The sequence below is a fragment of the Lycium barbarum genome, chromosome 3 (genome assembly GCF_019175385.1).
Source record: "Lycium barbarum isolate Lr01 chromosome 3, ASM1917538v2, whole genome shotgun sequence".
Classification (NCBI taxonomy): Eukaryota; Viridiplantae; Streptophyta; class Magnoliopsida; order Solanales; family Solanaceae; genus Lycium; species Lycium barbarum.
Window position 1 is genome coordinate 79,559,260 of NC_083339.1, and position 72,089 is coordinate 79,631,348.

At 38.8% G+C, this 72,089-nt stretch overlaps 1 protein-coding gene, 1 long non-coding RNA gene and 1 other non-coding gene across 5 annotated transcripts; 1 reads left to right on the forward strand and 2 right to left on the reverse strand.

Moving 5' to 3' along the window:
• Positions 1-7,144: 7,144 nt before the first annotated feature.
• On the forward strand, positions 7,145-7,250 carry LOC132634477 (small nucleolar RNA R71). The gene has a single exon (XR_009580196.1). It is a non-coding gene; the product is annotated as a small nucleolar RNA R71 (small nucleolar RNA).
• A 17,136-nt stretch (positions 7,251-24,386) lies between these two features.
• LOC132633929 (uncharacterized) lies at positions 24,387-26,742 on the reverse strand. The gene is made up of 3 exons (XR_009579941.1): positions 26,487-26,742; positions 25,724-25,774; positions 24,387-24,523 (listed from the first exon to the last, which is right to left on the reverse strand). It is a non-coding gene; the product is annotated as an uncharacterized LOC132633929 (long non-coding RNA).
• An 8,505-nt stretch (positions 26,743-35,247) lies between these two features.
• LOC132631591 (protein ESMERALDA 1-like) lies at positions 35,248-58,640 on the reverse strand. 3 transcript variants are annotated; one of them, XM_060347208.1, is made up of 10 exons: positions 58,144-58,640; positions 55,922-55,991; positions 50,031-50,098; positions 49,847-49,935; positions 41,727-41,792; positions 40,577-40,781; positions 40,309-40,476; positions 36,721-36,888; positions 36,453-36,643; positions 35,248-36,094 (listed from the first exon to the last, which is right to left on the reverse strand). In XM_060347208.1, exons 1-10 carry the CDS (start codon positions 58,489-58,491, stop codon positions 35,932-35,934), a joined length of 1,536 nt encoding a protein of 511 aa, XP_060203191.1. In that variant the 5' UTR covers positions 58,492-58,640; the 3' UTR covers positions 35,248-35,931. The 3 variants fall into 3 exon arrangements, with proteins under 3 accessions (XP_060203191.1, XP_060203190.1, XP_060203192.1); XM_060347207.1 differs by having other exon boundaries at positions 41,727-41,924; XM_060347209.1 differs by lacking the exon at positions 41,727-41,792.
• Between the last annotated feature and the right edge of the window lie 13,449 nt (positions 58,641-72,089).

Consider the following 72,089-nt stretch of genomic DNA (forward strand, 5'->3'; position numbering starts at 1 on the left):
ATAAAGCATTTGTCAAATAATTTGGTCAAATAAAAATTGCTATTAAGTGTTTGTTTTAGAAACTCAATCAGTACAAATGTTTTTAGCTTCCCAAGTAGACTGGTAATTTGCCTGTCAACCCAATCTTCCGTGAGGGCAAATATTCTGAAGTTGTCTCTTGTGAAAGAAAATAAGGGAGTGCCACAGGGTGGTGGAGATTTAGATGTGGGAGGAGCGGCTGATAAAGTAGAACCCACTGAAGAAGTCGAAGCTGTTGAAGTGGATGACGCACCTGTAGTGGCACCGTCGGTGGCATCATTAGTGACATCAATTGTAGTCTCAACCTGATCCTTTAAATGTAGTGGCAATGCCTCTAGTAGGAAACCACTAGTAGTATGAGTGCTCTTTGTGCGATTGTCGGTGGGTTTAGTCTCATCCTGATTTTGGTGATGTCATAGACTTGTAATGCCTCAATAATGGTCTTCTAGGGGAAATGAAGTAACCCCCACCTTCTTACACAACTGGTGATGAGGCAAGGAAATGGCAGATATGTGGCCCCTTATGGTGCTCTTTCTGAGATCTCTTCAGGAATGCTCTAGCCTATTTCAATAGGGAACTTGGACATGATGGAAGCAACCAAAATTTTCCTATCCAAAGTAAGGGTATTATCAGTTTGTGTTGGATTACGATGATATATCACAATGTTATACCAAAACTTGGCCTCGAGAATAGGGTCTTTTTTTAAGATTAGGGTTGATGGGGTATTGAGCCATGCTGAACCAACTAGAGCTATTACTGATGCTACCCACTATATTTTACACTGTGCATGATCAACTTTGTGGCCATATTCAGTTGTGCTCTCAGGCCTTTTATAGTCCTCTCCGAAATAGAATTTATTCACTGGCTTATTAGAGATGTCCACCGTGACCCCACTAACTATGACAGTATCAGAATTTGCTTATGCTATCCCCTTTTTCTTGTATTTACAAGAATCGCACCGTAAAAGGCAAAGAATTCCCAGACAAGAGTTGGACAATATTTTCTGGGAGGATTAGAGAAAGGCTCCAACTTGTTAAATTGTAATAGAGACCTGATGTTGGGATGATTGTCCAGCCCATTGATGCTTATCAACTTTTCTTCCATGATATTCCTCCTCGCTAGCCCCCCCCCCCCCCCCCCCCTTTTTTTTTTTACTTAGTCAAGGCCATGCAGGTACTTCTCTTTAGAACCCTCAACGGAGAACCACATATTCTCTTCATAATTTTGCTTTTGTCTTACGTCCCATCTCCTCCTAATTTCAGGGGAGGCAGGGCGACTGGATACACTATGCACTTACTCAGTCTCATCACCACTGGTAATGGGTGATGAAGAAGATAATTCCCCATCTTCAGATTGGGGAACACAGAAGATGGTTGTCTCTGTTCCCTATTGGGCCATTTTAATAGAGCAACTTCCACTTCCTTCTTAGATTCGGTAGGTTGATCCCTCTGTCTTATTTGTCGCTTGGGTTTGCCCTTTCCTCTGTCCTTCCGGCATGTTGATTGCTACTCCTCTTCAGAGGATTCTTAGGAGACATTCCTGTTAAGGAACAATGTTAGCAACCAAGAGAGCTTAGTTTTGTATTTTTCATAAGTAGAAACACGAAAAGAGCAAAAGACATGCAACATAAAAGATCAAACTCAGTGAAGGAACATCTGGGACCATTTCACAAATCTGGGCATAAATGGGATTTACGAACACTAAAAGGATTCTACGGTCTGTACCTGAGATTTTGTTTTTTATTTTTTGGGATCTCCACTTATGGTGGAAATACAGGCCGCAAAAGACCGTTAAGCTCCATACTTCAGGCTGTAAGTTGGGAGGCCAAAACTACACTTTCTGCCAAGTCTCGGAACTCTCACTTGTGGTTGAATTACGGTCCCTTAATCGAAGTTAAGTGAGGATCCTAAGATTTGGATTTCTGGACAGAGTACTAAATTTTTAGCTTTCTCTTACGGTTGGATTACAGTCCGTAGGTGAAATCTACGGTCCATAATTTCAGGCGTAAGTGAAAACTCAGAGACATAACATTTTCATCTTAAATTTAATCAGTCATTTACGGGAGAAGCAGGCGTCCTACGGTCCGTAGGAAGCAGCTTCTCGAAACCACACTTCTCCAAAAGTTAGGTTCAGCCCATGTTAATTGCAAAACCAAACCACAAATACAAAAACCTATCCCTAATACCTCAATTCAACAATATCAATCCATTTGAAGCATTCAATCACAGAAAAACTAGGGTTTCTAAGATTACACAAAATTTTAGCACATATGAACAAAGAAACCCTAGAATTTCAACCCATTATTTCTCAAAATATGATGGGGAACAACCACCATCCTTTTACCATTGATGTGCAACAAAATATAGCACAAAGACAGGTTTAAGCCAGAATACCTGTTGGTCGACCAACTTGATGAAGAAAAACTTGAAGAACGGATGGATGGTGGTGAAATTTCCGGTCTGCTAGCCTTGGGTTTGTTTAAAATTAGTTATGGTGTGTGAATGTGAGTGATTTATCAATGGGTATTTAAGGTAGGAGTGATTGTGGACGGTTACCGAAGGAGAAGGAGTGAAAACATTTTGAAAATTTTGAAAGTGTGAAAGTGGGGATCGGGTTAAGTATCTATATTTTTCCTAATTTTTACGGTTAATTTACGCTCCGTAGATGGGATATACATTCCCATCTATGGCCCTTGACTGATGATGTGGAGGCTATTAGTACGGTCCCTGCTTGGTGTCGTAAAAGTGAGTTATGGCTCGTACTTTCAATGTAAGTGGCGCTCTCATTTTCTTCATCTTTCCAGCAACTGGGTTTCCCTTCCATCGACTTATAGTTAATTTACAGACCATGAATGGATCGTACGGACCGTAACAAGGTCCTCAAATGAATTGCTGAAGCTTCCAATTTTGCAACACCTTTTTGTAAGGTAGTCGTATGGTTCACCTATGGTTCGTAAACGAGTTATACGGCCCGTAGGCTGCCCGTAAGTGAATTACTATTCTTTTCTTTCCAGTTCCACCTGAGTCGCTTTTTGCATCCAAGTTTCATGTCCTTTTGATTCCTAGTACACAAACAAACATCAAACAGTGCAATAAAAATGTAAACTTGGGTTGCCTCCCAAGGAGTGGTTAATTTAACGTAGTGGCATTACGGTCTTACCACTTCATGCAGTGGCAGTCATGGAATCAAGTATGGGTCCACCCATTAGATGAACTTCTCGACCTATTAGACGAAACTTCTCGACCAATTGGTCTTCATCAACAACACCAAAATAATGCTTCACCCTTTGGCGATTCACCTTAAAAGTTTGAGTCCCATCTTCGGACCCAAATTCAATAGCGCCATAGGGTGAAACACTTATCACCTTGAAAGGTCCTGACCATTCAGACTTGACCTTTCCCGGAAAGAGTTTCTGCCTTGAGTTAAAGAGTAATACTAAGTCCTCAGGTTGAAAATCTCGCTTCAAGATACTTTTGTCATGAAAATGTTTCATTCTCTCCTTATACTTGGCTTATACTCTCATAGGCTTAGAACTAAACTCATCCATCTCATTGAGTTAAGACATTCTCATGTTTGCGGCTTCGTTCCATTCAAGATTTAGCTTCTTCAATGCCAACACGGCCTTGTGCTCAAGCTCGACCAGCAAGTGACAAGCCTTACCAAAAACCAACCGGTAACGTGAGGTCCCAATAGGAGTTTTGAATGCCGCACTATAGGCCCAAAGAGCATCATCTAGCTTTCGGGACCAATCAGTTCGATTTGCATTCACTGTTTTGGCTAGAATTCCCTTTACCTCTCGGTTAGAGACCTCCACTTTGCCACTAGTTTGAGGATGATATGGGGTGGCCACGTTGTACTTGACACCATGCTTCTCCAGAAGTCCCGCAAAGTCTTTGTTGCAAAAATGTGAACCATCATCACTAATAATAGCTCTTGAGGTGCCAAAGCGAGTAAAGATGTTTTTCTTCAGGAAAGTCGTCACACTTCTAGCCTCATTGTTGGGAAGAGCCACCGCTTCCACCCATTTGGTCACATAATCTACCTCCACATAAGTATAGCCTCATTGTTGGGCAGAGCCTCTTCTTCAAGTATTCAAATACTTTAAGGCACTTCTCATCGAATAAAAGTTTTTCTTCTTTTCCAAAAAGCTTGCACATGGGATTAGCAATCTTTGAGAAGTCCTGAATAAATTATTGAATTCGGCATGCCCTAAGAAGCTCCGAACACCCTTGACGGAAATAAGAGGAGGAAACTTGGAAAGAACCTCCACTTTCGCTTTATGAACTTCAATCCCCTTTTAGAAACTTTATGGCCAAGGACGTTCCCTTCATTCACCATGAAATGTCATTTTTCCCAATTTAGCACAAGGTTGGTTCCCTCACATCTTTTGAGTACTTGACCAAGGTGGTCAAACAATCATTAAAGAAATCACCAACAACCGATAAAACATCCATAAAATCTTTGAAATAGTCTTCAACCATGTCAGAGAAGATTGACATCATACATCTTTAGAATGTGATCAGGGCATTGCATAGCCCAAATGGCATTAAGCTAAAGGCAAATGTCCCATAAGGACATGTGAAGGCAATCTTTTCATGGTCTTCCAAGGCGATGTTGATTTGATTATAACCGGAATACTCATCTAAGAAGCATTAGTAAGGCCTTCCCGCTAGACGATCAAAGAATTCGATCAATAAAAGGCATAGGGAAATGGTCCTTGCAAGTGAACCCATTGATTTTCACTAATCCATACAAACTCTCCACAAGGTAACCGCTCTCATAGGAATGCGCTCATTCTTCTCATTTGGTACAACCAATCATGCCCCTTTCTTTGGGACGCATTGAACCGAACTTACCCATGGGCTATCCCCAATGGGGTAGACAACCCCAGAATCTAACCACTTGATGATTTCCTTTATGACTACCTCTTACATAGTGGAATTCAACCTTCATTGATGCTCAATACTCGATGAAGTATTATCCTCGAGTTGGACCTTGTGCTCATAAATACCGGTGGGAATACCCCGAATATCTGTTATGGTCCACCCAATAGCTCTCCAACACTTTTTCAAAATCTCTAATAATCTTTTAACTTGAAATTTTTTCAATAAAATCGAAACAATCACGAGCAAAGTATTATTTGGACCAAGAAACTCATACCTCAAATGCAGTGGAAGTTGTTTGAGCTCAAGTTGTGTCGGCTCAATAATTGACGGCTTAACGGGAGGAGTAACTCGATTCGCTAGATCAAGAGAGAGTATTTTTGGTTGATAGGTGTAGTTCCCCAACCCTTCAAGGGAATTCACTATCTAGACATATCCATCCATATCATCACCATCAAAATTTACCAAGACAGCCGCTATGACCTCCCGAAAGGATTCTTCTTCTATTTTTAATTCCACGGCCTCTTCAACTACATCCATCACATCAATCACCGATATACTTTCATAAGAACTTCTCAATTTAATACCTTTGCTCGCTTGGAATATCACCTCTTCATTTTTCACTCTGAATTTGATCTCATTCTTTTTCGAATCCATGAGTGTCGTTCCGGTTGTAAGGAAAGGTCTTCCCAATATGATTGGAATTTATTTGTCTACCGTGCAATCAAGGATAACAAAATCTGCCTGAAGAATGAAATTACCCCCCTTTTACAAGCACATCATCAACAATACCAATCGGTCTTTCATCGTTCGATCGGCCATTTGCAACCGCATAGATGAAAAGTGGCATTAGATTGATGCTAGCACTGTTATCAAAAAGTGTTCGTGCAAAGTCCCTTAGCCCAATTGTGCACAGAATAGTGAAAGCCCCCAGATCTTCTTTCTTTTAAACGACAGTGGTTGAAATGATAGAACTAACAAACTGGGTGACGCTCACCATTTCATATTTGGTTGTTCTCTTCATTGTTATCAAACCTTTCAAAACCTTGGCGAACCCTGGCATCTCTTGAAAAGAAACCAAGAAGGGAATATTCATTGACAATTGCTTTAATTGATCATAGAGTTTTTGACATTTGGCATCTTAGGTTCTCTTGATCAACCTTTGAGGGAATGGAGATGGAGGCTTAGGAAGCACATTTTCCTTACCTTTATCATTCCTCACCTCTTGAGCCTTTGAACTCTCAGGAACATTTTCAATTTCAACAACACTTAGCACTTCAACTTGTACCCCATCTTCTACTTCAACCACCTTCTAACTCTCACTTTGAAGTACTTTTCCACTTTGAGTTGTAATAACCATGGAATGAGAAGTTGAACCACCCTCGGTATCCTTTGGGTTCATTATTGTGTCACTTGGGAGTTTCTCTCTTTGCTTTGGATTTTTCTCACGAGAAAGGTCTCTTATTTGCAACTCTAACTTTTGAATTGGAGCGGTATACGAGCCTACTAGTTCAGTCATTTTTTTCATTGAAGTGTCAGATTTATCTTGATTTGCCAAAGCCCGTTCACGCATACTTTCTAATCTAGAATTTCCCTGATCATTCGAAGGACTCTCTCGCCAATGTCGAGAGTTGGATTATTAGAGTTTGGTGGAATGTAAGGGTTTGAAATCTAGTTTCCAAAGTTGTTGTTGTTGTAATTCTCTTCGTTTGAACTACCTTTCATTTCTTCTATATTGGTACCTTGATATTTCGATTAAGGTCTCTAGTGATTTTGATAATCGGACCCTTGATAGTTTTGCCTTTAATAACCCCCCTTGAGAATTGTTGACATAGTTTTCCTCTTCATATTGCATTGGAGGCCCTTCTTGGTATTGACCATGTTGAGGTTGACCAACATGCCATTCGGTAAACGTTACACTTCTTCTACCACATTCACCTTCTTCGTGTCTCCATCCATGAACCTTTTTGTTAACAAGTTGATGTTGATAGCAAGTTGAGCAATCGTTTGATCTCTTTCTTGATTTTCCTTTACCATAATAGTCAAAGAATGAGACCCATACGCCATACCACCCATCCTGCCCGAGTGTCGTGCCTGATTATGTGTAGCACGTTTGTCAAGAAGCTAAGTGATTCGTGCAAATGTCTTTTCCATGCAATATCCATTAGCCACATTATTTGCCATGGACTAGGTCATAGGATCCAACCCTGTGTAAAACTTCTCCCAATAATATATTCTCTGGAAAACCATGATTTGGAGACCTCATCAAGTATTGTTTGAACCTCTCCCATGCTTCAAAAATTTATTCCACCGATGTTTCTTGAAGTAGAAAATCTTGTCTCGAAGTTCATCCTGTTTTCTCGGTGGATACCATTTCTTGAGAAAGACACTCACTAGCTCAACCTAAGTGTGAATGGAGTTTGGGGGTAGATTGTGAAGCTGTCTTCTTGCTTCACCGATCAACGAGCATTTTATCACCCTCAACCTTATAGCATCCTTTGACCCATGGTTCTACTTGTCACCCCAATAAAGTTCTTGAGATGTTGATGTGGGTCATCATTAGTGGAATTCTGGAAAAGACCCTTAGCTTTTACCATCGGATAGATGCCATTGTCTATTTTGAACATGGTTGCATCAACTCTTGGAGGAAAAATCGCATCTGCATAATAAATTTCTTGAACCATATCTGCAAATACATTTTCCTCCTCATGTTCGGCCGGTGGCGCCGGGACTGCATTTGGTGCCCGAGCTGCCTGTGCTCCTCGTCCAGCCATACTCACTTGGTTCACAAAACAAAGCAAACAAGGTATGATGAAATAGAAAAAGACTTAAAGTATAGCACACACTATTTAGTAATTTTAAAACTGTATTTCTCGACAACGGCGCCAAAATTTGATATGCTTAAATTACACTTCTATAAACGGTGTAAAGTGATCGATGTCAAATATAGTAACCCAACAAGGTTGAGGTCGAATCCCATAGGGAATATGGTGTGAAAAGATTACTTTGAGTAGTGTGTTACTTGACTTTAGTCGTGATTCTATTCCGATAAGTTGTAAAAGAGTTTGGTATTTCTATTTCACTATCTGACTTAAGATTACTTTTGGTAAGAAAAACCAAGGTTTTTTCCCCTTTAATGAAATGTAATGCTATTGGTGTTAATATGATATATTACTAATGGGTCATTGTATGGTATGAAATTGATCTCTAAATGACTATCCAATATTTAGAACAGTTGAATAGTATTTCCTCTTTATAACTCTCCCAAATGCAAAAGGGTTAAACTTAAGAATGATCAATAAATGCCAAATCAACTCATCTCATTCCTAAGCGATTCTATTAAACGAGAGTTAATGCCACGAGTTCTTGCTATTCATTTCTACCAAACCCTAACCCACTTTTCCAAGTAAAGAAAGAGTAAATGGCATGGATTAATGTTTGCAACCACCAACCAACAATAATGGAAGAGGAATTAATAGAAACCAACAACCCATAATTCATATATATTCAATGATAAACACCCATTAACATAACGCCCATCATTGAGTCCACAACCTTAGTATTTAAAATTAGATACTCATGGCTAAAAATTCAAAACAAAGCATTAAAAAAAATACCGAAAGCTTACAATGAATGGAAGAGGACAAAAAAATATGGAATATTCTCCTCAAAAGCTTCAAAGTAAAGTGTATTCAATGCTATGGAAAGTTGGGACTAAATTCTGAATGAGATGACCCACTGTTACGGTTCACTTTCATACGAGTGCATAAAAGCTACTTCGAGGTTGTTGGTGCTCTCATTGGATTTAGTATTTTTAGAGTCGCCACCTAATTTATTAAAGGAAAACTAGAAAAACCGGATAAAAGATTTTTCAAGCAAGAGAGAAATCTTTTGGTACCAAAGTTCGAGGTAAGGGTTCTGGTGATCCCCTAAGAAAGATTTTACGCACCCTAGTATTAAAGATCCGTAGAATACGGTTGACCTACGAGCTTCAATGTGTGATTTTGTAATTATTTGCTTAAGAATTGTTTAAGTTTCTACAAAGTGTCATTTTTATTCATATCATAATTTCAAGAAACAATTAGGCAAAAAGACCCCCTAGAAAAGAGGGTTTTGAATCTAAAAAATTCACATAAGTGTTCAATTCACTTTATTGCCGGACTAGGACACACCCGGAATTTCTCCCGAGTAGAGTCACTACTATGCTAGTCCTAATAAAATGGATTTAGTTCTTATGAGTTTTTATTATACATATATAAAAAAAATACGGAGTGTATATATATATATATATTGAAAGTTTTATTAAGCCCATTTTGATTCATTGAAGCTCAATAAGTCAACTTATATTCACACCCAAAGCCATCTTCTCAATTCAGTCCAATTGGATCTCCCTTTGTTTTTGGTCCATAGTGTTTTGGGCTTCTCAGCCCAACAGTTAAAAAAATCATTTAAGTTCAGGTTCAAAAGAATCTGTTTTTGCTTCAAACAATCCTGAGTCTTCAAACTTTCATATTTCCAGAATTTGTACAAAACTGTTTGAAGTGTTTTCATCAAGATAATTTTGTCAAAAAATAGTCTTTAAGTATTTCTTCATTTTTTGCCTCAAATTCCATTTTTTAGGTGGTTCAATAAACAATACGATTTCAGCAGTTGGGCTTAAGGCCCAAAACAGTTTAAGCAGCCACCGTTTTATTGCTAAATTCAACAAAAGGGAACGAGGGCCCAAATCATTTTCCACTTAGTCATTTTGTTTTTTAAACAAATTAACCTCGTTCAATATGGAACCAATTTTGGAAAACTTATTTAAAGAATTGGATTAAGTGTCAATTTCATGCAAATGTGATATTAGCCGAGTTTCGAAAGATTTAGGTGACTTCCTAAAATACTAAGTGTTGTTTCCTAAGTTCTACACATGCATAAGGGTTTCAGTATTTACACATTCAGTACATATACAATATATATACATGCCCGGTATATATGGAGTAGAGAAGAGAAGAAAGTAAATCTTTAACTGATGGGCCCACCCAAGCCCATCTGTGCCATTTTCACCCATGACTGAGCCTTCAAAGTAGCAATATTTGCTTTCCTTTCCAATCAGACTCGATAGAAGAAGGTAGGCTGGGCCTCAGGCCCAATAGGTTTCAAATGTGTAGAAGACGCCCCAAATGGCCCGGTATGCAGTCACATAAGGCATAAAGAAGATATAATTAGGAGATGTTCAAAGTTTGTTTGCTAAGCCATAACAAGAAAACTAACCATAATCATCTATATACATATATGCAATCACATATTCAGTTTATTAAGTCAATACTTCATGGGGATTGGGCCTAGACACAGATGGTCCAACTAATTTAAAACGTGCAGGAGACAAAGAGAAGAAAAAGAAGCAGAAAGCCCAAATACTAGTTCACAAAAAGGGAAAACAACAAAGGTAAACACACTAAGGCCTAATTAAGGCAAGCAAAGATATTCAACAAAAAATCATATTCTTTAAACACATGGCATATTATAATACCAAATACACCTTGTATACATCAAGTATACCAGCCCACATACACCAAAGGGCATACAGGACCTTCGAGTATACTTAATATGTTTGGGATATACCTTCAGTATATACATTTTATACTTGCACAGATCATTATGCCAATTTAGCAAGAAAGACTTATCATACCACCATACATCCAATGAAATTCTAGGACCATTTTCAAGACATCAACAGTGGTACACCCCACATATAGTTCCATATACAGGTCCTTATCTACCAAAAGTATACAAGAGTTGTATACTTTAAATATACTTGGGTATACCTTATGCATTTTGAAAGATCAATTTTCAACTCAAATAAGACATGCTTGGTTTTACTTCATACACTAGACCTTCAATCAGAGTGTATTGAACTCACATTTCAGAGGGAAAAAGCAAAGAAGAAATTAGATATGATAGGAGAGTGTATAGAAGATATGCATAAAAAACAATGAGGTGCTACATGCTTCAGATATGCATCATTCATGGTTTTCTTTACAAATATCCTACTTGTTTCACTACTTAGAGGGTCCCATGAGGTGTGAATCCATATGGGGGAACCCCAGCAGTCTAGAACAAGGAAGACTAGGCTGAGTTTGACTAGAAACTCAAAGCTTCCTCACCCCTCCTCTTGACCCTAGGTAAGTCACACCCAGAGTCACTCAACCTCAAGTGATAGCCTCTTATAGTTCAACTATGCAACATACAAATCCTTAATTTAGCTCACATCAAGTAGGAAGGCTCAGACAGACAATAAACAGAAGTACATATGCAGGATCTCAGGAATCTAATTGCAATAAGGGTCTTTAGACATAACTGAATCAGTCATGAAAAGGGCAGAGGTGCAAATAGGATAAACAGGCAACATCAAGTAGTTCATTTTTTGGGATAATCTTATATGATCACAGATAACTAGGGCAGGTATGCTTTTCATAAGTGTTTTAACTGGATAAGTAGACATGTATCACAACACAGTGCTAATCAGAGCTAAAGGGGCATTGGCATACTTTCAGATTCACAAACAACTTTCATGCAACATTTAACTTAGAAAAATAGTTTAAATGACAGATATACATTTAATCAAATAGGATCATTTAGCTACTCATGTCCCAACTAGCATGCTTCATGGTCAAAACAAGCCAAGACAAGTATAGATGGACCTTTTAAAATTATGTTTAACATACTACATGTCCATAGCAAGCAGAGGACAATATAGGGGTTCAAGCCAGAGTTTTTGGACTTAAGGAGATCATAGGTTCAACCAACTATGACCAAAGCCAAACAATACAGAGTAATAACATGCTTTAGACCCTCCTACTCACAGGAAAGCAACAAAAAAGGACTCAAACAAACTAATCCATAGAAGCATTTTCAATAGACTGCATTGGAGCAACATATTTAGACCTCTAGAGCTTTATGCAACACATTAGTGACAGGATCTGAGTGATATTGAATATAAGCAGACTATCACAGAAGGTTCACATGTATAAACATGGTTATCAGGCATACAACATAGTTCACAAAGTCCTTTAATAACACAAGTAGATCTTAATAGGTACAATACTCAGATAAACATAGCTTAAAGCAGCTGACATTAGGTTCTTAAGACAACAAAGACAGATTCAAGCAAAAGACAGCAGGACACAACTTCAACATAAAAAATAAAAAAAGCCAAATACATAGACAACCCCCTAAACTTGTCATAATTTTCCATTTAGACACCTAAACTGAAGTGGTTTCCTAATAAACACTCAAACTACCATGAAAGTGTGTCTATTGGACACAAAATGCTGACATGGCATGTGTTGTGTTACTCACCCACCATTTAAGCGCGTAAGCTATATGGATCTGTGGACCTAACTTTTCTTTTACTGTTTATGTCGTCCCTAACTTTATCTTTTTAAACAAAAAAATTACTGTTGCCAAATTCATTCCTCTCCATTTCGTGCCCTTTTTTTTTTTTCTCCAGCAAGTTACTACCTTTCCATCAAGCCAATTTGTTTTATCCAAAGATACGAAGCGAATTTTTTTCCCTGTTTGTCTTTTCTTATTTGGTATTTACTTTTGTCTGTTCCTAACTTGATAGACCCAAATCCATGAATTTGAAAATTTCTCTTAAAAATAAAATCAATGAACTTTTTCATTCTTTCAATACGCTCACTAGACAACAAGGACTGAAATTTTTCTTCTCTTTTGAAAGAACTAAATAAACAAATTTTGATTTTCCATTCTGCTATACTTGTCGAACAACATGGACATGATTATACAAAAAATAAGGTTTCGGAAGAAAAGAAGCCATTAGTTAATAATATAAAACAGTATAACAACAAAAACAACAACAACAACAATAACAACAACAACAACAAGCCCAGTATATTCCCACCATGTGGGGTCTAGGGAGGGTAGAGTGTACGCAGACCTAACCCCCACCTTGAAAGGTAGGGCGGCTATTTCCGAAAGACCCTCGGCTCAAAAGAGGAGAACAAGAGAGAAAAATAAGACAAAAGGTTAGCTAGGATCAAGCATATCGAAAACAATATGAAAGCAAGGAATAACAAAACCGATAAAGTCATGGTAAAACAGTCCGGAAAGAAAGGAGCATTAGCTACTATAGATAAATAAGGCCACCAAAGTACAACGGCCCAACAAATATAAGCAGCACTCGAATGCAAAAATCAAATGGCAATAAACAAATGAGCAAAACTACAACTACTAAGGTGAAAGGATTGGCCACCTAGCCTTCTATCCTAATCTGAGTCCTCCACAACCTCCTATCTAAGGCCATGTCCTCGGTGAGCTGAAACTGTGCCATATCCTGTCTAATCACCTCTCCCCAATACTTCTTTGGCCTCCCTTTGCCTCTCCTGAAACGTCCATAGCCAACCTCTCACACCTCCGCACCGGGGCATCTGTGTCTCTCCTCTTCACATGCCCAAACCATCTCAGCCTCGCTTCCCGCATCTTGTCTTCCACCGATGCCACTCCCACCTTGTCTCAGATATCTTCATTCCTAATTTCATCCCTCCTAGTGTGCCCACACATCCACCGCAGCATTCGCATTTCCGCGACTTTCATCTTCTGAACGTGAAATTTCTTGACTGGCCAACACTCCGCCCCGTACAATAGGGTCGGTCTAACCACCACTTTGTAGAACTTGCCTTTAAGTTTTGGTGGCACTTTCTTATCACACAACACTCCAGAGGCGAGCCTCCATTTCATCCACCCTGCACCAATACGATGTGAAACATCGTCGTCGATATCCCCCTCTCTCTGTATAATAGACCCAAGATACTTAAAACTTCCTTTCTTTTGAATGGCCTGGGTACCAAGCCTCACTTCCTCGTCGGCCTCATGCGGTAGGCCACTAAACTTGCACTCCAAGTATTCTGTCTTGGTCCTACTCAATTTAAATCCTTTAGACTCCAACGTCTGTCTCCAGCCCTCCAGCTTATCGTTAACTCCGTTGCGAGTCTCGTCAATCAGGACTATGTCATCCGCGAACAACATACACCAAGGCACCTCACCTTGTATTTGTCGCGTCAATTCATCCATCACCAGGGCGAATAGAAACGGGCTAAGCGCTGATCCCTGATGCAACCCCATCATAACAGAGAAGTGCTCCGAGTCTCCTCCTACCGTCCTTACCCTGGTCTTAGCTCCATCATACATGTCCTTTATCGCTCTAATGTACACCACAGGTACGCCTTTAGCCTCCAAGCATCTCCATAGGACCTCTCTTGGCACTTTATCGTAGGCTTTTTCTAGGTCAATGAATACCATATGCAAGTCCCTCTTCCGCTCCCTATACTGCTCCACCAATCTCCTTACAATATGAATGGCTTCTGTAGTCGAGCGCCCCGGCATGAATCCAAACTGGTTCTCTGAAATAGACACACCTCTCCTCACCCTCATTTCCACCACCCTTTCCCACACTTTCATAGTGTGACTTAGCAGCTTGATACCTCTATAGTTGTTGCAACTTTGAATGTCTCCCTTGTTTTTGTACACGGGAATCATTGTACTCCACCTCCATTCTTCCGGCATCTTCGCTGTCTTGAAAATGACATTAAACAACCCAGTCAGCCACTCCAAGCCTACCCTGCCTACATTCTTCCAAAATTCCCCAGGAATCTCGTCAGGTCCGATCGCTCTTCCCCTGCGCATCCTACGAACAGCTCCCTTAACCTCCTCAACCTTTATACTCCTACAATATCCAAAGTTGCGACGCCTATCCGAGTGCTCCAAGTCTCCCAACACAATGTCTCTGTCCCCTCCTTCGTTGAAGAGTTCATGAAAGTATGACTGCCATCTCTGTCTAATGCGAGATTCCTGTACCAACACTTGGCCATCCTCGTCCTTGATGCACTTCACTTGATCCAAGTCGCGTACCTTCCTCTTTCTCGCCTTGGCGAGCTTAAATAGCTTCTTATCCCCTCCTCTGTCCTCTAGTTCTGCATAAAGGCGTTCAAAGGCAGTCGTTTTAGCCGCCGAAACTGCCAACTTCGCCTCCTTTCTCACCATCTTATACTTTTCCCTATTCGTCCGCTTCTCTTCATCGTCCTTGCTATCTACTAACTTCACATATGTCTGCTTCTTTGCTTCTACCTTCCCTTGGACTTCTCCATTCCACCACCAATCCCCTCGATGCCCACCACGGCGGCCTCGTGAGACCCCCAATACCTCACTAGCTGCTTCCCTAATGCAACTGGTCGTCCTATCCCACATACTGCTCGCATCCCCCCTACTATCCCACGCTCCCATAGCCATCAACTTCTCCCCCATCTCTAGGGCACTAGACGGGGTCAAACTTCCCCACCTGATCCTCAGTCGGTCATCCACGACCCTCTTCTTCTTCTTCCTTCTTATTTCCAAATCCATCACCAATAGCCTATGTTGGGTCGTAAGATTCTCACTCGGTATGACCTTGCAGTCCTTACAGAGGCCTTTATCATCTTTTCTAAGAAGCAGAAAGTCTATTTGCGTCGCAGCCACCGAGCTACGGAAGGTTACCAAGTGTTCCTCCTTCTTCGGAAAGCTCGAGTTGGCTACCACCAATCCAAAAGCTTTTGTGAAATCCAGGAGTGAGACTCCTCCGCCATTCCTGTCCCCGAAGCCAAATCCTCCATGCACCTCGTCATAACCCCTCGAAGCAGACCCAATGTGCCCATTGAAATCTCCTCCTATGAATAACTTCTCAGTAGGCGGTATACTTACCACCACTTCGTCCAAGTCCTCCCAAAAGCGCCTTTTTACCTCCTCGTCCAAACCCACTTGTGGCGCGTAGGCACTAATAATGTTCAAGGTGAACCCTCCAACGACTAACTTAATCGTCATCATCCTGTCATTGATCCTCCTAACCTCTACCACCTGATCTCTAATCTCACTGTCTACTAAGATCCCTACCCCATTCCTATACCTCGACTTTCCCGACAACCAAAGCTTGTACCAGTCCACCTCTTTAGCTTTAGGTCCTACACATTTAGTCTCTTGGACGCAAGCTATATTAATCCTCCTCTTCTTAAGAATCTTAACTAACTCTATGGACTTTCCTGATAAAGTCCCAATATTCCAAGGAATCACTGTTCACCACCAGAATCACTATTCACCTACCTGTGCAGAAACTGCCCGGAAACCTATTGGTGGAGGATTGTCGTAGGGTAGAAGAGAGAGGAAAAAAAACAAAAAAGGAAGAAGGAGAGAGAACAGAGAACAGAGGAGAGAGAGAGAGAGATCTGGCCGCCGGTGGTCGTCGTCACCGGTCGCCGGTGGCCGTTTAGGGTTGGTGGGGTGGGGGTTGGGGGGGAGGGGGAGTAGCAAACTTACCGTTGGAGAGGAGAGAGAAGAGAGAGGAGAGATGAGAGGAAAGGTTCCATATACACAAAATAATTAACCGATATGGCTGCTTCGAAATTGAATTAATATGAGTATATATTATGTTACGAGTAGATGTCGAATCTATTATGTATCTGAAATCCTAGACTTACGGAGCACAAAAAAAAAAGGAGTAAAGCCACCCTATTCTCCTTCCTCAAAGAACTGGTATCTAGAGAAGAGGAAATGGAAAAGTACAATATGAGGGGAGAAGAAAAGTCGAAGAAAGGGGAGGTAGTGGGTCTAGTTGTGGGGATTATTAAATTTAAGGTGGATTTATTTTAATTGATGTGGATTTTTTTTAATTGGTTACTCTGCCATGTAAGCAGTATTTGAGCTTCACGCTGTGATTTGTTTTTCTTGGAACTGAGTTCTTAGTGTCTAATAGACACACTTTGATGCTAGTTTGAGTGTTTGATAGGAAAAAACCTTAGTTTAGGTGTCTAAATGAAAAATAACGACAAGTTTAAGGGGCTGTCTATGTATTTGGCCAAAAAAAAGAACTAAAACAGGCATGATATCAAATAATCTGTCCATTTATATACTGAATCTGCCTAAATTAGTTTTAAACTGGGTACTATACAAGAACTAAACTGAAATACTCTTTAAACATGACCAAGTTTACCCAAATGAACACATAATACCTAAACAAAACCAAATACTTTAATACCATCAGCCCCATTCACATACTACTTAACTTATATGAACAATAAACTACTTAATAGAATCATGAATCAAACAACTACATTACATACTTAAACTACAACAGAAAATGAACTAACAAAAGCATACTACTCACATAATTAACATCAGGCCAAGCACATAATCAACAACAAAGCAATTTATAACAAATAAATGCTACAAAAATAAAAGGGAAAGAAGATTACCTTTCTTGTGTGCAGCCTTGAATCGAGATTGGACTTGGAAGACTCTAGACCTCCTTTCCTCAACCCCAAATTATTCAAAAAGCCACAGAAACCCACACAAGAACAAAAAACAAACTTTAAAATTTTGACTAAAAACTCAAACTCTTAAAGTCTCAAAGAAAAATGCTAAGAAACTTAGGTATTTCGAGTATTGTGTGAATATGTGATGATATTCAGTGTGTCCAGGTCTATCTAAAATGGTAGAAATGGGGTTCTTTATATAGAACCCCAAATCTGAAACCTTTGCCCTAAATTTTGATGTGGGATAATCAAATTGGGGGGAAAATCCCTCTTGGTTTCCCCCTCAAATCAACCACATCCAATGAAATTCATGGATTAAAAAATGAATACAACAAAACCCTTAAGAGTTCAATCCTATTTGACCATTAATTTGCAAAAAACAAAAAAAGCAAAGTAATACCTCGTTTGGTTGAAAACTCAGTGGAGAGAGGGGGTTAGCATTAAATGTTTACCCCAATCGACTATGACAAAGCTGGAAAAGGCGACGTACGCCTGTGTTTTTGCCATTATCGACAAAGTGATGCACGAGAGAGGAGAGAGGGTGGGGCGGCACACTAGGGTTTACTCGAAACCCTAAAGGCTTCAACTAATTGAGACCTTAAAGGTCTGTTTGGTGAAGTTGTGTGTATAAGTGATGGAAGATTTAACAGGTCTGGCCTTATTGGGCTGGGCTCGGTCCAAATTTTAAGAGAAATGGGAAGGAGCCCGATATACACATATATATACATGATATATCTGCATATGTGTATATATATTGTACGTGCTTATATAAGGAGGGGTAAAAAATGCATGTTTATGCAATAGCCATAATTCAAAGTTTATTCATAACTTGAACATTTCAAAATATGGCCACATTTAGTCTAGCTAACCTAAATAAAGATTAATTTTGTAGAATATAACATAATTGACTTAAATCGTGTAATTTGGCTATTTAAAATATAGCCATAATTACCACGTAGCAAGCAATTAAACACGTAGCAAGAAATTAAACACATAGCAAGCAATTGGCTATTTCACGTTATAGCCACAATTAATCACATGGCTAATTGTAGTTAATTTGAACATAAAATACCAATAAAATTATGCAATTTGTGAATTGAGAGGCGAAATGATTATTTTATTTAATTAATCAATTTTTTTGAATTAACGGAGTAAAATACTTGTTAATCAGACCTTCAGTAATTTTAATAATTAAATAAATAATTGCTTTTAAATCATTTTCTGACTAAGCTTGGAAAATGCTTCCTGTGAATTATTTTCTAAATGACTTACAATATGAAGTTATTTTGCCAAATGAAATGGCAAAACATTATCTAATAATTTTTATAAAATCATTTTGATTTGTAGAGAACATATACTTTACTCTGTTTGATATCTGAGGACTCTGGTCAATTAAAGTAAATTATGGGAGGTCAAAAATTAGGTGTCAACACCCACAAAAACCCTACGAAAACCATTTGTAATGGTCCAAAATGGGGAAATAATTGGTGACCAAAATACCCCCGGCAGAATCATCTACGAACCATAAATGAGAAGTGCGGTTTGTATGTCATATGCTGGCCTTCGTAACTGGACTTTCTTTATTTCTAGGGTTTCTTATACGGTTTCATTGACAATGCGTAAATAGGAAGTACGAACTGTGGATTGTAAGCGTCAGTCGATGCCCTGTTTTCACGGATCACTGGATATTCATCTACGCCCTGAGCTACGGTCTGTAAGTCTGGTTTACGGTATGTAAAATCCAGTCGTAAGTCGATTCCCATATTTCTGAGTCTCTGGAATTTTCATCATTGCTTTGCCTTCTTCTGCGCCTGAAGTACGTAGATGAAATGTACAGTCCGTATGTCACCCAAAACTAGGTACTTTGTGAATTTTTTTTTGTTTTTGCCATTTGATCTTCAAACACCTACAACACAACAATTAACATAAGAAACGACACAAAACAAACTTTAAACAATAAAATCTTCAAGCAAAAGACATCAAATGTGTTGTAATTCCACGGCACATCAGTCGGCCCTAGATTCATCTAGCAGGGGCACCAGTGTGTAAAATTTGAATGGGCAGGACAAGATGTAGTGATATATGAAGAGCTGGGCAATCCTATTCGCTTGATGCCTCTTGTTAATAAATTGGATGGATCTACTATCCATACCACTGAAACCCTGGAAGCCAAGAGAATGGGCAAAGAATTAGAGAAAATGATGCCTTAGATACCGAAGATGGTGGTCACTGAAATATTGTGGCACGGGTTCAAACTAGGAATGGGTCTTAGAGCAAATCCTAACGGCATCATCGAGCCAATACAACTGAAACATCATAAAGGCACGACAAGACTTGGCTATACCCCCGCTCAAGGAAGTTACAAAGGTTATCATTAGGAAGGTGTGTTTGTGCCAGAGTAGTTTTCCATAATGGGCCACACATCTGCATGGGCCTATAAATAAGACATGACAGGCGGAATGGGAGACTTGTTCTTAAACATGATTGAAGAAGTCCGTGACAAGAGAAGCAATGATGATCCAGACACCGACCATAAGGGATGCTGAACGGGAAAAGTTCTCCAAAATTTGACTGCCAACTCACCTCCGATTCACCGGGCGTCTTAGTAGTGTGGAAGTTGTAGTTTACTTTTGAAAAACATTCATACTGCATCATAGAAGCGTGATTCATGCCTGCTCCTTTTTGTAAAATGCTTCTTTTGTTCGAAAGCCTTTGCTAAATTAATGAAGCGATGCATTTCCTTTTTAATGCAAGTCTCATTCTATTTTTAACTATACTCGCATTTTGTTTTCAGCGCGCAAATTAATCAAAACATCCACTCTACGATAGTGACTTATAACAAACTCATTGAACGTAATACGAATGGTGAACAAGGCTTTGTAGAACACAACGAGAGCATGATGTCCAAAAGCCTACCCCAAGAGTTAGATCAACTCGAGAGTCACGAGAAGCCTAATTTGGAAGAAACTGAAGTGATTAATCTAGGAGACGAAGAATTCGTAAAAGACATCAGAATTAGAGTCCTCCAAAGCGTCGAGCAAAAGAAGGAACTAATAGACTTGCTCAAACAATACATGGACGTATCCTCTTGGTCTTATGACATGTCGAGTTTTAGCATGGACATTGTTTCACATCGATTATCGAATGATCTGAATCGTCCCTTGGTCAAGCAATAACCGAGAAAGTTCAAACCAGACTTGAGTTTGAGAATCAAAGAAGAGGTTACCAAGCAGATAGAAGTCAATATCATCTGAATCACTAATTATCCTTTGTGGTTGGCTAATATTGTTCTCGTACCAAAGAAGGACGGAAAAATTAGGATATGTGTGGATTATAGGGATCTCAACAAAGCAAGCCCTAATGATGGCTTTCTTCTCCCGAACATCCCAAATACTCATTAACAAATGCACGAAACATGAAATACAATCGTTTGTCGATTGTTTCACTGGATACCATCAAATACTGATGCATAGAGACTAGGGTTGGGCGTTCGGTTCTTTGGTTCGATTTTTTGGTTTCGATTTTTTGAAAGTGGACACCGAACACCACACCGAATTAGTTCAGTTCGGTTTCGGTTTTTCTAATTCAATTTTCTACTTGTAAAATGGACTTTCTTTTTAATTAAAAAAGAACTATTTAAATAGGCTATTTCAATTCATCGGAATTCAATTTTCACATGAACTTATAAGAGATCTAAACAAGCCTTAAACAAAATCAGTAGCTTAAAGCCTTAAACTTAAACAAGCAGTAGCAGTAGCAGCAACAGTAGGCAGTAGCAGTAGCGGCAGCCTTAAACTTAAACAAAATCAGTAGCTTATGGCTGCTGCCATAAACAAGCAGTAGCGAGGCAGTAACACAGTCCATTAACAAAACCAGCAAATAACTAAGTGCAATATAATTTTCTAAAATGCTGATTCCTGAAACGAAATATGAGAGTTTAGAGTTCCCAATGTAAAATCTACTACATCATTAACAGGGAAGTAAGCCATTTGTTATATTAATGATGCAGTCAATACAAAAGATTAGGAAAAGTCAACTTTAACTTTAGAACATGAAAAAGTTCTTAATTGTTTTCATGGTATATATTTTGAGATATGCAGGACAAACAACTTTGTAAAAATAGTGTAGTAAATTTTCAGTTTAACCGAAATACTGAATAACATGTGAACTAGAACCGAACACCGAACTGAACAGCGAATTTGTTACTAAAAAAACCGAAACCGAACCGAAACACCAAAAAATCAAATTAATTCGGTTCGGTCCGATTTTTTGGTTTTCCGTATGTATGCCCAACCTTAATATAGACGATGCGAAAAAGACGGTGTTCACTACGCCGTGAGTTTATTGTTATAGGGTGATGCCTTTCATCCTCAAAATGTCGGTGCCACCTATATGAGAGCCATGACTACTCTATTCCATGACATGATCCACAAAGAGATAGAAGTCTACGTTGGTGATGTCATTATCAAGTTGCAAAGAAGCTCATAACACTTGACCAACTTGCAGAAGTTCTTCGAGCTATTGCGGATATATGACTTGAAATTGCATTGCCAAATGTGTGTTTGTTGTGCCGACAGGAAAGTTGCTAGGATTCATCATCAGTGGAAGAGGGATAGAACTAGACCCCTCAAAGATAAAATTATTTAGGACCTACACTCTGCTAAAGAGTAAAAAGGAAGTAATGAGTTTTCTTGGAAGACTCAATTACATCAATCGGTTCATCGCTCAATCCATGGTGATTTGCGAGCCCATCTTTAAACTGTTAAAGAAAGAAGCATCAATGGAATAGACAGAAGAGTTCTAGAAAGCCTTTGATAAAAAGAAAGAGTACCTCCCCAAACCTCCCGTCCTGGTACCTCCAAAACCGAAAAAGTCGTTTGTACTAAACAATGCGTTTGAATGCATGTTAGGACAACGCAATGAGACCGAAAGGAAAGAACTTACTATTTACTATCTAAGCAAGAAGTCAAACCGCACGAAGCAAGACATACTTTGTTAGAACGCACATGTTGCGCCTTAACTTGGATCATTCAGAAATTGAGATAATATATGTCAGCCTATACCATGCATTTGATGTTCGAGAATAGACCCACTGAAATACATCTTCCAGAAGCCTATGCCTACCGGTAAACTCGCTAAGTGGAAAATTCTATTGAGTGAGTTCGATATCACATATGTTACTCAGAAAGCTGTCAAGGGACAGATTGGCTCACAAGAATCCCTCCAGATTGGCGCTCAATGATATAATTCATAAGCAGTTATAAACCAAAGCTCACAAGAATCCCTCGATTGGCCCCAGGGGCGGATCTATGTAGAATTTTTGGGTGCTCCGGCACCCATTAAATTCAGTTACGGAGTGTATAACTGTATAGAAAATATAAAGGAAACAGATATAAATAGTTAATAGAGCACCCCCGAACTCAAAATTCCTGGATCCAGCACCCCCGAACTCAAAATCCTGGGTCCGCCTCTGATTGGCCCTCAGTGATACAATTCTTAAGTAGTTATAAACCAAAGTTACATTGTTGTACTGTCATATGGAGGATACCATGTAACGACCCTTCCAGTTGTTATGGGAATTGTAGGATCACCTCACCAAATGTAATCTTTCCAAGAGTTGAACGAGCTAGTAGAAACTAAATCATGTGAGCTTATGAACTGAAATTTGACTAGTTTGTGGTTATTGCTTGATTGTCTTGAGTCCGTCGGGGGGTGACGTAGAAAATTAGAACTCCGTTGGGAATTCTGAGATCATCGGTGGATTCGTAGGGCGTCTTTATATATATGTACATGTTTTTTTTGTGTTTTTGAGGAATGTTGGGTGATAGGGGGAAAAACTGGACAAAAAGTAAAGCTCACAGCCCAAAATGGACCGCTGTGGCGGTGGGAGTACTGCTGCGGCTATAACGCTATAGCGGTGGCTGGACCGCTTCCAGCGGCCTGCCATTTGTCATGTGGCCGCTATGGCGGACGATTGACCACTATGGCGGTACCGCTATAGCGGTAAGTCAACCGCCATAGCGGTGAGCGAATTTCCTCTGGGTCCGCTATAGCGGGACCGCTGCAGTGGCGTGATGATTGCTGTAGCGGTCGACGAAAAACAGTAACTCGAATTTTAATATACATTCTTTATAAATACTAAGTGAATTGAGGCCTCGGGTTCTATAAAAATGGTATCTTGACCATAAAAACTTCTTGTAGTGGGAATGATGATAGAATATGGTTATGAATTGATGATTAATGATTCCTACGGCCATTGATAGGCTGTTTATCACCTAGAAAATCATTCACCCCTTGGAATGGGGTAAAGGGAAGGGTATTCTTGCATTGGTATTGTGATTTGAGTAATTGTGACTCATTGAGCCTTCTATTTCTAGACTTTGAGAGTTCTGAGGTTTTAAGGAAAGGCAAGGCTGTTACGCCCTATTTTGAACTGGTCCAAGATAGTTTGCAACTTCCCGGTTCTTCTAACTGGTTTAAACAGGGTTAGAGTCGCCACCTTATTTTTAAGGAAAAACAGGAAACCTGTATGTATTTGTGTGTCTACTCCATTTTTAGTCCACGAACCATATGAAATTCTAGATAAGGATTTTATTTACCCTGAGGGAAAGGTATTAAGCATCCCTCAAAGCCTGCCCGAAGACAGTCCTTAAACTTAGTTTAACTGAACACTAGAGGGTGATTATCTATTTGTTTATCATTATTATTACCTGTTTTCAAAATGTTGTGATTTCATCAAAAGCTACACCGGATGATGATATTCTAAGTATATATAGTGTATAAAGGTATAGAGGTATCAAGCTACTAAGCCATACTATGAAAGTGTGGGAAAGAGTGGTGGAGATGAGGGTGAGGAGAGGCGTGTCTATTTCAGAGAACCATGTCACGACCCAACCCCGTAGGCCGTGACTAGTGTCCGTGCTGGACACCCAAACGTACCCAATAATCCAAACCAGCAGACTAGCAGATTATATAAATATAAAAGTCAGTCGACATTACTAGTGTCATAGAGGAACATATATAACACATGGAAGCCGATAAGGCTATCACAAATCATAGCAACCTAAAACATATACAGAACCCACATGTATGTCTACAGACCTCTACAGAACATAACAGAAACACAAGACAGGACAGGGCCCCGTCGTACCCCTGAATAGCGTACATATATCCAACAGCAGCAGACTGTACCAGAGTATAGGCTCTAGACAAAAGAGCGCTCCAGAATAGCAGAATAGGTGTCCTAGGCAGGTGGGTCAGCAAATCTGTAGTCTGTACCTGCGCGGCATGAAAACGCAGCCCCCGAAGAAAGGGGGTCAGTACGAAATATGTACTGAGTATGTAAAGCATAGAACGTAGTAAACAAAGTCATAATCGGAACAGGAGGTACAGAAAAATGAACGGAATATCCAGATTAGCAAAATGCTGATCATAAAGCATAAATAGTACTTACAGGAAACGTATGTCATACCTGGTCCCATTACGGAACAAAATCATAACCGGAACAAAACGTACAGAAATGTGAGTGAGATGTCCAGAGTATCAAATGCATATTTTCAAAACATGAAGAGTATGTACAGAAACATATGCCATATCATATCCGGCCCCTGCCAAGGGACTCGGCAGACAGAACGTGGTCACCCCCCGACACTGGTGCCACAACACATAAGGATCAGAAAAGGGGAATAACCCCGTAACATAGCATATCATATCAGATGGCCATATCAGATCATATCAGAACAAGCGTACATGGCACAGCATACTCCACAAACCCATGTACGCGTATACCTGCCCCCTCACATCGAGGCACGGCGAACAATACAAAGGATCACGCTTGACAACATATCCTGGCCCGGGCTCAGTGGGGGAAACATTGAGGCATCCACGAACGGAGTAGTGAGAAACTAAATGCACTAAAAATACCATATATATATTTCCAGAGACTCAATGAGGCATATCGAATGTCAAATCAAATCAATGAAATCGGACGGAAACATAGTAAGTAAATTTAGATGTCATAACGGGTTACGGAGGCATAATCTATCCGAGATCGTTTTCAAGATTCAAAACAATTTATAAGACTTAATGAAATATTTAAAATAGTTTTTATTTAGTAGATAAAGGAGTAGTTAGAGTATCTCTAACGAAAACGCTCGAAGACAAGTCATAGACACATAAAGGGTAAAATTGGAAATAGTGGGCCCACCTCGGAACCAATGAAGCGGTGGGCTCAAATTACGTATTTTTAAGCTTATGGGGTCACCTACAAAGGTTCTAGGACATTCCATAACTTCCTAAGCAATTTGGGAAAAAATTTCAATTTTTCATCAAAGCATACTTAAGGAATTCAATTCTATTGAATGAAAAAGCGACGATTTCAAACGCGGATTCCGATGGACAGAATATTCCCCGAGGCGTAAATCCAAGCCTAGTACATCTAGGACATGCCAAGAGAAGAATCGGGATAGCTTTACATACCTTTCTTGCCCTTTACGCTTGCCAAAACTCAAATCCCGTTTCGTCCAAAACCTACAAATGGTCACATTTACCAATTTACTATTCGTAAGACTTAAAATTTCAACCTTAACCAATTCTTGTCTATAAAAATTTGAGCAGCATCTCCCCTATATATCATCCCTGAGGTTAAAACTCGGCTAAAACAACAACAACCATACCAACAACAATATATACAACATCAATAATCGACTAGGAACGCATTCTAGCGTAAATAGTCTTATTTTCCAAATAATGCGACAATTCCAAATCCAACTTTGCACTTACAACCCGATATCAATATTTTCATATTCACATACTAATATAAGACCATTCAAACATAAACCAAAAGTATTTCAAGCTATATATTCAATATTCAACAATTCCATCAACTTCCATATTCAATCCAAAATTCTTATATATGCAACAAAACCATTCCAACACATTTTCTACTTACTAATTCATCTCCAACAACAATCTACCACACGGCCAACATGGCTTCTTTCCAATTTCATCCAATTTTCATTCAACTTCCATTTCCAATACAAATTCCACAATAACCACAACTAGTATACAACTTAAAATTCAACTCATATATGTATACAACATATATACACCCATGGCTACATATATAATATATATACATACCCACTTTGCAAACTTTCATATTTCCATAAATTCTACTCATTTCTACATACTACAACACAAACAAACCTTCATAACATAAGAAAAAGGAATTGATTCTTACCTTGTTTTTATGAAAGTAGCAAATTCTTCAACATCTTATTGTTCCCATGCTCCTCTAACTCCAAACAAAATTATATTCGTGATTATGCGTTGCCCGGACTTCGATTAGTACTTCGTAGCTTGAAATTTCACTCACAATCCTCACTTTTATGTGAGATTTAGGCCCCTTTTTGTTGCTGAATTTTCTGGAAAATTTGAGAAGTTTTTAGATGATAAAAATGGGGGTTTGCCCCTTTTTATAAGGGCTGAAACGGCGTCACTGTAGCTACAGTGCTGTAGCGGTGCTGTAGCGTACTGTAGCAGTGCTGTTTCTGCGCGACAGTTCAGTTTGTAGCGTCTATAATTCTCTACTCCGACGTCCTATCGATGAGTGGTTTGTTGAATCATAAACTAGACTTGACGAACTTCATTTTAGGCTTTTGAAACGCCTTAAAACTCCAAATATGCATAGAGATATACCCCTCCAAAGTTGACTAAAAATCTGTCCAGCATTTCTCAAATTTTCGTCGAACTTATTTTCTTCAACTTGCTCGATCTCGAAATATTCCGAAACCTTCCATACATGATATTTATCACTTATGATAATGACCATATTCTTGTATTTTAAAATACTCTTTCCCGATGACGACTTACAAGATCATAATCATCCATTATTTAAACAATATACTTAATAATGCCTCATTCCTCATACTCCAAAGTTGTTTTACCTAGTCGTAACTCGACATTCTTACATTCAAATTTAACAGTGTTTCTTCGAAGTACGGGGTGTAACAAACCAGTTCGGATTTATGCCGGGACGCTCAACTACAGAAGCCATTCATCTTGTGAGGAGACTGGTGGAGCAGTATAGGGAGAGGAAGAGGGACTTGCATATGGTATTCATCGACCTAGAAAGGGCTTACGATAAAGTTCCAAGAGAAATCCTATGGAGATGTTTGGAGGCTAAAGGTGTACCTGTAGCATACATTAGGGTGATCAAGGACATGTATGAGGAAGCCAAAACTAGAGTAAGGACAGTAGGAGGGGACTCAGAGCACTTTCCAGTTGTGATGGGGTTGCATCAAGGATCAGCTCTTAGTCCGTTTTTATTTGCCTTGGTGATGGATAGATTGACGCGACAAATTCAAGGTGAGGTGCCATGGTGTATGCTTTTCGCGGACGACATAGTCCTGATCGATGAGACTCGTAGCGGAGTTAACGCTAAGCTGGAGGATTGGAGACATACCTTGGAGTCTAAAGGATTTAAGCTGAGTAGGACCAAGACAGAGTACTTAGAGTGTAAGTTCAGTGAGACACCCCAGGAGGTTGGCGTGGAAGTTAGGCTTGGTGCTCAGGCCATCCAAAAGAAAAGTAGTTTCAAGTACCTTGGGTCTATCATGCAAGGCAGCGGGGAGATTGACGATGATGTCACACATCGTATTGGGGTAGGGTGGATGAAATGGAGGCTAGCTTCAGGAGTGCTATGTGACAAGAAGGTGCCACCACAACTGAAGGGCAAGTTCTACAGAGTGGTGGTTAGACCGGCTATGTTGTATGGGGCGGAGTGTTGGCCAGTTAAGATCTCTCACGTTCAAAAGATGAAAGTTGCCGAGATGAGAATGTTGAGATGGATGTGTGGGCACACTAGGAGCGACAGGATTAGAAATGAGGCTATTCGGGATAAGGTGGGAGTGGCCTCGATGGAAGACAAGATGCGGGAAATGCGACTGAGATGGTTTGGGCATGTGAAGAGGAGAGACATAGATGCCCCAGTGCGGAGGTGTGAGAGGTTAGCCATGGATGGTTTCAGAAGAGGTAGGGGTAGGCCAAAGAAATATTGGGGAGAGGTGATTAGACAGGACATGACGCAGTTACAGCTTACCGAGGACATGACCTTAGATAGGAAGGTGTGGAGGACCCACATTAGGGTAGAAGGCTAGTATATAAGTCTCGTTATCTTTCCTTATTAGTAGGCGCATTAGCGCATTATAATTTCTTGTGCTTTGATTTATGTTATTATTTGCTACTTTCTGTACTTTGATTACTCTATTTTATCTGTGCCGCTTTCGTGATTTGCATTTCCATATCGCTTTGAATTCCTTGATTATCCTGTTTTACTGTGTCGCTTGCATTATTTCATTGCAATATCGTTTTAAATCTTTTAACCTTATCTGACCCCCTTTTTATGCTTCTATTGAGCCGAGGGTCTCTCGGAAACAGCCATCCTACCTTGGTAGGAGTAAGGTCTGCGTACATTATACCCTCCCCAGACCCCAAGATGTGGGATTTCACTGGGCTGTTGTTGTTGTTGTTGTATATAGTGTATAAAAATGTATTCATACCAAGTATCAAGTATTTATAAAGAATGTATATTAAAAAAAAGAATATATAAAAGAGTATAAAGAGAATGTACCTCGTAAGTATAAAAGTGTATCTGTTGGTATAAAGAGTGTATATCCGTTAGTGTAAAGAATGTATACAACTATATAAAGAATGTATAAAAAAAATGTAAGAGTATGTAAAATAAATATATCAAGGATATAAAGAATGTGTGTCCATATATATTAAAAGAATGTATGTATATTAAACATATAAAGAACATATTTCAAGTATAAAAGAGTGTATATCAAACATAAAATGTCTAAAGAATTGTATAACTAGGTATATTAGTGCATAAAGAATGTAAAAATAATCTACAAATATTCATTGGTGTAAAGAGTTTATATAACAAAATTATTAAGAAAAGTGAAGTTGATTTGACTTGTTTCTACCGTTTAGTTAAAACGAGTATTCATTTAATGAATATCCTATCAAAGAATAAGGAACGAAAGGATAGCAAAAAATTTTGGAAAAACATAAGTATAAGGAATTATGTATAAAAAAAATGAGTGAAAAAGATATAATGTCTTTAAAAAATGAAAGATTTGTAAACGGATGGCCTAGTATTTACCTACCGTCAAAAATGTGGATTTAACTTAACTAAAATATTTATTAGTGTATACGAAACAATATAAAATGTGTGTTGTATTAAAAGTATATAAAGAATATAAAATAAAGGATGGACTAGTATTTTTGCCTAAATGCCAAAAGTGTGAATTTAATTAACAGAGTATTTATATCGAGTCAATCTAATCAATTTATGAAAGTGTAGACGGCCTAAGTCTTACCTAAAGCGAATGGAGAATTTTAAGTTAAACAGATAAGGCGACAAGTAAATAAAGATATCAGCCCGTCATTCCAAAAATAAAGTTTCCACTATACTACGAGTTATGTTTTGTACAGTTATAAAGAACGCGAATGGAGAATTTTAAGTTAAACAGACAAGGCGGCAAGTAAATAAAGATATCAGCCCGTCATTCCAAAAATAAAGTTTTCACTATACTACGAGTTATGTTTTGTACAGTTATAAAGAACGTGAAAAGTAAATACAAACAATGATTCGAGTTCCTTCTGAGTATTGTCTTCGAGATGTATTTCCCGGTACCTATATAAACACTTAGTAAAAGTGTTAGTAGAGAATAATAACTATTGAATGAATTAAAGAAATAATTAATAAACTTAACATAAAACCCCGTCTTTTGTACAGGAGAGGCCTTGGAAATCAACGGAAATTTCTTCATCGGCCATTTGGGTTTAGTATTCACCCAAATGAATTTAACTAAATGCGACAAAAAAAAAAGTTATCAGTACCATTGACCGCCAAAAGTAGTTTTTCGAGCACAAAGCCAACATTTATTTAGTAAAAGAAATGTAAAATCAGTCCGAATGCAACGTAACAGGGATGAATGTAGTGCAAAACCAATAGCAAAATTAGCTATAGCTAGGTTAAACAGCAGCAATAACTAAATAAAAAAATGAACTCGCAGAATACGCCCGACAAATGCAAAGACAGCGCCAATGATTTTCTGAAACCGTTAAGGCAACACAAAGTTATTAAAAGACAATAATAAACATAGCAATGGTTTAATGTAACATAGCAGTGATAGCAAAAGTTGTCAAAAATGGGGCAGCCATGGTCATCAGAGAACAATCTCCGGCGAAACTCCGAGCAAAGCAGTAACGAAAAAATAGAGGGAGAAGGGAGAGTGGCGGTGTCACGGCTGGTTGCTCCGGTTCACCGGAGCTCGAAGCTCCTCACCGGAGCAGCAAAATGAAGACGGAGGGGCCTGGGTGGTCTCGCTGTCGTCGTTGAAGCTCAGAGAACAAGGGAAAGGGGACGGGTTTGTGCGTTGGTGGTGGCGTCGTAGTGGTGTTGTGGCTGGGCTGGACGGAGGGGTGTGGTGAGGAAGATGAAGGAGGGTGGTGTGGTTGTAATTTTTTTTTTTGTGGAAGCTGGCAGTGGAGAGGGGTGTGACGGAGGGAGTAGAGGGCTGGCGGTTTGCGTAGGAGTTCACCAGAGCTCGGAGCTCCGGCGTGGAGGGGCGGCGGCTAAGAGAGAAGTGGGGGGAGAAATAAAATGTTTAGGGTTTAGAGGAGGGAAAAAATCTGAAAATGTGCAAGTGTTGTGTGTTTACAATATGTGTAGAAGATGAAAATTAAATTAACCCCTCCCTTTTCTTATAATGTCAATAAACACCCTCTTTTGTCCAAAAAATAAAAGAACTCCCCCCTTGTCCCCTTATCCCTTTTAACCCATGTTTAAAAATGCATTAATCAATGGATCAAGAATCCAACCCATCACCTCAAATGTCAACTTTTTAAAAGGTGACGAGACCTTGACTTGATCGAATTTTTGCTCTGCGTTTAAAAATTAATTGCTCCGATTTTCTCAGCACTGACGGACTGTACTAAAATATAGTTAATTAATACATGTATAAATAATAATAATGTAAGTGTAAAATATAAATATAAATGTATAATATATAAAAATGTACTGCTATAAAATAAAGAGACAATTATTAATTGCACAAAATGGTAGTATTACGTTGTACATGTGCAAAAATAATGATTCTTAAAAATGACAATAAATTGATAAAATTCCTAAAATAAGGATAATCATCAATAAATTGTCGAAAAATGTAAAAATGTGTAAAAAGCTATTTTGTGCTCTTTAACGAATCAGGTCCACCCGAAACGTTAGTTTTAAGCACATCGAACCAAAATTAGGTGTCAACAAAGGTTGTAGCGGAGTGACTTGCGTTGTCCCGGCTCTACATTGAGTTAGGCTACAGTCCACTTGAGTTAGACTTTGGTTAGTTGATTGTATGTTTGTGAATTCTTTAGGATAAAGCATGTCTAGTTTTCATGCATGAGATTGTGTGACTAAACTCCTCTGTGATTGTGATTGTGTAGGCTTCGTGCCACTATTCCTGTGTATTGATTCTGCAGTGGATATATTGTGATGAGAAGCTAATATGATCTTCTCGACGGTATTGTGACATGGAATGATGATTTGAGTATTGATATTGAGAAGGTAAGAAACACTGTTCTGTAAAGAGGTATGGAAAGGCACATATGTGACCTAGATTGTGGGCTCGTGGTCCGAGGTTAGTTCCAAAAACGAGAGGTATGTTGATATGTCCCGTATTTGAGGTTCGTTCCGGAGCGGAGGTTTGTGCTCTAGTCCGAGGAGTATCCCGGAACGAGTGGTACATGGACACCATGGGTCCCCTGCAGGTCATGACTACTGAGCAATGACATCAGTTAGCATGTGTGTACAGTTAGTGTGGTCATTGTGGTAAACTTATTCCCGTTATGGCTTACGTGATTGTGATGCTTGACATCTTGGTGATTTGACTGTGATTATCCTTGGTTAACTTGCTGTGGTTTATTGATATTCATGTCTGTTGATTGGCTGTTTGTTCTATTGATTTTATGAAATATGCATGATACTAATCTTAGTCAGCCTATGATATCTACCATTACATAGTATTTGTACTGATACTACCTTGCTTCATTCTTTTAAGTGCAGATTGTGATACGGAGACTGCTACCCACCCTCACATCTAGCGTGGAGGACGTTTGCTGATGGATTTAGGGTGAGCTTCTAACCATGCCAGGCCGCCCCAAGATCTTCTTCTTATGATGTCTTTTCTTATTCTGGACATTATGGATATTTATTAGTCAGATTTCATTCCGTAGACATGTTCAGATTAGAGTCCTGCACGATGACTTTCAAATTTTGGGGATTTTGTAATAGTTAGAACTTCCGCACTTATTTCAGTATTTTATGGCATGACTTATTTTGTTCATTTGATGTTTGAATGAGTAATAACTGATTAGCTTGGTTAATATAAAACTGGATTTGAATGAATAGATGTCTCATGTATTGGTTCGCCCACTAGGATTTAGTTGGGTGCCAGTCATGACGGGTTGGGTCGTGACATACCACTACAAGGAATTGAGTGTAATACATATGGAGCAAGCCAAGGTAATATAGGTATCAGTTCATGTTGTTTTTGTTTGAGCGATGACAGAGAGGATCTCATACATGCATAAGCTCAGCAAATAGGGACTACAACAAATATGACAACAAAGATTATTGCAATTTAGAAGGCAAAGCAGTATTGTTCAAGGTACAACCTACAGATGTGGCATGGGAAGCAAACTCTTTGGTCCTCGAAAACATTCTACAGGATGTGTGGAAAATTCCATGTGAGTTTGTTGATAGAGTGGAACAAATTCAATAGATAATGGAGCAACAACTCATCCAAGTCAGACATCCATCCAGAGAAGGAAACAAGCTGGCAGAGTTCTTAGCAAATAAGGCATTTGAAGAAAGAGGGTAGCTGCAATACCACAGCTTTCAGGAGCTTCCATCCATGGGCAGAAATATTCTGAATATGGATAAAGCTCGAGCTTCCATCCATGGGCAGAAATATTCTGAATATGGATAAAGCTCAAGCTCCATCACTAAGGATCAAAACCAGGAAGATGCAACATACATGATGGTCACAATAAAAAAGATAAGCACAAGAGACACATTGCAGCATACACCGAAGATGTTCACATATCTTCCCTTTCAATACTTCTGGCAAAATGTAAAATTATCTCTGAGGTCTTTTACTCTAAGATGGTTGTGGCCACATCTAGGGGTATACATAAACCGGGTTGGTTCGGATTTTTTAAAGACCAACCCAAGACAATTGCATCGGGTTTTTAAATACATAAACCAAACCAACAAAAGTCGGGTTTTTCAACCTCGGGTTTCTCGGTTTTTTCAGGTTGCTCGAATATTTTGGGTTTTTCCCCGGTAAAGTCTTCATACAAAATATATAACTTATACTTCAAATATTTCTTTAGTCCTAGTAAGATGTAACTGTCTAATTAAGATATTTATTAAGAAAATAACACAAAATGTAAGATGATAAATACATTCTACTAAAATATTCAACAACAAAAAAGTAATAAAATTGCATAAAATAAAATGATCATAATAAAAAGGACTAAGCCATGCTATAATAAATACGGCTAATTTATAAGGCATATAGAAAATGATCTTAATCTAAAAGTACTAAGTCATGATATAATAAATACGGCTAATTTATAAGGCATATAGAAAATGATCTTAATCTAAAAATACTAAGTCATGCTAAAATAAGTATAACTAATAAGTATTAATTACATGACTAGATATTAAAGAAAAAAATAAAATTAAGTTATGAATTTTCACTTTTTAAACCAACATAAAACTAAAGAATAGATATCCAACATTATTGTCATTCCTAGTGTTAGAATTGAATTTCTTTTGTTAGCATTAGTATTGATTTGATTTTTGTTGAGTTTTATTTGAGTTACTAACATCTATGAGCTAAAAAACTTATTGGATCATTCAAAATTCTAAATCTAAGCTTGAAATAATATGTTAAAAGACAAAAAACTATGAAAAAGTTTAAGAAATATTTATAAATTACATTATAATAAATATTTTTATGTATAAAATATTTTTGAAATTTTATACATGTAATGTTGGGTTGGATTGGTTCGGTTTGACTTTTTTTAATTAAACCAAACCAAATCAAAGATGGTCGGGTTTTTCTTTTTAAAACCAAACCAAGTCAAACCAAACCACTAGTCGGGTTTTTTTTCTCGGTTTGATTCGGATTATCGATTTGGTGCGATTTGTCGATTTCCTTTGTACACCCCTGCCCACATCTACTTAGATAGCTTCTTTCTGTCTTTTTCCTTTTTTTTTTTTTTCCTTCTTTATTTCAGTTGAACTTTGAGATTATTCAATATAACACCAAAAGGCAATGCCTTCTGGTATAATTTTAATTAAAAAAAGAGAATCACTAATAATTCATCAAAAGCCAAACTAATTCACTTAATGAAAAAACCAAAAAAAATAAAAAATTCACTTGATGAGAATAACATTGTTCATACTTCCAGAAGAAATGAACATAAAAAGGCGATTATTGTTCAGTTACAACGAGGATTTGCAGGCCAAAGACCGGGAATAGCTTTATCCTCAATAAATTCTTAAATATCATCTGGTAATAAAAGATATATTCCACGAAAAGAATGACCAGTGTAAGTAGTTTGATCGAACCTTATTTGCGTGAACTATATTGAAAGTGACATAGTCAAAGCAAAGCATAGATTTCCGAGAATATTAGAGCTCAAAAATGACAGAGAAGGTATTCGCCTCTGCTTTCAGCGAGGATTCAAAGACATTCAAAATCAAGTTGGGATATTCGGTGTTTGGAGATGACACATGGTCATTACAGCTAATACACAATTCAGAATTAAAAGTTCAGTTGCAGGAAGTCACTCTCACATTTTGCGAAACGATAAATAGGCGAAAAAATAAAATAAAAGGATGACACCCCAAAAATCCTTAACAATCTAAGGAATACTGTGTCATCTTGAATTCTTCCTATAAAATAATCATCTAACAAGAAAATTCAAGACTGATAGTGTTTCACATATACAGATTAATCAAAATTCACTCGACGGTTAAGAACAGTGTTGGGAAATTTTGTGCGACCATGTAAAATGGAGGTGATAAATCTAGTAAAAAAGGGAGATAAATATCAATGGAAAGATTCCAACTAATATTTGCAAAGACGAGGGTATCCAAAATTAAAAAGTGGGAACCCTGTCTTTTGATAAGACATCTGCTATTTCATCCTGTTGTTAAAGTCTAATACAACCTCCTCTCAAGTAATATACAAGATCCTCACTGATAAAACTAATCTTGAATTATATGTATCCCGTGTCAATTGACAGCTTATCAGACACAGCAGCTGGAAGATGAATCTATATAAATCAACACCTAGGTATACCCAGCAATCAAGATGATTTTTTCGCCCTTTACTCGGACCATCATGTACAACAGCATACCCCTCAACTTGTACCCAGAAAATAATCATATTGACCAGTGATCGAACAAAATCTCTCAAGAAGGCTGCTCTAGGATCTGGTATCCATAGTGGAGGGGGGCAAAAAATGGAAGAATGACAAGGGTTAGCAGCTGAAATCCAGACAAACAATGGGAACGGAAACACCACCAAAGATATGCCCAGAGATCACATCGCTGAGGATGATTTCGAAACTTCAGTCTTGTTACTGCGGCACATGCAACCTGGGCATGGGACTGAATATACCGAGTCAGATGGTCTTTTAATCTCAATTCCTTTTGAATCACTATGTGCTCGTATATTTAACATTTGCCGCTTGAAGCTTTTCCACCTGGAAACAGCAGTGCAAGGGTAAATACATCAATAAATTCAGATAAAACCAGCAACAAACGCTGCTGTCTACAAAAGAACAGCCTAATGTGACTCACTGGCATCTGGTATGTAGGACAGATGAGCTTTTCAATGAGTAGACACAGAAAGCAAAGCAGAGCAATTAAACCGAAAGTCCGAAACTATATCTCCCGAAATCAAATACAACAAATAGCACTAGTGTTTCTATTGCAAACAAAGACTACTAATGCGGCTTTCCTGCTCAAATGGGCTTCAGAAACTCATTCAAGTTTCTTTATAGGCAGTCCAGCCGACAAGTGTCATCTAAATAAAAATCATGGAAATATATCAAGACTTACCCAATATTTGGGTTATCATATAACAAAGCTAGCTTCCTCTTGTCTGGCCTAATTGTCCTCGAGTGTCCACCATACAAGAATCTTCTATGGCCCAACAGAAAGTGGGGGAAATTTCCTCCTTGAGTTGTCACAAATACTTCACTATGAAGACAAACAGTATAGTCTATAGCAGCCATCCTGGAAGAGTAATTCTAGAAGCAAAAACTTGAGTCAGATGTGAGGAAAAGTAAAACAAAAGATAGGGAGAAGGCACTCGAAAAATTCGGACCTGAAATGGGGCGAGTTCTTCAGGGGATGCTAGCATCTCTTTCGTTTGTAAAAGAGGAAACATCTCTAATATTGGTTTCATGTGTCGCTCAGAATCATAGATCTTTCCAGAAGCTAAATAAATGGATGTGCTTTTATCAAACCCCATCCCTCTTAACATCAAACCAACCTGGTATAAGTGTGGGAAGAAACTTAGCCACAAAAAGATGAGGCACGAAGGAAAGGAAAGCATTATACATGAAATGAAAGTGCCAATTGGGGAAGGAATTAAAGCTGGAACAATCTAATAGAAGTAGGACAAAAATCACATACCCCTCTAATTATGTAGAATATCTAACTTTCCCCGTACTTGAAGAGGCATTTTCTCCCTCTATTTCAATATGTAATGATTGACTAAAATTAGTAAGTGGTTCTACAAAGGTAAAGTCTATTTGGTTCTTCAAATTATCAACCTACCCCTAGATGGAGCTTCTCTAGTTTCGAGTTTTTTTCTTCCCTTAACGCAAATAAAATGAAATACCTCGCATGATGGATACCCTGTATGTATCAAAAGAATTCTTCATTATTTTAGTACACGATAATAGGTATTTTTTTCTTTTTGTCACAAGGGGTATTTGTAACGGACGTTATACCAAATGAAACCGACTCTAATGGGATATACATGTTTAATACATAAATGTTGGAAAAATGAACCTCCATTTAAAGAAGTCGACACAGAAAAATGTCAATTAAATGAAGCATTAAAAAAAAAAAAAGGGAAGTAGATGCTGCAGTTAACTTAAAAATGTAAGATTATACTTCAAAAAAGATCTAGAATAAATTAAAAAGGGAATTAAAGAAAATGGACATTCCAAAAAAAAAGAGATATTTTGACCAAAAGAATTATAAGCTACACAGTATTATATTTCACATTGTTCTGAGTTCAGTGCTACATTATTCCCTTCTCAATTTACCTTTGGGTACCATTAAGAAGCACAGTACTGTTCTTTCTAAATATTTGTCGAAAGTCATTTCATACCTCAAAGCAAATATTGGAAAAGCGTGATAAAGCGTAAATTTAATGATATTACAAGACTATCAGAGAACTAGCCTGGACTTGTCTCAGGTAAATTTTACTATTTTTATCGGAGAACGGCCTAAAATGCCCTTGAACTATGGGATTTGGTACAATAAAATGCCCTTGAACTAGGGATTTGGTACAAAAATGCCCTCCGTTTACCTTTTCGCTCTAAAATGCCCCTGCCGTCAACCTATTGGGCCTAAATTGCCCTTATTTTTAACAGCCCTTTGACTGCAGGGACATTTTATAGCGCAAAGGTAAACGGAGGGCATTTTTGTACCAAATGCCCTTTTCAGTTAAAAAACAAAAAACAAAAAAAAAAAAACGCGCTCTTTCTATACTCACCAGCCTACCCAACCCCTTGACCCATTCTTTTCTCTCTTCCATTTTAGTCTTCTTCCGATAAATAAGTAGGCCTTTTCTTGGAGTAGAAAAATCGTGGTGTTCGGTCTAGCTTGCGCGCACCTCGACTAATTCCACGGGATACCTGCCACATTCCACCACAGGTACTAGGTAACTCTATCCACCAAGGTCTCAAATGGGAAGAAATCACCGAGTGTTTTGTCTCTGCAGGGATTTGAACCTGAGACCTCATGGTGCTGCACTTACTTCATTGCCCACTAGGCCACAACCTTGGGTGCTTCTTGGAGCAGATTTTATGTATCGAAAAATGCGAATGCATTCTAATGAATGTTTTCCATTGGCGTCCTTATCAGTTGGACACTAGACACTAAGAATGTTTTTCTCCATGGTGATCTTGAGGATGAAGTATATGTGGAGCAACACCTAGTTTTGTTGCTCAGAGGGTGCGTAGTGGTCTTATAAACCGGTTCTATAGGTCCCTATATGTCTTGAAACAGTCTCCTCGAACATGGTTTGGTAAGTTCAGTACAGTCATTCAAGAGTTCGGTATTGACTCATAGTGAGGCTGATCATTTTGTACTCTATCGACATACTGCTCATAATTTGTGCATAAGGACCTAGACAGTTTGAAGTATTTCCTCAGATTGAGGTCGTGCAGCCAAATCAAGAATGGTCATCTCACAACGTAAGTATGACCTAGATATTCTTGCGGAGACAGGTACGACAATTGGTAGACCCATTGACACTCATATGAACCCGAATATTAAACTTCTAATGTGACAGAGGGAGCCCTTTAATGATCATGTAAGGTATAGGCGGTGGTTTGGTAAGTAAAACTATTTCAGAGTGACTCAATCTGACATTGCATTTCGTGTGAATGTTGTAAGTTAGTTTATGAGCTCTCCGTGTAATAGTCACTGGGATGCACTTGTTCATATTCTTCGATACATAAAATCAGCCCCAGACAAAGGATAACTTTTTGAAGATCGAGGTCATGAGCAAATTGTTGGATACACAAACGCTAATTTGGCAGGACCACCTTTTGATAGGCAGTTTACATCTGGATATTGTATTTTGGTAGAAGGTAATTTGGTGTCTCGGAAAAGCAAGAAATAAAATGTGGTTGCTCGATCTAGTATAGAAGCTGAATACAGAGCAAAGATTGTGGCAACTTGCGAACTAATTTGGAATAAACAATTGCTCAGAGAATTGAAGTTTGAGATGAAACTTATGTGTTATAGCCAAGCTGTTCTTCGTATTGCACCAAATCTGATGTTTCATGAGAAAACTAAACACATGAGATCGACTCACTTCATCAGAGAAAAAAATATTCTCAAGAGACATTGTTACAAATTCGTTTTTTTATAAGATACATTGTTACAAAATTCGTTAAGTCAAATGATCAGCTCACAGATATTTTCACCAAGTCCCTCACTAGTTCTCGTATCGGCTGCATTTGTAACAAGCTTGGTGCATATGATTTATATGCACCAACTTGAGGAGGAGTGTCTTTTGTTGAAGCAAATATTACAAACAAAACATTTATTTGTATAACTCATGTCTCACATCACAATTATTATAAAGAAAACGTTCTCACAAACCAATTGCAATGGTGGAAGTGATGGTGGAGAGGAAAAAAGGAAGGAGGACATAAAAAAGAAAAAAAGAAAAAAGAAAAAAAATGTTTTTTTGGGCTCTTCATGCGCCTCAATTGGGTGAAACTCACTCTATGTGCCAACTCAGCAAAAGGTGTCTAATTGGAACAAATTTCGGGTAGTGTAAGTGCTCAATAGAAACATCCCTAAGTTTAGGCGTCTAAGTGAAAAATCGTGTTAACTTCAGGTGTCTCTCGATGGGTTCAGGCTTTTTTGAAATGGTTATGCAACTATCTTATCTTCGCAAGCATCTCTTACACACCACCTTTTCAAACAAAACTTTTCAGATATATTATTTGGTAATGGACTCATAGAATGCTCGAAGCAAGCCCTAAAGATGAAAGGCATATACAAACATCCGAAACAAAAGGTTTTACTTTTACTTAAGTTATTATTTCCGGCGTTATGTCAGATAAGAAAAAAATAAAGGATATGAAAGTCATCTGAGTTAAATATCAAAAATGGAATAAGTCAACTGAATAGCAAATGGACACGACAAAGAAAATATTACCTCTAACGGCGTTAAGGGACACTTTCCGTTGATCCTGATTGCTCCAGGATGAATCACTTTACCACGTTTTGTGAATTTTCCCCTCCATCCTCTCTCTCTTGCAGCATCCATATCTCCTCTCTCTTTACCTCCACCATCATATATACAACAAGAGAAAGCAACCATATCCTGCACGAAAAAGTGATCAAGGCTAAATACCCTCGGAAGTCTATGCTATGAACTACATAAAGTAAGCATGCACATCAGTTTGCACTACATGAAAACTAACCTCCTCAAAGCGAAGATGCACAGATATATATTTCCCACTGTTATTTGCACTGCGGTCTTTCATTCTTGCAACCAATGTTTGTCCTAAACTCAAAATGGGATTTGAAAATCTAAGGGCTTCGTAGTTTGCCAGACACCTAAGCCGCTGAACTGCTGGAGGAGCATCGAATGACAAACGATTTGCAAACGGGGATATCCTAATGATCCTGCGTTTAACAAAAATAAAACATTCAGCCAAAGAGAAGAAAAACAGAAAACAAAGGAGGGGGATCACCAAAACAAGGCTTGAAATAGAGATAATACAACAACCCAGTGATATCCCACAATGTGGGGTCTGGGAGGGGTAGAGTGTACGCAGACCTTACTCCTACCAAGGTAGGACGGCAGTTTCCGAAGAAATAGAGATAATAGAATCTAGTAAAAATACAAATTAAATTATGTAGTAACATGACTAACAACTCGACTATAATCTTAAGAGAACAGAACCCTACAGATTAAATTACGTAGTCGCATGACCAAAACATTATATTAGTGGGATTCATATGACTGGCCAAACCCCCAGGAAAGAGATCTGCTTCAAAAGGTGGGTGGAAATGACATCACGTGCCCGGCACGTGTATCTGACACGTAGCCTGAGCCTATACTGCTAGTGGCGTGTGGAGGCACGTGGTGGCTCCGATATGGACTTGGCTGGTCGGGGTTTGCTCACCAGAGTATCCTGAATCACGAGCTGGCCATGGCCCCAATTTTGAGTCGTGAGACACAAGCATTCTTTTTGTCATTACAAGAGGATGAGACAGACATAAAGAAGTATCAGATTTCAGATGTTCCAGCAATAACATTTCGGCATAATCTATCTACATGAAGTCACTGCAAAAGTGGAAGTCAAGGGGAAAACAGGAAACATCACAAAAAATTGAGGCACACAGTACATTATCATTAGACTAACTAGTTTGGCAAATTAAATATGTGACCACTTCCAAACTTGGAACTATAATGAGTTTGCTATATTTAGCACTGACTGCTATTATCACAGAGAAGTGATCTCTTATAGGTGATAATTATCTGTTAGCATTGTTACTTAATTAAAGCAGTTCAAACCAGGAGGGAATAGAAGAGACAAAGAAACCAAAAGATATATAGAAGCTCACTTTTCTTCAAGCAGCTTCGGAAGAACTGTGTCCCGGTAGTACTGAATGGAGGACCATGCCTTGATCCTGAAGTTGTACACATTGGTCATATTGTAATCAAACCGTTCCATAATAAGATCAGGAACCTTCTCCACCACCCTTACATCATTTTCTAGGGTTTTAACAAAAAAATCTTCATCATAAATATCGCTGAATTTGCTGTACATACAAAATAGAACATTTTAATATTGGTAATGAAAAGAAACAGGTGTGACTTCCCCTCCACCCCCCCCCCCCCCCCCCCCCCCAAAAAAAAGGATTTAACCTATTTATGATTAATGTTCCACTTTAACCTTCTTTTTTTTTTTCTTTTTTTTTTTTTTGGCTAAAGGTAGGTTAAATTTTTTTTTTTTTTTTTGATAAAGTTAACATCTTGTATTCATATCCAAAAGCAGCACCTGGAAGTGCTGAGGGGGTAATTACAAGCTCATAAAAGGAGCCATGCTGAAGCTGTCAAAAGCTAGTCTAAAACTAGTCTACTATATCATTACAATTTGCCTATAAAATCTATCAAATCCCCTATATCCCCCAATAAGTTCTGTTTACACCAAAAATATAGGACACTAAGACAATTCATCCTAAATTTATGGATGGAGTTGCTTTTGTCTTCAAAAAGTCTTAAATTTCTCTCTTTCCAAGCTATCCACCAAATGCAAGCAGGGATTAGCTGCCACCAGTTCTCTTCTCCATTTCTGTTGCCAATTCCTTGCCAACTGTTGAGTAGTTCAAAAGTAGTCTTAGGCATGGCCCAACTAACACCAAGAATACAAAAGAACATGTACCACAGATTTGCAGTTGTCTTGCAATGAATGAAAAGGTGGTCATTTGTTTCCACATCTAATCCACAAAGTAGACATCATGAGCAAATCTGAAAACCTCTTCTTTGTAGCCTTTCATGTGTTAGGCAGGTTTTCCTAACCACTAGCCAAGCAAAGCAAGAGACCTTTAGGGGGATCTTGATTTTCCAAATGAGTTTCCAAGGCCACACCTCTGTGATGGAGGTTCTATGATTATAATTCCAGTAGGCAGTAGGCAGACTTGACAGTGAAAAAGCCCTTACTATTTAGCATCCATTTTGGTTTGTCTGGTCATCTGGAGTGATCTTGAAGGGTTCCAAAGTTTGTAATAGCTCGGCTACTCTATCAATCTCCCAATCATTTAGTGCTCTCCTGAAAAGCAGATTCCATACTTGATGGTCCCATACATGGTTGGTCTTGGTTTGCTGTTGAAGGCTAATCAAGTAGAGATCAGGCAAAAAGCTCTTCAAAGAGTGTTGACCTGTCCATGCATCATCCCAGAAAGCAGTTTTCAGACCATTGCCAATTTCGATGCAAATGTTGCTGTTGAAAGTTGGCCAGTAGTTCCTGATGGTTCTCCAAGTACTGGTCCCATAAGTGGATGTGACCACATTTGTTGTCCATTGGTTTAACAAACCATATTTATGAGCAATGAATCTTCTCCATAATGTAGTGTCATCCAAACCTATGTTGCTCGGACCTCACTTTTGCCGCCGTACCCGTGTCCGACACGACACGACACGAGTTTGGGTACGGAATTCGTGTCGGATCCGGTCAATAGAGATCGGATACTTTGACCGAAATTCATGACCAAATTAAAGAAAAATTTTGAGATTATGATTTCTCAAGATAACAAAAAGTAGAGATTTGAAGACATGAGATGGCATACCTTCAATATTATGTAGAAAATTTAACTAGTTTCTCAAAGCACGCAGTCTAGCACCTAGTAGAATGGAAGATTGAATCACATGTCTGGTACAAACTACATGTAGGTGCTTCCACAAAAAGCTCTCATAATCTAGGCATATTCTTGTAGCTATATTATTTGAATTTTGAATTATTTTTGCCGAATCCCCGCACACGTATCCGTACCCGGATCCGTACCCACGAATCTTCAAATTTAGATCATGCCGAGTCCGACCTCTAGATCCATACCCGTATCCGACACCCGCACCCAAGTCCGAGCAACATAGATCCAAACTGAATCTCCATAGCCATTTTTGTAGTAAACTCTGATTGTGAAAGCTAAGATTCCTGATACCCAGACCTCCTTGCTTCTTGCTGAGAGTTACCACTTCCCATTTTACTAGATTCATGCTTCTTCTGTCCTTGTTGCCTTGCCACAAAAAATTTCTCCTCAATTTGTCTAATCTGTCCTCCACACATTTGGGGAGGGGGAACAAACCCATCATGTAGGTGGGGAGGGCATCAAGGACTGAACTGATAAGAGTTAATCTGCCACCTAGAGACAGGTACTGACTTTTCCACCTTGCTAGCTTCTTGTCACATCTCTCAATCACCTCATTCCAGATCCCTATGGATTTGCTCTTAGCACCAAGTGGCATTCCTAAGTAGATTGTTGGAAGTGATCCCAATTGGCAGCCAAGGATCATAGCTAGTGTTGGAAGGTCAGCTACCCGATTGACAGGGAAAAGGCAGCTTTTATCCCAATTTACATGAAGACCTGAAAGGGCTTCAAAAATGGTGAGAATGGCTCTGAGGTGTCTAATTTGTGCAACTTTTGCTTCACAAAAAACAAGGGAATCATCTGCATAAAGCAAATGTGTAATCTCCATGTTGATGCCCAAGTTGTTTGTAGTTCCAAAGCCTCTGATCCAACTGTTTGTATTGGCAATTCTGAGCATGTGATTGAGTCCTTCCATGGCTAGGACAAAAAGAAAGCGGGACAAAGGGTCCCCTTGTCTTAGCCCTCTGCTGGAGTGAAAAAAGCCTTTAGGGCTTCCATTGATTAAGACTGAGAACTTCACAGTTGAGATGCAAAAAAATATCCAGTTCCTCCATTTCCCTCCAAACCCCATATCAGTCAAAACCTTCAAAAGAAAAGACCAATTCACGTGGTCGAAAGCCTTTTCCACATCAAGCTTACATAGGATTCCAGGAACCTTTTGTTTGATCCTGGAGTCAACCAATTCATTAGCTAACAAAGTTGCATCCATGATCTGCCTCCCTTTAATAAATGCCATTTGGTGGTCATTGACAAGCTTGCCCATGACAGTCTTTTAGTCTTTCAGTGATGAGTTTGGAGATGATCTTGTATACTCCTCCTATTAAGCTTATTGGTCTATAATCCCTTAATTCTTCTGCTCCATATTTCTTTGGGATCAAAGCAATGAAAGTGGCATTTAAAGACTTCTCAAAATATTCATTCTGGTGAAAATTGTGAATTGTCTGCATCATGTCATCTCTGATTGTGTCCCAACAAGCTTTGAAGAATCCCATTGTGAAGCCATCCGGGCCTGGAGCCTTGTCTATAGCACTCTGCTTAATTATCTGTATCACTTCAGCTTCAGAGAAAGGTCTTTGCAGCCAATCTTGTTCTTCTTGAGTGATCCTTGGACAACCGATGTAGTCAAAATTTGGCCTCCATGATTCTGTTTCAGAGTATAATTGCTTGTAGAAATCCACCATGGCTTTCTTAATATTTTCAGGTTCCAAGACCTCTTCACCTCTAACAATCAGTCTGTCAATAGTGTTGTACCTCTTATGAGCTGTTGCCATTCTTTGAAAAAACCTGGTATTTTTGTCACCCTGTTTCAACCACAACACCCTTGATTTTTGTCTCCAACTGTCTTCTTCTTTGTTAGACAAATCTTCCAGCTCAACTAAAACAGTTGCCCTAATCATCATCTCATCTTCATTTAATTCCCTGTTGTCCTGTGAGTGATCCAGTTCAGCCAATTCATTTAGAAGTAGGTTAAATTTTATTAATGAAGTACCAAGTTGGTACAGAAATTAGAACAAAAAGAGGAACTCAGACCAATCAACCATTACATGCTTTTCCGTAACAACTATAGGAAATCAACATTTTGATCCATATCCTCTAACAAGCCCTCCTTACACCAATAGTACAGATACTGGATACACTTAATGTGACTCTTTTTGCCTTCAAAGCATCTCTTATTTCTTTCCAACCATAGAGTCCATAAAATACAGAGTGGGATTGTTTTCCAAATCTGCTTCAGCCTTTTCGTTGTCTTCTGATTCTGCCAGCATACCAACAGGGTCTTAACATTGTGCGGCATCACCCAGGCCACACCACATATACTCAAAAAGAGATTCCAACACTGCCTTGAAAACTTACAATGGATAAGAAGATGATTAACAGTCTCCTGAGCTTCCCACATAAAAAGCATCTATTGCCCAATGCAAAGCCTCTCTTTTGTAGGTTGTCTTGGGTAAAACAGGCCTCCAAAGAAGCAATCCATCCAAAGCATGCAACCTTGGTTGGAGCCTTTGTCTTCCAGAGCATTTTCCATGGCCACATTACATCCCATTGCCCCTCTTGCTTCTGCAGATTATTGTAACTACTTTTAACAGAAAATTTCTTGTCCTTGCTAGCAGTCCAAATCAGAGTATCTGCTCTATCGTCCACCAAAACAGTAGTATTTAACTACTGTAACAATTGACAGAACTCCTCTATCTCCCAGTCATTTAATCCTCTCCTAAAATTGATCTGCATTCCTGAATTTGAGTAGAATTCAGCCAGAAATCCTTCCTTGTTTGTTGAACAGTTAATAATTACTGGAAATTTGTTTTAAAGCATTCATTTCCTGACCAGACATCTGTCCAGAATTTAATCTTGCCACCATTGCCCACCTCTATTCTTATACACTTCTGGAATTCTGTCCATAGTTTGCTTATATTCCTCCAAACTCCACCTCTATCCGAAACTGGGACTGGACCAGGGCTCCAGATATCGTGTTTCTCATATTTGGCATCAATTAATTTTTTCCACATGGCACTGGTTTCTGCATTGTACCTCCATAACCATTTGAACAGTAAGCTCTTGTTGTGCAATTTCAAGTTTCTAACTCCCATTCCACCTCCCTCCTTATCTCTTGTTACCTTTTGCCATCTAACCAAGTGCATCTTTTTATTCTTTGAGTTCCCTTCCCACAGAAATTGATTTCTCATAGAACTCAGCTTTTTTTCCACAGCAGAAGGAATTGGAAGTAATGACATCAAGTAGGTGGGAATTCCGTCCAAAACACTATTAACTAAAGTCAATCTTCCTCCCAGAGACAAGTATTGTTTCTTCCATGGAGTTAACTTGTTTGCACACTTATGTACTGGTCATTTTTCTTTGCTCCCAATGGAAGGCCCAGGTACACTGGGAAACTTCTCAACTTTACATCCCAAAATGTCAGCTTAGTTCCTGTATTTCATTATCAACATTGATACTGAACACACTACTTTCGGATAGATTCACCTTGAGACCTGTAACAGCTTCAAAACATAATAAAATCCCTCTAATATATAGGATTTGCTCTTAATTAGCTTCACAAAGGAGCAGTGAGTCATCAGCATATAAAATGAGACTTTTAATATTATATTCTTCTAATTAATTAATATCTTCAAAATATCTTATAGCCTGTTTGGCCAAGCTTCTAAAAACAGCTTATTTTAAAAAGTACTTTTTTTTTTTTGGAACAGGTAACAACTTTGTATTATAGACTAGTACTTAGGTAGTACTGAAAACCCCTTTACAAAAGAAAAAAGGAAAACTAAGAAGCTAAGAAAGTAAAATCCTAACATGAGTCAAGAACTTCTAAGATTGATTCTGCATCTACAGAGGGATTCTTTGTACACCAAAAACAAAATAGCAACATACAGTCTTGCTTGATCTTCTGTAGAGTGCTACTTCTATCCTTAAAACATCTGGAGTTCCTTTCTTTTCAGAGTGTCCACCATATGCAAGCTGGAATGATCCTCCAGTAGCTTCTATTCCTGGACCCAATCCCAGCCTCCTCCCAGCTAGAAAGAGTGTCAACAATCTTGCTAGGCATTGTCCAAGATATGCCTCTGAGATTGATAAAAATCTTCCATAGCTGATCAGTAATTCTGCAATGTAAAAACAGATGCCCTACTGTCTCGGCTGCTTCCCCAATAAGCAGCAATTTGAAACTAATATAATCCTTCTCGTTCTCAGGTTTTCATGTGTCAAAACAGCTTCTTTGGCTAGCAACCATGTAAAGCATGCAACCTTAAGAGGTATCTTAACTTTCCAGATTTGTCTCCATGGCCAGTTAGAGTTTTGTGGCTCAGTCATGTTCATGATCTTATAGCCTGAACTCACTTTGTAGTGCCCCTTGTTATGCCCAGTCCACCACAAACAGTCCACCCCATCCTTCAGCCCTTGGAAAGACTCGTAAGTGTTTATAAAGCTCAACTAGTCTAGGTATTTCCCAGTCATTCAACATTCTTCTTAAGATCAACTCCCAGCCTTAAGGTGACCACATTTCAGCCACTGTTTTGTTCTGATGTTGTGCCAGAGCAAACATATCAAGAAATAGCTCCTCCAAACTTCTGTTTCAAAAGTACTTTTGGCTAAAAGCAGTTTGTGTTTGGCCAATTAATTTAAAAAGTACTTTTCAGCAGCAATTAGTGTTTGGCCAAGCTTTTAAAAAGTGCTTCTATGTGTATTTTTCTCAAAAGTACTTTTCAAAAAAGTGCTTTTGGGCAAAAGCTATTTTTTTTAGCTTCTGAAAAACTACTTCTGCTACTCCCCAAAAGCACTTATTTTCTCCCAAAAGCTTGGCCATTCACCTCACTTTTTTTAAAATAGGCACTTATTGAAAAAATAAGTACTTTTGGGGGAAAAATAAGCTTGGCCAAACAAGCTATTAGTTTGCAAATTCTTTAAGAAGTTCTCGTCTATATATTTACCAACTTATTCACCAATGGCTTCATATTTTCAAGGCAATAACCAAATGATTTAATCATCATTCTTATTCTTTAGAAAGCACATTGTAAGAAGCGACAAAAAATAATATGATCAAGAAAAGACAATGGGTTTCGTAAATTGAAACATATAAATCACATACAATTGACCTTCAGGTCATGACAACTACATGGAACAATCAGTTCCATTAATCATCGGACAAACCAATATATCCGTTAACAGTTTTAGCAACTGGCGTTGGATCACCTAGTTGATATGGGCCAGGAGACCTCAGATCCTTATCCAATATAGTCTTGTGTAACGCTCTGGGACAAACACTATACAAACGCTTAATGCTCTTTCTCAGCCAATTCTTCTACGAGGTCGTTTTGACGGTTGTCTTCAGATCATCATTGGCTGCCAGTCTACCACTATTAACAATTTTGCCAGCCGTAATAAATTAGGAGGATTAGTTTCGTATTCTTAAAGAATTTTTTAACTAAGATATTTTAATAATAATAATTAATTAGAAGAGTAATATTTAAAAGAGTAAAGTGGTCATATTATAAGTTTTTAATCTTAATCATAAATAGGTTAAGAATTGTTACAAACAAAAAAAAAAAAGATTTTAGCGTAATATCGTAAATCACAAGGAATGTCAATGTTACAAAGTGAAACCTGGAGGGAGGTCTCTGAAATTATCCCAACATTTTAATGTTGGTAATGAAAAGGAACAGGCATAATTCCCCCCCAAAAGAGGATCAATGAAAGTATGAGCCCGTTTGGATTGGCTTATAAGCTGTTTTCAGCTTTTTTGAGTGTTTGGCTAGCCAGCTTATAAGCCATTTTGTGCTTAAAATAAGCCCAAAAAAAAAAATTGAGCCCGTTTGGCTTAACTTACCTAAAGCAGCTTATAAGCTGAAAACAGCTTATAAGCCAAAAAAAAAATAAGTTGGGCTACCCCAACTTAGTTTTTTTGGCTTATACGCTGCTTTTTTTAAGCCCATCTAAACAGGCTCTATGTCCACCAAGAAAAAAACCAACCACCACCTCAATGAGAAGAAAGATACAAATTCAGAGTTCATTTTGCTTGAACGGCGCATGAACATGAAAGGGCTGGGTAATAAAACCTTTTTTGTTCTCTAATGATATATTCAATTATAGTTGCCATATTTTTTATGTCATAGTCAGGTTTAATGCATTTCACTGATATCCACAATCATATGACATAACTCAAGATCTATTCACAACGTAACAGCTATCCATGAGAAGTTAGCATCCTTCTACGCACTTTCTAAGTTACAGTGAGTATATGTACATCTATGAAATAATAAAATCACCGAGTCCCTGAAAGTATTAGAACAATAGAAGAGAAAAGCAACCTTGGATCCCTCCAAATGCTATGAAAGTGGAAGTGTGGAATGACCAGGATCGCGTTAAGATAACCTGCCACGGCAACAGCATTGCATATCTAGAAAGCACAAAAGCAACCAGAGGTAGGGCATGACAATCACTGAAATGAGCTTCAGCGTTTCAAGAATAATCATCTTAGAACAGAGCACTTACTGATGCTCTTTGCTGATTCAGACCACCATTCGCCTCAATGTAAATGTATCCATTTGATTCAGGTAAACCTAGAGATATTTGATACAAAAGCTTAGTTGATGCTCTACCAAAAATACAAAACAGATTTACTTAGTATCGGTAAAAAATTGTATAATACACAAATGATTATCCCTAAAACAATACCAGCATACAAGACACCACTTACTATAGTATATAGATATATATTGCATAACCAAACATTGCTGATAATTTTTATTGTGAAGTAAATAAAAGATTTATCAGCAAAAAAGGGGCTCAGTAGCTATCAGAAAACAATAGGACTAATATACATCAGCAAGAAGCATGACAAGAATTCCACTATTGCATCAAATTAGCAGCAGACTTAGAGCCTGTTTGGATGGGCTTATGCCTATAAGCTGTTTGCAGCTTATAAGCTAAAAAAAAATAAGTTGGGGTAGTCTAACTTATTTTTTTTGGCTTATAAGCTGCTTTAGATAAGCTAAGTTAAATGGGCCTAATTATTTTTTTGAGCTTATTTTAAGCACAAAATGACTTTAAGCTAGCCAGCCAAACACTCAAAAAAGCTGAAAACAGCTTATACGCAACTTATAAGCCAATCCAAACGGGCTCTTATACATGCAAAACGGTTCAGAACCATAATTTTTTTATTTTTTTTTTGAAACTGGTAATTTTGTATTCCTCAGCATTAAGGGTATGCTGCCACCTCCAAAAATTTACACTTTACTGAAAGAGAAATACTTACAGTAATCCTAAAAAGTCCACTAACTGAAATACTTACAGTTCAGAACCATAATATTTTGATATAGTTCTCCGTGATGAAATCTGAGACATGTTTTCTGCACTATACCTTTACAGTATCACTCGCACAGAAGTATCAGACTTCGGCGATTTAGTCACAGTAATCAACGGACTCAAGTGACAGGAAGAGGGCAGATGTTCTCAGCACAATTCCGCCTACTTCTGCTTAAGTGAACATCTTTCGTTCTGATCAACTGAAGGTCGACCCAGATATTAAAATACATTCGTATTTGATATCACAACAGTGAACACTCTCTTTTGTGAGTTCCTTAGAGAATCAAAGAACAGATACTCCTAGTTAGGGTTCCCTGCACATCTCATTCCAGAAATAGATTTAGGTGGGAGTGGGAGCAATGAATGGGACAGCCACTGCCTCCGACTTGGTGTCTGTGCGCGTATACATGTATATATGGTTGAACAATTATGAACAACAACAACATATCCAATGTGATCCCACAAGTGGGGTCTGGGGAGGGTGCGGTGTACACAAACCTTACCCCTACCTTTGTATGGGTAGAGAGGTTGTTTCCGAGAGACTCTCGGCTTAAGAAAAGCATTTTTCAAAACAGGTTTAAATACAAGAGTAAAAAAATCTATGATGAAAATATTGAAGGAAAAAAGTATCGATAACAAAAATAATAAAGATTACCAAAGTAAAAGAAACAACAGTAATAATAAAATTGACGAATAAGATAATGATAAAATAATAATAATACTAGTGAGGAAAAGAGGGAGCAGATAAGGTGCTCTAAACTAGAACCCTACTCTCCCACATAAAGGAGAGAAATCGCTCGACTACGTGCTAACTTCTACCCTAATCCTCGACCTCCATGCTCTACTATTTAGGTTCATGTCCTAGGTGAGCTAAAGATGTGACTTGTCCTGTCTAATCACCTCTCCCCGTTCGACCTTGGTCTACCTCTACCTCTCCTTAGACCATCACTGTCAACCTCTCACACCTCCTCCCTATACTGCTCCAACAATCTCTTTAAAGATGAATGACTTTTGTAGTTGATCGCCCAGGCATGAATACAAATAGACACATCCCTCTTCATCCTCATCTCTACCACCCTCTCCCGAACTCTCATAGTGTGGCTTAGTAGTTTGATACCCTATAGTTGTTGCAATTTTGAATATCACTTTTATTCTTGTACAACAGGATCATTATTACTCTACTCCATTCTTCGAGCATTATAATCGTCCTAAAAATAACATTAAATGATCCAGTTAGCCAATCCATACCTACTTTGCCTGTGCTCCTATGGGATCTCGTTTGGCCCGGTCACTCTTCCCTCTTCTCATCTTACGAATTGCCCCCTTAACCTCCTTAAATTTTATGTACCTACAATACCCAAAATCTCGACAGCTCTCGGAGTGCTCTATATCATCCAGCACAATATTCTTGCCCCCTCCCCTACATTTAAGTGTATGGAAGTATGCATGCCATCTTTGTTTAATGTGTGCATCTTCCACCAATACCTTCCCATCCTCTTTTTCAATATACCTCACTTGGTCTAGGTGCAAGCCCTCCTCTCTCGCCTTGGTGAGCCCATACAACTTCTTTTCTCCACCTTTGTCCTCTAATTCTTCGTACAAGTGTTCAAATGCTATTGTTTTAGCCGTCGTAACCGCTATCCTCACTTCCTTCTTTGCAGTCTTATACCTCTCCCTATTCGTCCTCTTTTCCTCCTCATTTTTACTCTCCACTAACTTCATGTAAGCAACCTTCTTGGCTTCCACTTTCCTTTAGACCTTTCCATTCCACCACCAGTCCCCTCTATGTCCACCAAAGTTACCCTTCAAGACCCCTAACACCTCTCTAGCTGCTTCCCAAATAAAATTAGTTGTCCTAGTCCACATACTATCCACGTCCCCACTAATCTCCCAAGCCCCTATAGGCATCAATTACCGAGAGCTTATATTAGGTTGTAAGGTTCTCACTCTTTACATAAACCTCTATCACTCTTCCTAAGGAGTAGGTAATCGATTTGGGTCTTTGCCACCATGCTACGGAAGGTAACCAAGTGTTCCTCTGAAAACTCACGTTAGCTATCACCAAATCAAACGCTTTTGCAAGATCCAAAAGTGCAACTCCTCCTTTGTTTCTATCCCCAAAACAAAAATAGCCATGCACATCATCAAGCCATATATCATCATATGTGTAAGAACAAAGGTGAAAATGTTGATCATCTTCTTTTACACTGCAAGGTGGTTAATTGATTATGGAGGGTGGCCCTTAATTGGTTTCGGGTGCAATGGGCGATGCCGGGTACAGTTAAGGAGGCTTTGCAAAGTTGGACTCATAGGAAGGGAATTAGAAGCCCAAGAACATGGCATTGTCCCCTTGGCAATCTTGTGGGTCATTTGGAAAGAAAGAAATAGGAGGGCATTTGATGCGGTGGAACAAGATTTTGCAAAATTGCATAGGAGTGTCTTGTCTCTAGTTACTTTTTGGTGTACTTACGAGGTCCCTATTTGTATAGACGATTGGATTTCTTTTGTTGAGAACCACATTTTGATGTAGGTTCTTTCATTTTGGCATATGGCTTGTATACGGAGTTTCCCAATTGTTAATAAAATTATTTACCTAATAAAAAAAATCATCATAGCCACTCGAAGTTGTCTCGATGTGGCCATTGAACTCTCCTCCTTAGAATAGCTTCTCGGGGTGAGGGATACCTCATTTACCTAGTCCAAATCCTCCCAAAAGTGCTTTTGAACCTCCTCGTCCAAGCCTGCTTGTGGTGCGCAAGCACTAATTATATTAAAAGTAAGCCTTCCAACAACTAGCTTAATAACCATAACCTCTACCACTTGCTCCCGGAGTTCCCTATCTACTAAAATGCCTACTCCATTCCTACTTCTCAAGACTCTTGAGTACCATAATTTATATTTGTCTACATCCCGTGCCTTAGTTCCCACCCATTTAGTTTCCTGGACACGAGCTATATTGATCTTCCACTTCTTGAGAATCTTCACCAACTCTATAGATTTCTCCGTCAATGACCCTATGTTCCAAGACCCAAATCTCGACCTAGAGACTCCCTTGACACTCTTGACCCCCGCCCCCGCCCCCAACCGAGGACAAGACCTTAATTTAGCATCATTCATCAAAGCCACTGCTAGGCTTCTAACAAACCTACAGGGCTAAATTACATCCATTCGCAAAATTGGATAGTAGATGTTGTGGTACTGCGCACACAATTTTCAATTAAACTGAAAAAGTGCAACGTTCATAAAAGAAAATGACAGAAGTATTCAAAGCCCCTAAAGAGCAGACAAATATTTCTAACTTTGACATTCCTCTAAATTATATACTAAAATCAGTCAAGAAATCAATCAGCTACCTCTATTCCTTACTAATTGAGATTGAATATCCCCAATTGCAACTGTAACCCAAAAACTAAAGTTAGTGAACCAACGTCTAAAAATTTTAAATCCTTCATGTTGTTGACATCAACTAATTTAGATAAACGAAGATTCGATTCCATCATAATTTCTCTTCCTTTTTCAAGAGAAATGATATAATTACAAGTTACTCACTATTAGGGAGGCATGCAATGGCATGCATAATCAGAAAGTTAAAAATGGTACACCTGATGATTATATAAAAATAAGTTGCAAAGGACAGCTAGCTTCCTAAGGGAAAGAACTAGTAAGAAGTAACTATTCTTATTTTGGAAGTTTAGATCCCACGAGCTTGAGGATCTTGGGGCCTTAGCTTTGTTAGTTAAACTAGGTCTCTTTCCCTGATAGGAACTTTTTTTTATAGAAAGGAAAAGGTTTTAATTGATAGTACCAAGAAGGTACTGTAACGGTACAGGAGAGGTTCTTCTCCTATAAATTGAAGGTGTACATAAGATCAGACAAGGACGCAGAGCCAGTAACCATTTTCTTCACACACCAAATAAAATGCTCGAGACTTTTTGATTTTATAGAGGATATGTGTTCTTTCTTTCCACAAAAGCAACTACTATTCCTCTCGATCCAAATGATCCAAAATATGCAAATATGAACTCTTTTCCAAAGTTGCCTGTTGTTGCCACATAGAGCTTACTAAATACTCCCAGGTATGATCCAATGTACTCCATGGATTTTTAGGAACATAATGTAAGCTGCCACGTGAGATTGCATGTAAAAAAGTGATTGACAGATTGCAAAGCTCTCCTCACATATATGGCACCTGTTCCAAATAGTAATCCCTCTTTTATGCAAATTGTCTTTGAGTTTAGCATGCATTACGAGCTGAATCCACTTGAAGCATGCTGCTGTGGGAGGTGCAATGGTCCTCCAACTCATTTTCCGGGACAATTATCAGTGTAAAACTTCCCATGCCCCACAGCAAACCTTTTTAACATGCATTAACAGCAAATTTGCCGTCGTTTTCCCCTCTCCAAATCAAGGAACTTTCTACATTCTCATCAAGATTGATATCTGCTAGATTCATTATATATAAGCTCATCAATGGAAACTCCCGACCATCAAGATTTCTCCTCAGATTCGGATTCCAACCACTATTTGAATAGCATTCAGCCACTGTACACTCTTTATCATAAACAATTCCATAGATGTCTGGGAATACCTTCTTCAACAGCAAGTCATCCATCCATATATCAGTCCACATCTTTGTTTTTACATCCATTTCAAACCTTTACTACAACTTTGTCATAGAATTCATCCCAAAGGCACCTTATATATTTCCATACAGAGTTGCCATATAGTTTTCTCACAAAACTTGTGCACCACTCATTGCATTTGCCATACTTGGTGATTAGAGCATCCTTCCATAACTCCTTATTGACATTGAATCTCCAGTTCTGCTTTAAGAACAAGCTTTTATTTTCTAACTTAAGGTTTTTAATACCAAAACATTCAAGTTCTCTTATCACATGTGATTGTGCTCCATTTCACTAAATGCATCTTCCTTCTATATTGATTTGCACATTCATAGAACAAACAGCAGTAACCTGCATGTAGAGACTTTGTGGGGGGGAAGTTCAAGGGGGAAAAAGGAAGGAGCACTTAAGCATAACAACCATGAGCGAGATAAGTTCAGTTCTCAGATTTTCTACCTCTTAAGGACTTGTTAATGCATGGTCTCCATTCACCACCTTTATATGAGTTTTTCCATATTGTCGATATCTACAGGTATTGAGTACTTCATGTTAGCAGCATTTAGGAGACGAAAGAAAAAATGATACACAAATTTACCTTACATTGGAAATACATTTAATGATCAATTTTGTGGCCGGCATGACATTACCAAATATAATGCGGTCAAGCCATCTTTACAGGAGATTAAAATTAAAATACTACATGCATTCATAAAAGGAGGTAAAGTTACAAAGGAGACATGAAATAAATGTCATGATTGGACATCAGCAGTCTGGTTTCATTAGGACATAAGTTGGCTTCCTATGACTCAAATGATAAAGAAAACAAACCGACCATCTTTATGCCCTTCTTCATACTATTCCCCACAAAGAACTACCTTCCCAAAATTGTCAGTAGTTAGATGTCATGCCAGATAAAGTTTAATTCAAAAATCAACAGCTGCAGAAAGGGCCTTGATCTTGTCACTCATATGTATTCTAACAATTGTTAGCCCTTCAGAGACGCCCTATGAAATGTCATACACAACCGAGCTCCATGTAGCACTAAAGCACTCGACTTGGAGTTAAAGTTTACTCATTCTTCTTAATCAAATTCTGCTGCATCGCATTTTAACTTTTGGACTCAATGCTGCCAAAATGTTATAGACAATTGCCGCATTCCTGCTTTCTCAGTATTTCCAAGAGAAACCAATTTCACCAGCATGAGTTCTCACAACATAACCCACCACAGGCAACTACAAGTTGCTAAGAGTTAGGAATACCATTCTGGTTTTCTAAAGGCAATCAATGATTATCGCATCTTATGCATTGTATATCACATACTCAGGTGCATTCTATGAGCTACCTACCAGTAAGAAAAGCCTTAAACTAGTAGCCAAGTTCGACGGCAATACAGGGTTATCAAGGGGACTGGCGAGTGGCCTATGAACTCCAAATGTGCTTAAGCTCCAAAGTCTAACCAATATCCATTTATCCAATCAGAACCTCAATCATATGATTCCTCCATCAACCATGGTTCTTACATACAAACAACCATTGACCGAACCAACAGTTACTGTAGATAGGAGAATGTCTAGGACAGTAAACCTGCTTCAACCCAAGTTCTGCTTCAACCCAAGTTTTGATCCAACACATAAAACCTCCTGCAAAAAGTAGCAATGCAGGAGGACCTTGGGTTATCAGCTCTAAATTTCCAGTTTCAAACTTTAAGTGCAAAACTCCTAACCGAAGATGAGATGTACCATACAGTTGATGTACTCCAAAGCTTTAGCTAGAGGATGTTTAGCGAGAACAGAACCCCTAGAGTAAAATTTTAAAAGTTAAATTTAGTCTGCCAGTTGGTCTGGTTACACTATTCCACCCCTGTCAGAGTTGTTTGTTAGCTATAAACCTGATGTCATTAATTCGTTATCAATCATCTGTTTCAATGGAATGAAGAACCCAGCTTATATTTTGTCCAACTTCATTCTTCTCTTCTTTCTCGTGTTTCTTTAGCTTTTGTTCCTCTTTTTGATCGAACTATGATGAATCAACAACAACATATCAAGCTATTGCAACACTCCTCCTCCATCTTCTATCTTTTAACTGCTAAAAGACACTAAAACCCGCCAAATTCAGTGAACAGATCTTAGACGAAACCTCTCCAATTCTACCAATTCTATTTGAACAAAAACAACCAATTTTTTTATTGAGCTTACTAACTGATTCTCCACAAACCCACGATTAAGTTAGAAAGAAAAAAAAAAAAAGACTCCCTTAGTCCCTTTCATCTTAGTTGTTAAGTTTCAACAAAATCAGAAGGGTCAAAACATCACTCACACTGTCATCCAAGTCATTTTCAATAGTCCCTCTGTTTCAACTTATTTGTCTTACTTCCCTTTTTAGTCCATTTCAAAAAGAATGTCTATATCCTTTTTAGCAACTTTTTAATTTCAACTTTCCACATGACATGTTTAAGACGACAAAATTAAAAGGCACTTTGGTACATTGTACGTATCTTCAGTTTAAGATTCAAAAGTCCTCTTTGGTTTCTTAAATTCCGTGTCAAGTGAAAACCATACAAACAAACTGTAACGGAGGGAGTAACAATCACACATGTCATATTTCTAATTCAGAAGAAATCACCGACGCAAAAGTTCAAGAAAACAAAGAGACCCAAAATAGTAAAAAGAAAAACTAACCGCATCAGCAGTGGAATTATCGGACTCCATCTCGGGTCGAAGCCTAGCATAAAGTTGTGGGCTACGGTAAATAGAGCCAGGTGCATAACGATGAGGTGGAACATTGTGAAAGGAAGCAGTACCAATGTAGAAAAGCATAGCGGAGATGTAAATCAAAGGGGCAAAGAGAAGAATGCGTTGTCTACGAAGAAGAATAGAGAGGAAAAGGAAAGAAAGACGTTGAGGAAGGGTTTTGGGTGCGCGGGGAAAACGTTTGGGACGGAGGCGAGGTGACCGAGAGCGAGGAGATGATGGTGCTGCTGATGGGCTGGTGTGTCCGCTACTCGGTACCCTATTGTATGCTTGCATGTCTTGTCTTGTCTTCTGCTTTCACATCATACATACATGTATAGGTTTGGTAGGCAGAGGGGTTATTTGATGGGGGTGTTAGGGTACCAAGGAAGCAAGGCAGAGAAAGAGGGAGAGAGGTGTGCTCGTGACTTGACCAAAAGGGCGAAAGTATTTTATGTTATGAAAAATATTAATGTGCGTGATATTTATTACTTTTTTACATATAACTTTATGTCCATAACTCTCGTATAAGTAATTTGGGAGAATTAATTATGGCAGAATGGTCTAGGACTCTCCTGAACTTATCGATTTTTATTCAGTTTATACTTAAACTTTACGTTGGCCTAATTACCCCCCTCAACTTGAAAATATGATAGTCTGGACCCCCCTAGACGCTGATGTGGCAAAGAGCGTGAATGCACTCTCTTTTAGGCGCGTGGAAAGGTGAAAAATCAAAAAATCAGCTTCCAAATGGGGTATTTTTCAACTATTAATTGCCACATAATCAATATAATGATTTTATTTGATCCAATTGTATTTCTTATTGGTTTTTCTTAATATACATTGCATATTTTATCCCAATTGTGTTTTTTTCTTTTTCGATATGATGATTATTTATTTCAGCTATGTATTTTTTTTTCTTTTTTCGGATCCAAATCTAAATAACTTAGTTGAAAGTTTCAACTTGAAATTCTATTTATTTTATTCAAATAAAAATAAGGTTTAGCAAAAGTAATGAAGTTTAGATGGTGTATTGTTTACAAAATATTGTGTATTTTTCTTTTCATGCAAGTACTATTTATTTCAATTGTGCATTATTTTTTTTCGGGTCAAATTCGTAAAATATTTGGTTAATATTTTATTTGATTTCTTTTTTAGATTCAATGATTATTTGTTCTTACTGTGTATTTCTTCTTTTCCTAGCCAAATATATAAAAATACCTTGATTAGAATATCATTATCTTTAGGCAAATTAAAAAATTATAGTCAAAATATTTTCAAGTTCTTTTTTTACAGATTTGGCTCGAAAAAAGATGATTCAAATAATTGTTGAACTTAAAAAGTAAAAAATATATATATTTTATCCTTTAAAAAATGCCACATGGACAAAAAAATCCATGTGGCAACGCGTGTTGACCACCTCCATGGGTTGTCAGCGTCCAGGGGGGTCGTGCCTATCATATTTTCAAGTTTAGGGGGGTAATTAGGCCAACGTAAAGTTTAGGTGTACACTGAATAAAAATCGACAAGTTCAGGGGGGTCCCGATCTATTCTGCCATTAATTATTGGTGACAAAATGGTTTTAAAATTGAACGGGAGCAACTCAAGTTTTTTCTATTGAGTAGGGGTGACAAAAGTTAGATTAGTGATTAATTAGTTTTGAGCAACTTTTGGACTGGGACAGCACCCACGACGTCTTCTTCCTTCTTCGTCCGCTCTTGTTGCTGCTCCTTCTTCTTCATGCTTCTTCATCTTCGTCAGTTGCTGCAACTGCTTTTTTCTTCCTTCCCTAAAACTTTGTTCTTCATTTAAAAAAAATTGAATCCACCCGATTTACACAATTTTCAGTAGTAGTTTCAATTATTGCAACAAGTGCTAAAGATGTTGTATAAGTATTTCTGAATTTATTACAACAGCTGTTGTAGTTGCTGCAACAATTACAACATATTATGCAGTTGTTGCAACTTCTATACTAATTGTTGCAACTATTGTTAAATACATTGTATCAATAAGTTGCAACAGTTTGTCTACTTGTTCCAATAAGTAGTTTACTTGTTGCAACAACTACATTAGCTGTTGGACATCTTCTAGTCTTTGGATGAAACAGAACCCAAAAGACTGTAGAAGATGTCCAACAGCTTAGTGAGTTGTTGCAACAAGTGGACCACTTTTTGCAACAAGTATTCCACTTGTTGCAACAACTTACTAATCTGTTGGACCTCTTCTACAGTCTTTGGATGAAACAGAACCCAAAAAACTGAAGCTGCCACCAACAGATTAGTGAGATGTTGAAACAAGTGGACTACTTGTTGCAACAAGTGGACTACTTATTGCAACAAGTGGTCCACTTGTAGCAAGAACTCACTGAGTTGTTGGACATCTTCTACAGTGTTTGGATGAAACGGAACCCAAAAAACTGAAACTGACAATTAGTCTACTTGTTGCAACAACTCACTAATATGTTGGACATCTTCTACAGTCGTCGGATGAAACAGAACCCAAGAAACTGAAGGTGCCTCCAACAGCTTAGTGAGTTGCTGCAACAACTAAGCTACTTGTTGCAACATATTACTCAATTGTTGTAACAGCTTAGTAAGTTATTGTAATAACCATTGCAGTTGTTTCATTTTGTTACAGTTTGTTATGTACTATCATGGCCAATTTTTTTTTAAACAAAATCTCTTCAAGTATCTCGAACACCATTAATGGGGGACTCAATAACAATAGCGGTTGGTTGCTATGGTGAATGGGTTGAGAACAACAATCGATTTATTTGGCATTGGAAGGGTGTTGTAGCATCTGTAGAGACGATAGCGATGACTGTCCAAAGAGATGTCGTGTATGATGATTTTGTGAACCTAATCATCGCCTTTTGTGAATTAAATTGTGAACCGAAAGATCTTGTCAACACTTACATGCACAACTTTTTTGAAAAGCAGAGGGTAGCTCCATTTAAGATAACTGGTCGGGTTCGTTTGTGTGCTTATTTGAATGATGTAGTGTTACACCTCGGAAAATTTTATGTCGTTGCCTAGCGAATAGGATAACGCAGGGTAAGGAGTATACGATGGGGTAAGGAGTATACGATGTTTCTATAAGTAAGAAAGGATATTTAACGATTCTAACTAAGATTCCAAAGACGTTGGAAGTAAGAGGAGAAAGTTCCTTAAGGAAGGCAAGGCGTATGTTGTGTTTTGGAAAAGTTCCGTAAAGTACCGAGCTAATGATTGATTTAATGATGTCTTAAGGAAGAGTTATAACGATCTTTAGATTGGTAATGAAGTGTTAAACAAGTGTCAAGAAGGTTCCATAAGGATTGGAGATCAAACGAAACGACGAAATTCATTTCAGGAAAATAGGGTTATACGACCGCTTATACGGTCCGTATAAGGGTCCGTATAGCACCCAACAGAAATTTGTTTCTCTGATGGTGAAGTACGATCACTTATACGGACCGTATAATGTTGTACGGACCAATAATGTTGTACGGACCGTATACGTGTTCGTGGAAGTCCCGACGGGCTGAGTTAATACAAGTATTTAAATGTGATCCCACTTCACTAATTTCATTTCCCACACTTCTCCATCTCTCTCAAGGCTTCTAGAGAGTTCCACCCACTTCTTCCACAAGAACTCAAGAGAAATTCATGATCAACTTCATCAAACCAAGAGGATCGAGTGCAAGAAATCTCATTGGAAGTGGAACTAGGGTTTTGCTCAAGCGAAGTATTTCCACTCAAAGCTCATTCCCACACTATCAAAGGTAAGCTTTATGATCATTCCATATTGTTTAAGGTATTGAGAGGTTAAAAGAATTGTATTGTAGAAGGAGATAGAAAACGGGTCATGAATGTAAGAATAGTTGCATTTTTGAGTAGTAGCTTGGAATGAGTCATGATTCTTGATATGTTATGATTATAGTTATGTTATAAATGACATTAAGGACATGGGATAAACATTATATGTGAGTAAATGTGATAGTGTACTACAACCATGGTTATGGATGATTTGAAGTGAAGGTGGGAAATATGGATAATGTAAGTGAATAAAGATTATCGCTTATGATGTTGTGAATGTTATTATGGACGTTTGGAGTTGATATATGATATGGAGAAAGTTGTATAAACAAAGGAAGTGTTGTCCAATTTTCTCTAGCTTTAGTCAAGTATGCTAAGCTATCGATTATCTAATGTTAGTACAAACTCTATTGAAGGTAGAAACGAGAACATTGGAGAAGAACGTTCAAGCGATAGTGTAGCTAAACGAAAAGGTATGTAAGGCTAGTCCCTTCTTTCTAAGGCATGACTCCTATGGCATGAATCCTCCTATCTTTCCATGATTTTCCTACATATCGGAAATTATGAATCCATGCTTACAAAGAGCTTTTCATAAGATAAAGAAAAGAGATATGTTACGAGTATGATAATGATGATGATGAGTTTAATTCTAAAGAATTCTAAGGCAAGATATGATGCCCATGAAGTTAATGATCCTAAGTATGATCCTTTGATATTGTTCATTGTGAACACTCACCATACAATGTTAGTTCCTTCAAGGTGAGATATGATGAATATGATCACTTCATAATGTAATCGGGGGTTATCGACCTTATGTCACCCTGATATAGTTATAGATTGTCTTTAAACTCTAATGCATGTTCTATGACGAATGTATGATGATGATAAGTTATGATGAATTCATGATGACACGATTCCACCGTGCCTAGATGGTCGGACATGTCACCGCTAAGGCGGGCTGCTTATGGTTCCACCATGCCTGAATGGTCGGATATGTCACTGCTAATGCGGGCTGCTTGTGAGTACACCGTGCCTAGAAGGCCGAACATGATCACCACTAGTGGGCGGCGTATGATGGTTGCCCGGACGCGGGTAAATGATGATAATACATGTGATATGTTTAAAATGCATTTACTCTTAAAAGCTAAGCATGTTATATCTTCACCTTATGTTTCATGGTTTCTTTATTATACTAATTTTATTCATGCCTTACATACTCGGTACAATGCTCGTACTGACGTCCTTTTCTTCGGACGATGTGTTCATGCCCACAGGTAGACAAAGAGGTGATCCAGATTTGTAAGGGCTATCAGCAGACTTTGAGAGCACTCCATTGTTCTGGAGGTGCCGTTGCTTTATTATTTTGTGTACATATATTTTGGGCACAACGGGGTCCTGTCCCGTCCATATGTCTAGTACTCTAGTAGAGGCTCGTAGATACGTATGCGTGGGTAGCATAGTCTCACAATATCCTTACTGTATGTATGTTATTTTGATAGCCGAAGGGCTTATGTATATAAAGGTAAATATGTTTCAAAGTGAAAATGGTTTTCCTATGATTATAAGCATGAGAATAATTAATGAACGCAGGATGAGTATGATGAGTAATAGAACGAGTGATGCTCGGTGGTTAGCTCTGGGTACCCGTCATGGCCCCTAGTCGGGTCGTGACAAAAGTGGTATCAGAGCAGTTCAGTCCTAAGAAGTGTCTACGAGCCATGTCTAGTAGAGTCCGGTTTATGGTGTGTTACGCGCCACACTTATAAACAGGAGGCTACAGGGCATTTAGGAAAAATGACCATTTTTCTTCTCATGAGATCGTGAGATAGAGTAGTGTTATAAGATTTTCTCCTCCCTAATAGTGTGTTATGATTTCAGAAATGTCGCCAAAGAGAAAAGCTACAGCCGCCCAGAAGGGCAATACTACAATAGAAAGGCGGGTGGAAAGGGAGCCGCCAACGAATATAGAAGAGGGTGAATCACACAATAAGGCTCCATCTAATACCTCTCCCACTTCGCCTGTTTTAGAAGAGCAAGAGGGGGCTTCAGCTTCAGCTCCTATGCCTACAATTCCTCTACCGGCTGCTTCGGGTCACCAAATGACCGAAGCTATTCACTTATTGACACAGTTAGTTGTCGCCCAGGCACAGCGGCAGAGTTCGGGTCCAAGTGACAGGGCAGTTAGTACTAGAGCCCAAGATTTCATGAGTTTGAATCCTCCGGAGTTTTTCGGGTCAAAGCCGGATGAAGACCCGCAAGGTTTTATTGATGAAATGTTGAGAACATTGAAGATTATTCATGTCTCCGAAACTGAATATGTGGAATTGGCATCTTATAGACTCCGAGATGTGGCGGTTCTCTGGTATAATAACTGGATATCTTCAAGAAAAGAGAATGCACCTCCTCCAGTTTGGCAAGAATTTGTAAATGCCTTCATCCGCCACTATTTGCCACCCGAGGTCCGTCGAGCTAGAGCAGATAGATTCTTAAATTTGAAGCAAGGAAATATGAGTTCCCGGGAGTATAGCCTTCAGTTTAATTCATTGGCTAGATATGCTCTGACTATGGTGGCCGACATGGGAGATAGAGTGCATAGGTTTGTGAGTGGCCTAGGGCCACATTTGTTCAAAGATTGCCTGACAGCTTCATTGCAAGAGGGGATGGATATTTCCCGCATTCAGGCCCATGCCCAGAACTTAGAAGAGCAGCAACATCCACAATGGGGTGAATGTGATATTGATCGAGGGCAGAGTAAGAGGGCCAGATCTATGGGTGTCGGTAGAGACTATAAAGGGGGATCAAGGCAGTCATTGTCACGACCCAACCCCGTGGGCCGCGACTGGTACCCTAGCTGGGTACCCGTACATACCTATCTGACCGAATTTCGTATCGTACAGATTATTATTATTATTTTTTTTTAAACGGATATTACAGAAGTAGGCCGATACAGATACGGCACGCGCGCAAACATATATATATATACCTGAACATGCAGACATTTACAGATAAGCCGATAAGGCTAACATACAGACGAAACCCGTAACCCACACATCTATCTACAGGCCTCTACAGACATACAAAATCATATGACGGGACAGGGCCCCGCCGTACCCAGAATTTCCATACATACAGAACATACGGAAAACAGAAGATATATACCAAAAGTGTATGCTCCGGATCAAAGGAGCTCTTCAAAACAGCTGAATAAGAACCCTACGCTGGCGGCGTATCACCTGGTGCGTCTGTACCTGCGGGCATGTAGCGCAGCCCCCGAAGAACCGGGGGTCAGTACAAAAATGTACCGAGTATGTAAAGCAGAAATATATCAAACATAATCATGATCTGGACCGGAAGCGCAGAAATATAATAAACAGGCTCATAAGCCGGACAGACAGAGTCATAGTCCCGACAGACGGACAGAATCATGGTCCAGACAGACAAAATCAGAATCCCTACAGACATACAGAATTGGAATCCATACGGACATACAGAATCATAACCAGTCGGACAGATAATCCGGACGGATAGACAGAATCATAACCAGTCGGACAGATAATCCGGACGGACAGACAGAATCGTAACCAGTCGGACAGATAATCCGGACGGACAGACAGAATCATAACCAGTCGGACAGATAATCCGGACGGACAGACAGAATCATAACCAGTCGGACAGATAATCCGGACGGACAGACAGAATCGTATATAGGGTACAGGAACATGGTCGCCACTCCTGCCATTGGCACCACAACACAACATATATCAGAAATTCTTCTCCGATCTCCGTCATACATCATAACATAACCACGGTACTCGGGGGCGGACAGATAACACAGCACCCCGAGCCCGGACACATCATACTTCATAATATATCCTCGGTAACCGGGGACGGACATATACCACAGTACCCCGGAACCGGACACATCATACTTCGAATTTCACATATGGGGCTCGGCGGCCCATCCGCACGATATACATACCGGCCCGGGATCTGGTGAAAGGAATCATAGCACATGCACGAACTGATTAATGAAAAACCACATACGTACAGATCGTCGTACAGATTCAACGGAACAGAAATAGGCCAACTGGCAGATCAATTCAAAGTATTCAGATAGTTTTCAAACTACGCGCCTACACGTCACTTGGGGAGGTACGACATATCATAACCCGAACTAGATTTTCAGATATCAAAACTATATTGTGAGATTTATATAAAAACAGTCATATTATGTTCAAAATGATAGTTCAGATGTTGCCTGTGAAAAACGGACGGAAATGAGGCAATTTAGATCATCCACGGGGTATCGGGGCTCCGTGGGCCCACCTCGGACCAACTCGAGGAAATATACATAAATTACTGATAAAAGACCTTATGAGGTCATCCATAATCATTCGGAAGTATTCCGACTCCGTTTAGGAAGGTTTCGTACAAAAGCACCCTTTAAAGATATTTTATAAGGACATGGTTCCAATCTTACTGAAGGAATTGGAGCAGATTTCCATATCGAATTCCGAGGAACGGAGTCGTATTTAAGGCTCGCGGCCGAGCCTATTATGTTCAGAACATGCCTAAGAATGAAGGGAAAGACTTTACATACCTTAGATGCGTCTTACGCTTGTCCAAATTCAATTCCCGTTTCGCTCAAAATCTACAAATGGTCACATTTACCAATTGTCAATAGTAAGACTTTTAGCATTCTTTAATTCACTATTTGTCTACAGAAATTTGGGCAGCATCTCCCCTGCTTATATGCCTAGCCCGAATTTTTAATTCAGCAGTCAACAACACAACAACAATACCAACATCAATAATATCCTTTTTTCATATCAACATATTCCATAAAATAGCCCACACGCTGTTTTCCAACTTTCATAACTAATTAACTCAGTATACAATTATTTAATCGCGTCTTCTTCGTAAATAAACTAGTATTAACACAAATAGGAAGAGATTCATACCTTTCTCCTTTTAATATTGTTGTATCTTCCCTTTTTCACCTTATTTTTATGCCACAACACACCGCCATACGATTCTGCAGTGAAAATTATACGCTATCCGGACTGAAATTGGAAAAATATACCTGGTTTGGGCTAAAATTTGGTGGTGGAAAGTTGGAGAGTTTTCTGGGATTTTTGGGGTGTTTTTCGTGGGTTTTGGCTGAAAATGAGGGGGTCTCCCCCTCTTTATGATTGATTTGGAAGCTGCCAGAAGCAGCTGGAAAACTGCTCTTCGCGATCGCGCTGCCTTCTGGCGCGATCGCGTAGAGTTAAAATTTCTGACTTGATGTTCGTTCAGTAAACCGGTCATAACCTTTGATCCCGATATCGTATGAGGGCCCACGACCTATGGATGGAAAGATAATTCAATTATCTACAACTGTTATTTCTGGCGTTTTCCCAAATTCCAAAATTATAATACCGTTTTTGCCCCTGGAAGTCAGATCATCCGAAAATGCTTCCTTAAATTGTCCTTTTGGAGGGCTTCCACTTTGATTTGGCCCAAGGGTCCTTCTTGAGTTGTGTTTAACTTCACATATGTGATTCATATAATTTGTCACATGTCCCAAAAAAAATCTTGACGTGTGGGCCCCACCTCAGCTTACAAATAATTCGACGTTCGAAAATGCAGGATATAACAGTCATATTCTAGACACTCAGGCCAGTCGGCGACTAGTGCACCTCCACGATTTGCAGGTAGGAGATTTGACCGTTCTGTTCATTCAGGGCAGGGTCAGAGCTCAAGAGCTTCAGGTTCCCAGTTTGGGGGTGATTATAACCAGAGGAGGCCACCAGTTCCACGATGTAGTCAGTGCAGAAAGTTACATTCGGGGCCATGTCGCCAAGGATCAGACGCTTGTTATGTTTATGGACAGACTGGGCACATGATGCGTGATTGCCCCTCGAGGTACGGTAGAGGGGGGCGGGGGTTCAGCCCACAAGATCAGCAGCTGGTTCTTCTTCAGTGCGCCCGGTAGGGCAGACTCCCCAGATTCCAGCAGGCCGAGGTAGAGGTAGAGGGGGAGCGTCTAGTTCAGGTGGTATCCAGCCCCGTATCTATGCCTTAGCCGGATGACAGGATCTTGAGTCCTCCCCGAATGTGGTTATAGATATATTATCCATATTTTCTCATGACGTATATGCATTGATAAATCCGGATTCTACGCTATCTTATATCACTCCATATATTGCTGGTCGTGTTGGGGTGAAACCCGAGCCAATTAAACCTTTCAAGGTATCTACTCCGGTTGGTGATCCCGTGATAGCTAAACAAGTGTACAAAAATTGTGTAATTGTGATATGTGACCGCCAGACTAAAGTTGATTTAGTTGAGCTGGAAATGCTAGATTTCGATGTGATTATGGGTATGGATTGGTTGGCCTCATGTTATGCTAATGTTGATTGCCGGATGAAAGTAGTTCGATTTCAATTTTCGGGAGAACCTGTGCTTGAATGGAAAGGTAATACAGCATCTCCAAGGGGTAGGTTTATTTCCTACCTTAAGGCCAGAAAGCTGATATCTAAAGGCTATATTTATCACCTAGTTCGAGTTCATGATACAGAAGCAAAGTCACCAACTTTCCAATCCGTTCCGGTAGTGAATGAATTTCCGGATGTATTTCCAGATGAACTCCCAGGCCTTCCTCCGAAAAGAGAGATTGATTTCGCTATTGATGTGTTGCTAAACACCCAGCCTATTTCTATTCCTCCGTACTGAATGGCTCCTGCAGAATTAAAAGAGCTAAAGGCACAACTGAAGGATTTGCTTGAGAAGGGGTTTATTAGGCCCAGTTCATCACCTTGGGGAGCACCAGTCCTATTTGTGTGAAAGAAAGATGGTTCTTTACGAATGTGCGTTGATTACAGGCAGTTGAATAAGGTGACGATCAAGAATAAGTATCCTCTCCCGAGGATCGATGATTTGTTTGACCAATTACAGGGTGCCAAGTGGTTTTCCAAAATAGATCTAAGGTCAGTTTATCATCAAGTGAGAGTTAAAGAAGAAGATATTCCCAAAACAGCTTTCAGAACGAGATATGGCCATTATGAGTTTCAGGTGATGTCATTCGGGCTAACTAATGCTCCGGCAGTGTTCATGAATCTGATGAATAATGTATTTAGGCCTCTCTTGGATCTATTCGTAATAGTGTTCATTGATGATATTCTGGTATACTCTCAGACAGAATCGGAACACGCAGACCATCTACGTACTGTTCTTAGAATTCTTCAAACTCAAGAATTGTATGCAAAATTTTCTAAGTGCGAGTTTTGGTTGAGTTCTATGACATTTTTGGGCCATGTTATTTCGGTTGATGGCATTCGGGTTGATACCCAGAAAATTGAAGCTGTGAAGACTTGGCCAAGGTCTACAACGCCCACGGAATTCCATAGTTTTCTGGGATTGGCAGGTTACTATAGGAGATTCGTGGAAGGGTTTTCCTCTATTTCAGCCCCATTGACGAAGTTAACCCAGAAGTCAGCTAAATTTCAGTGGAATGATGCTTGTGAACTGTTACACCCCAGAAATTTCCCGTTAACGTACAGTAAATAGACTAACGAAGGGCACGACGTATACGATGTTTTGATAAGTAAGAAATAACATTTGATGATTCTAAATGAGATTTCAAAGACATTTGAAGTAGGAGACGAAAGTTGTTAAGGAAAGCAAGGTATGTGTTGTGTGTCGGGCAAGATTTACGAGTATCGAATTAATGATGGCTTAATGATATTTTGGAGAAGAGTTATAATGTCCGTTAGATTGTTAACGAGGTGTTAAACAAGTTTCAAGAAGGTTCCATAAGGATTGGAGATCAAACGAACAACGGAAATCATTTCAGGGAAATGGGGTTATACGACCGACTTATACGGTCCGTATAACATTATAGGGTCTGTATAACACCTAGCAGAGATGATGTTTGCCTGGTGGTGAACCACAACCACTTATACGAGCCGTGCAATGTTATACGGACCGTATAAGTGTCCGTGGAAGTCCCGACGGGCTGAGTTAAGTTCAATTATATAAATGTGATCGCACTTCACTAATTTCATTTCCCACACTTCTTCATCTCTCTCAAGGATTTTAGAGGGTTCCACACACTTCTTCTATAAGAACTCAAGAGAGATTCAAGATCAACTTCATCAAACTAAGAGAGTTAAGTGTAAGAAGCTCACTAGAGTTCATCCAAGACAAGGAATCTAAGTAGAAGTGAAGCTAGGGTTTTGGTGCAAGAGGAGTATCTCTGCTCAAGGCTTATTCTTACACTATCTAAGGTAAGTTTTATGACCATTCCATATTGTTTAGAGTAATGAGAGGTTGAAAGACTTGGATTGTAGAAGGATATAGAAAATGGGTCATGAATGTGAGGATAGTGGCATTTTGAGTGGTAGTTTGGAATAAGTCATGAATATTGATATGTTGTGATTATAATTATGTTATAAATGACATATAAGACATGGGATAAGCATTATATGTGAGAAAATGTAATAGTGTACTATGACCATAATTATGGAGGAATTGAAGTGAAATTGTGAAATGTGGATAATGTAGATGAATGATGATTGTTGCTTATAATATTGTGAGTGTTGTTATGGATGTTTGGGAGTTGATATGTAATATGAGGAAAGTTGTATAAACAAAGAAAATGCTGCCCAATTTTCTCTAGCCTTAGTAAGCATGTTCTTATAATCGATTAGCTAATGTTAATACGAACTTTCTTGAAGGTAGAAACGCGAGCATCGAAGGAGAACGATCAAACGATAGAATAGCTAAACGAAAGAGGTATGTAAGGCTAATCCTTTCCTTCTAAGACATGACTCCTATGGCATGAATCTTCCTATTTTTCATAATCTTCCTAAATAACGAAAATTACGAGTCCATCACTACAAAGAGCTACAGACGCACATGATAAAGAAAAGAGATATGACACGAGCATGATAATGATGATGATGAGTTTAAGTATAGAGAATCCTTGAGTAATATACGATGTCCATGAGGTTAATGATCCTAAGTACGGTTCCATTGATGCTTTTCCTTGTGTACACTCACCTTAAAATGTTAGCCCCCTCAAGGTGAGACATAATGATTATGATCACTCCATAATGTAATCGGGGGTTCACGACCTTATGTCACCCCAACATCGCCATAGTTACCTTCAAGTTCTAATGTATGTTTTGATGATAAATGTATAATGATGCTAAGTTATGATAAGGTCATGATATGCCTATGAGATGTACAATAATGTTAAGTTTATGATGTGCTCACGATGATACAATTCCACCGTGCCTAAATGGCCGGACATGTCACCGCTTAGGCGGGGTGCTTGTGATTCCACCGTGCCCAAATGGCCGGACATGTCACCGCTAAGGCGGGCTGCTTATGATTCCACCACGCCTAGAAGGCCGGACATGATCACCACTAGTGGGCGGCGTATGATTTTTACCCGGACGCGGGTTAGCGATGATGATATATATATATATATATATATATATATATGATATGATGATACATGTACTACGAATATATATGATATATGTATGAAATGCATCCACTCTTAAAAGTTAAGCAGGTTATATCTTCATCTTATGATTTCTCTGTTATGTTCATTTCATTCATGCCTTACATACTCAGTACAATGTTCGTACTGACGTCCGTTTTATTTGGACGCTGTGTTCATGCCCACAGGTAGGCACGGAGGCGATCTAGACTCGTAGGAGCTACTAGCAGACTTTGAGAGCACTCCATTATTCCGGAGGTGCCATTGATTTATCCTTTTGTGTGTATATATATATATATATATGTTTTGGGAATGACGGGGTCCTGTCCCGTCCATATGTCTAGTACTCTAGTAGAGGCTCGTAGATACGTATGTGTGGGTAGCATGGTCTCACGATGTCCTTATTGTATGTACATTATTTTGATAGCCGAAGGGCTTATGTATATAAAGGTAATTATGTTTCAAAGTGAAAAACGGTCTTCTTATGATTTGAGTATAAGATTAATGAATGAACGCTTGATGAGTACGATGGGTAATGGTATGAGCGGTACTCGGTGGTTAGCCCCGGGTACACGTCATGGCCCCTAGTCGGGTCGTGACATGAA

Bases quoted from the DNA above. Each gene is read 5' to 3' on its own strand.
- LOC132631591 (XM_060347207.1), bottom strand. From the start codon at position 58,491: ATGCAAGCATACAATAGGGTACCGAGTAGCGGACACACCAGCCCATCA. The intron at 36,644-36,720 runs GTCCGAATTTTT...TTTTGCTTCTAG, and splicing joins AAGAACTCGCCCCATTTCAG to AATTACTCTTCCAGGATGGC. The intron at 36,095-36,452 runs GTAAGTCTTGAT...TGCTGTTTCCAG, and splicing joins TATGATAACCCAAATATTGG to GTGGAAAAGCTTCAAGCGGC.